Below are 71,060 nucleotides of genomic sequence, written 5' to 3'. Positions count from 1 at the left end.
TATAAAGCAACTGATTAGGGTTATATCGCTTTAAATGGCAGAGGCAGGATTTGAACCCAACACCAGCTCTACTGCCTCAAATATATGGGCCTCATGCAAAATTTAAATTTCCCTTCCTGCATCTATGACCTTGGGGCTGTGCCCTCAGCAGTAAGTCACTAACATTTACACACTGACAATGTTAAGTGACCCATCTAACTTTTTTCTGATGACTTGCACAAATTGTTAACAAAAAGGCAATTGCAGAGACCTCAGGACAGTCACATAAGGTCAATGAACGGTTCTTTCTCTTTGACATTCCAGACATCTACATTCTCCTGGAAGTTGAATGGCATTGCCACCATCTCTGCCGATATCTCATGGCCTCCAATCTCACAGAGCTGCACTCTCATGTGCTGTGCACTTTCCTCAGCCACCAGCAATATGCCCCGCCCCAACACAGAGTCAATCAGAATTGTTTCCTGTGTACCTTCTTTGTGCCAGGCCCTGTGGTACACACAGAAGACAGACCTGAATGTTGAGCGCTTTCAGCCCCCATAATCCTGACTCCCAATTTGAGAACATGATTAATTTGGGGAAATACCAACCTGGAAGTAATTAGAAGGGGTGTTTCAGACAGAGTCAAACTAACCCACCTTTTTGGTCCCTTCTAGCCTCACCACCATCCTCTTGATTTTTCTCTAAGGCGAGCATTTATTAGTCTGATTTCACCACACGCTTGTACAATAATCCTATATAATAAAAGCCCAGCAACTGAAATGGTGGAACAACCAGAATGACCAGAGACTAGAACACAACAGCCCATCTCCCAGGCTGGCCCCGCCTCCCAGGGAGCGGTTAGGGGCGCCCCTAGGCAACTCGATAGGTTGCAAGTTTGATGGAAGAAAGTGGAAGAAATGGGGGGGAAGGTCTTAAGGGTCTGCAGGGTTGGGGTGGTCGGCCCAGAGTGGGTTTGGAGTGTGCTGGGGAAGGAAGAAGAAGATCCGGTTGGAAAACGGCTCAGCACTGTACCTTCCTCATTGCGAACAGGGACGGCGCCAGCCGTGGTCTGGATGGGCGGTTGTTTCATGAGTCGCTTGGGGCGGACATGTTCATGGCAGCGGCAGTATTCCCGAAACTTCACTGATTCCAAATAGTAAACAGCTATCAACGTCAAAGAACAGAAAAATCCTCTCTAACTAGAGGCCCTGGAGGTTGCAACATGACTAAAGGAAACACCACTTCAGGAGAAGCTAGAAAAACCGGAAGTATGCGACCAGAGGACTGTGGGATTGTGGGGGACGCCTGGGACCCTACCTCTAGAACGTGAGCCTGTTACTGCGCATGTGCATAGTCAGCCCCATAGCCCTCAGCCTGGCATTATTTGGACGAGACTTCTGATGGGAAATTACTTCGAGTGAGGTTTGCTGTTCCCTGTGGCGAGGAAGATCAGAAATAAAGGTTTCATTTGTTACTTGGTTTGAAGTGGAGGAAAATGGGATAGTGATGAATAAGAAACTTTGGAGCTAGTGAAGGGCAATTTGTCCAGACCAGTGGTCGGCAAACTGCGGCTCGTGAGCCACATGCGGCTCTTTGGCCCCTTGAGTGTGGCTCTTCCACAAAATACCATGTGCGGGCGCGCACGCACAGTGCGATGGAAACTTCGTGGCCCATGCGCAGAAGTTGGATTTCGACTCTCAAAAGAAATTTCAATCATTGTACTGTTGATATTTGGCTCTGTTGACTAATGAGTTTGCTGACCACTGGTCTAGACTGTTGAGAGTTCAGAATTAGAGTTTAATTGGGATAGAAATCCTGCTAATAGCACCTGATGCCTGAAATCTGAGCACCCTACTTTTAGGTTTTCCAGTTCAAGTTTTTGGAGACTGCCTATTTAAACATGCCTGGTTGGAAAGTGTTTGTATAGAAGCCCATAAGTATTAAGTATTTGCTGTGTTTACCATGCTTTGCTCTCTGTAAGGAATATGGGGTACTGTTAAATGCCTCGTGTTCTCAAGAAGCTTGAATTTTAAAATAGAAAATAAAGAAGAAATATAAATATTAAACATAAAAAAAGAAGAAGCTTGAGTTTTAGAGGCCATTAGGCAGGCAGGCGAGCAGTTAGGAGCCAGCGGTCCTGGATTGCGAGAGGGATGTCTGAAAGGTCCTGGATTGAAAGAGGGTGCAGGCCGGGCTGAGGGACCCCAACCCCCACCCCATGCACAAATTTTGTGCACTGGGCCTCTAGTTACCATATAATGTCTGTTTGCTTTTTTAAATAAAAATGAATTTAAATTAATCTTGTTTTGTAAATTTCAAGGTATTCCCTGAGATAAATGAAGATACTCCAGGGTGTCATCAAACCAGTGCTGGGAATCCGTATTCTGAGGAGTAGAGAAGCAAACCTCCAAGGAGCCAGAGGGGAGAAATGTATCTAGACACACAGATAGAGAGATCACAGTAAAGAGAAATTTTATATGTATATTATTCATTTACATACACATACACAAATACACATAAAAGGTGGTGCACCAAAATGTGCTTATCTTTAAGTGAATCGTCTCTTATAAACTTAGCATCAATGTCCCTCATTATTAAGGCCACTGAGCCACAAAAAAAGATGCTGAGAGCAACATTTCCAAAAGCGAGAAAAGGCCATTACTTTCCAGAGGTGGGCAAATACACAGTCAGAGGAGAAGTTCCAAACCGAGTCCAGATGAGTCTCTTGAGACTCCCCACATTAGTGCTAAGGACTGAGATAATTGGTGGGAATTTCCCAGAAGTTCTTTTTTTTTCTTGATTTCAGAGAGGAAGAGAGAGATAGAAATATCAATGATGAGAGAGAATCACTGATCCGCTGCCCCCCGCACACCCCACACTGGGAATCAAGCCTGCAACCTGGGTGTATGCTCTAACCAGGAATCAAACCATGACCTCCTGGTTTATAGGTTGATGCTCAACCACTGAGCCATGCCGGCCGGACTCCCAGAAGTTCTTGAGCTTTATCTTGGAGTGGCTTCCTTCCGGGCAAGGTCTCTGAGAGCCTCTCGCTTAAATGTCACAGGCTAAAATCATCTGGGACTGTGGCTACCACTGCTCATCCAGCAGGTATGTAAACCTCTAGCTTCTTGTATTGTTTTCCTTCATACCTGGAAAACAGAGTGGTGTCTCTTTAAATACCAATTAATAGAAATAGGCAATAGGTAATCATTTCTTTCTTTACATATATATATATATATACATATATATATATACATATATATGTATATATATACATATATATGTATATATATGTATATATATATATATACATATATATATCCTAATAGATATATAATCCTAATGCTTTAACAATAAAAATTTATTTGCATAAAAAGCAATAAATATTTTAAATGTTTTAAATATATAATGTAATAAATATTTTGCTAGAGATACTAAAAAAGCTCAGAAGGGAGATACAATACATGAATTATAAGGGTGCAGGGAAGGCTTCCTATATAGAGTGGAGTGTTCCAAACTGAGTCTTGAGGGAGGTGAGGAAGGCAGAAGCAGGACTGTAAAGAGAGCAGCATATGCAAAGGCACGTGAAAGAGCTCTGCTCGCTGAGGACCCGTACGTTGTCTGATGTGACAGGGACTGAGAAGCACTGGTCTAAAGGTCAGAGCGACAGCCAGGAGCTGGGGCGGTGCCTGGAGGGAATCGGATATTGACCGTGTATGAGCTACATTTGCAGAGTAATGAGACGAGGCTGCAGAGAGAAGCAGGAGGCTTCCTCCTTTAGGGGATTTCTCTGCCAGTCTATAAATGTCGGGACTTTTTTCTTTTTCTTTTTTTAATATATTTTTATTGATTTCAGAGAGGAAGGGAGAGGGAGAGAGTTAGAAACATCAATGATGAGCGAGAATCATTGATTGGCTGCCTCCTAAACACACCCCACTGGGGATCAAGCCCACAACCTGGGCCTGGGCCCCGACCGGGAGTCGATCTGTGATCTCCTGGTTCATAGGTCAACACTCCACCACTGAGCCACGATGGTTGGGCAGGTGTTTTTATCTTGAAGGCCATAGGAGCTACTAAAAAACTGGAAAAGTAAGATCGTATTCTATGAAAGTCACTGTAGCCACACAGAGGGGAATGCGTAGAGGCTGGAAGAGTAGAGGCCAATCCAGAGAGCCCTGGCGGTGAAGGGCTCCAAGGAGATTCCAGAAAGGTGGGATCTGGGTAGGAAGAAAGTCTGCTAGGCAGCATGATTTACAATAGGTAAGGTCCGGAAACAGCCCAAGGGCCATCAGCAGATGAGTGGATAAAAAAGCTGTGGTACATTTATACCAGGGAATACTGTGCAGCAGTAAAAAAGAAGGGTCTCTTACCCTTGGAAACAGCATGGAGGGACCTGGAGAGCATCATGCTAAGTGAAATAAGCCAGTCAGAGAAAGACAAGTATCACATGATCGCACTCATATGTGAAATCTAAGTAACAAAATAAACTGATGAATGAAGTAGATCCAGAGACATAGACGCATGGAACAGAGTGCGGAATCTCAGAGGGAAGGTAGGGAAGGGTGGATGTGTGGGAGGTAATCAACCAAGGACCTTGTATGCATATATGCATAACCCATGGACACAGATAATAGGGTGCTAAAGGCCTGAGGCGGGGGGTGGGGGGCTGAAGGGAGGTCAATGGGGGGAAAGGAGGAACTATGTAATACTTTCAACAATAAAGAATTATATTTTTTTAAAGTAAGAAAGTCTGCTGGGACTCTAGCCAGGTGGCTCAGTTGGTTAGAGTGTCTTCCCAATACACCAAGGTTGAGGTTCAATCTCCGGTCAGGGCACATACAAGAATCAACCAATGAATGCATAAATGAGTGGAACAACAAATAGATGTTTCTCTCCCCCGCCCCCCCCCCCCCCACTCCTTTCTCTCCCTCCCTCAAATTATTAAAAATAAAAAGAAAGAAAATCTGCTGGGAGGTTGGAGTGGTGGGATAGGAAGTGGTCCGTGGCTCCTTTACCCTTCCCTCAAAATTTCAGGGAAGGAGGCCGGGGTCACATAAATTGAAGGATGATAAGTCAGACAATTTCTGCTATGCCTAGAATGTACTTTAAAGGTGGGGAAAGTGAAAAGTGATGTTTCAAGGTTTCCTCCAGAAAGGAAATCTGGGAACCAAGCCCTTCCTTTGAACAAAACAGGAAAAGTCACAACATACATCTAAGTGTATTTTTCTTGGACATGTTCCTAACCTGTAGATAAAACAATAGATGGTTCCAATCGGGGACGGTTGGCTGCTTCTAATTGACCTCGGCTTTCTCCCACACCCATTAGGCCTCTGTAGACCTCACTCCGTGCTGACTGGATGCTCTGCCCATGGACAGCTCAGCCGGTTTCTCAGCGCCAGAGAAGAGATGCCTACAGATGTCCAAGGCATCTTGTGGCCAGGCCATATTTTAGGTGCTACCAATGCTTGTCTAGCAAAAAAACAGAGCTGCAGTGCAAGCTGATTTTAAAACAGGGCTTCTCAGGCATAGGTCCGGGGCAGAGCCTGAGAGTCTGCATTTCTCACAAGCTCCCAGGGGATGGCATCGCTGCTCAACTGTGGCTCACACACTGAGAAGCACTGGTCTAAAGATGGCTGGAGGAACAGCCAGGAGCCGGAAAGGTGCGTGGATGGAATCAGATATTGACAATCCCTGAGCCCCAATGATTCATTACATTTGTTGCATCTGCACTGGAAGATGGACCTATGTGATCTATAGTTTTGTAGATTGGAAGGCTTACAGCAAAGGGAAAGAGACAAGAAATAAGATAATTTAATAACCTCAAAGGTCTAGTATTGAAGCCAGCATATTAAAGATAAGAAAATAAATAGGGCATCTGTATCCGTTTTCTTTATTTTTTTTCAATTACAGTTGATATTTAATATTATATTAATTTCAAGTATCTAGCATAGTAAATAGACATTTATATAACTTATGAATTGCCAAAAACTTACCCATGGCTAAAAAAAAAAAAAAAACTAAAAACAAAAACCACACCCATTTATTATCTCACAGTTGTGTAGTCCAGTTACTAGTTAACTGGATCCTCTGCCCAGGGTCTCCTCAGGCTGAAATTAAGATGCTGGCCAGGCTTCAACTCTCCTCTGAGACTCAGGTTCTCTTCCAAGTGCTATCAAACGGGGTCTGGGCCCAGGGCAGGTCTGCCTAGGGCCCACCCATTGTGTGTGGGTTCTTGACTTCGTGTAGGAAAGATTTCACAACATGAGTCCAAGGTGTTTTTCCGAGTATGTTTACTAAAGCTGGGGACAGTGAAACAAGGAAGGGCTTAAGGTAAAAGAAGCAACAGGAGAGAGAAAGTCAGAGAAAAGGGGGCCTCGGAGACAGGTTCAGGGGGTGAGCCTGGGTCGAGCTGCCACTGCCCTGGGCTCCTCCAGTTGCAAGTCTCACGGGATCCCTTAGAGTTTAGGAGGAAAACAGCAAAGACGCAAGGCGTGGGCATGCTCTTGTGAGAGCAGGTGGTGGCTCCTTTGTCTTGAGGCTTTTTATCTCTCTTTGGCCAGCTGGGATCCTAGGGGAGGTCTCAGGGAGGGTCTTAACAAACCATTCATTAGTTTTTCAGGTGTGTCCTTTAATATGTTGGTTTACCAAAATGTGCATATAGAGGGGTCAGGGCTTGTTTTCTGGTTAGTTTCATTTTTAAAGAACATCATCAAGAATGTCATTGAAGAGGGACTGGGACCGAGGCTGTTCTGTCCCAGGATGGCCTGGAACCTGTAACTCATTATCTGACTGTAAATTTCTCAAATGGTTTGGCCTTGTTTGTCTCAGTTTCCCTTATTCCACTTGTCAAGGAATTTCCCTGTCTCCTTACTATCCTTCCTCGAAAGCTCATTCAGACTAGCAGAATTCACTTCCTTCAGCTGTAGGACTGGAGTCCTGCTTCCTTAGTAGCTGTCAGCTGGGAACCACTCGGGGCATAGAGGCCATCTTGCTACCTGGCCCCCTTTTGTTAACATAACAATCATGGGAGTGATATCTTCTCCTCACAGGGATTTGGGGCCATTTTAGAATTCTGCCAAGCACAGCATCCTATGATTGCACACTGTGCATTAACGATGTTTCAACATCAGTGTAATTTCATTTATTCTCAGCAGCTCTAAATCATCTCATGAAGATGGTGGTAGTAGCAGTAGCTCCCATCTTTTGAGCACCAATTATGTGCCAGCACTTTGCTAGATATTTTACATATCCCTAGCTTATTTAGCTCTATCAATAATCCTTAATAATCTATGTCATTATAGACATCTATAGTTTGTAGATGAGGAAACTAAAGCTTAGAAAGTTTAAGTAACTTGGCCTAGGTCACACAGTTTTGTGACCCAGTGATGTTTGATAGAATGGATTGAGTCCTGGTCTGGGCCAACTGAGTGACCATTAGTTTCCTCACCTGGAAATGGAGGACTAAAACCAGATCTCTTGAGGTTTCTTCCAATTTTGACATTTATACTGTGAAAACTGCAATGCAAAGATTTCCAGTAATCTCTTTCTTTCAGATCCAAGGCAAATCAAAGTTTGTAGCATCATGAACAATAGAAGTAAGGGAGTGCTTCAAATGGTTTGCATCACAACGGTGACTCTTATCTAACTGAGAGCTCCCTCTCCTCTGTTTCTCTTCTCTCACCTGTCTTTGTCGGGTAGCTTTGCAAAAACTAAAGCCCAGCCCCCAGCTTCTGCTCTATCTCCAAATCCCTTCATCATAGCTTCTGATATAAGGCACCAACCCCCAACATCCCAGCATAAAGTCTCAATGTGCTTCTTGAATGGTCTAAAGGAAAAACATAATTTTAAGTGCCACAAAGGCGATAGAATTGTCAGAAGTACAAGAAATCAACTAGTGAGTTATGAGATTTCAGTCACAGTATGGTCTGTAACAGTACACAAATTACAAATTTTTCAAAAAGACAGAAAAATATAAACAAGGAAAAGCTATCAGTGCCATCTTGTGGAAGGACTTTAATCAAAATCTCCAAGGTAATCTAGCCACACCCAAGATCATGTCAAAGCCTCTACAGTCCACACTGGTGTGCATCCAGTAGACAGCAGAGTAGCTTCACTAATTGTTTATAAGTAATGGTGCTGATTGGAGGAGGGTCCATTGTTTGCTTCCTGTGCCAGAGCCAGTTATTAAATAATTTCTATATCATCCCTAATTATATGAATACCACATAAAACCTCCATACTTCCAACACCATGCACACACAAAACCACGCCCAAACTATCCTGCTTGATTCTCCTACCACAGCAAGTTTCTCTAAATGTGGACAATTTGCACTGACCTTTCACAACGCCCCATCCCCAGCAAACACATGCACCCTTACAACACAATTGCTTACAGTATAATTTTTCTTTCAAAATTAAACTTAATTTTCTTTTACTTCTTGAATTTATTAGAAATTATTTCTCTTCTTTCATTTATATTCCCATCTGTATTAGTTACTTGTGGCTGCATTTAAAATTACCCCAAAACTTGATGGTTCAAAATAATAAATATTTATTATCTCAGTTTCTGTGGGTAAGAAATTCAGGAGAGGCCTAGCTGGTGGATCTGGCTCAGAGAATCCATGAGGTTTTTGTCAAGATATTGGGGAGGTCATCTAAAGTCTTGATGGGCTGAAGGATCTACCTCCAAAATAGCTAGCTCCCTTACATGATATTGGTATGAAGCCCTGTTCCTTACCACATAGGTCTCTCCATAAGGCTCCTTGAGTGTCCTCACAACATGGCCGCTGGTTTCTTCCAAGACAGAGCAAGGCAAAAACCAAGGTGTCTTTTATGACTAACCTAGGAAGTCACACATCATCATTTCCACAATATCCTCCTGGTTACAACAACCTGTCCTACCAATGTGGAAAAGACCATACAGGGCATGAGATGAACCACTGCGGGCCATCTTAGAGGTTGACTATCATCACAGCCCTTCTTCAATCCAATTTCCAGAATGTCGGGTCCCAAGTATGCAATGTGTTTAGACAAATGATCGGAATATTTAAGACACTGAGGATTCTGACTACAGTCCAAAGGTCACAGGAACCCAACCCCAAGCCACTGGTTGCCTTAGTGGGACACAGTTGACCTGCTTGGAGGAAGGAATCCTCTGACTCTGGCTTCACCTCTAACTGCCACTGGCATCAAGCCCTCAGGGAGCTGGGCCTCACCTCAAATATGAAAGAGAAATAGGTCAAAAGATTCTTATTAGCTGGGGAAAGGGCAGCTAGAATGCCCTAGAACTGTGTTGTTGAGCTTTTCAATGAAAGTTATTTCCAATATTTTACAATGGACAGAGAACAAAATGGAAGGAAGACCCTACTGTTTTTATAAGATTTTTCTGGTGGTTCTAACCCCAGCTCATCTTTCCCCCACTGACTTCTTTTGCACTTATTAATTTCACTGCACAATTAACTTTTTTCCTTTTAAAATATATATATTTTTTTTATTGATATCAGAGAAGAAGGGAAAGGGAGAGAGAGATAGAAACATCAATGATGAGAAAGAACCATTAATCAGCTTCCTCCTAAGGATTGAGCCAGCAACCCAGGCATGTGCCCTGACTAGGAATTAAAATCATGGCCTCCTGGTTCATAACTTGATGCTCAACCACTGAGCAACACTAGCCAGGCACAATGAACTTTTTAATGAATATTACCCAATTGTCTTTTATGGGTAACTTAGTACTTTATTCTATGTTATGAGAACAATTACATTTGAATCTAACCCCTCCCCCAATATTATAAATTCCTTGAAGTTAGAAAGATTAAGTTTATCACTCAGCCCACCATTGGTGACAACAGATTGTTTTCCAGGAATATGTCCCCCTCAACACACTAACATTCACACGCTCACATACACATGCACTATACACCATACATGCACACAACAGGAACAGAGCTCTATGAAGAGCAAGGCTTATTAATCCCTTTTTACAAAAATAGTAATTAGACTTAGCCAGAATTATACTGACACCATTATGCTTTCTGTAAAAGCACAGGTACATGAAAATACACCTCAAGAAGGTGCTCCACAGTACTCAACATAGTCCTCAAACTCATGCAATTAAAAATAGAAAACAAGCTGATGATTCCCAAAGGGGAGGGGGAGGGGAAATTCTATCTAATAATAGACAAATATGCAAATTGACCGTACCTGCGCTATGCCCGCGATTGGCCAGGAGGCACGGGGGAGCGGGACTCGGGGTGGCTGGTGTGGCTGATTGGGCCGGCGGGACGCTGAGCTTGCGTCGCCGTCTGCGCCATGGCTGTGCTGCGGCACAGAAGGGGCCTCTGGGGCAGCGAGCTCACGTCCCACCACAGACCATCTAAAGCGGGGGAGCTGGGTGCCTGTCCGCCTCCGCCGCGCTGGAAGCTTCTGAAAGGCCTGGTGCACCAGCGATCGAAAGCGAAAGCATGGGAGCTAGGTGCCTGTTCACTCAGGCACCAGGCCTTTCAGAAGCCTCCGCCACGCCGGAGGCTTCTGAAAGGCCTGGTGCACCAGCGGACAGGCACCCAGCTCCCCCGTGATCGAAAGCAAAAGTGTGTAGGGGAACCTACACGTGCATGATTCAATCATGCACAGGGTCTCTAGTAAATAAATTGACACAAACACACATTACCACATAGTCCTGGAAACCCATATACACTCCCAGAAATGTACATTTGCAGTCTTGCCAATGCATTCCACTTATTTTTTATTTTTTTAGTCGTGGTTCATTTAACACCTTTGAGCACTGTGTATCAGGCTCCATATCAGATGTATGGAACTCAAAGATGGAATGATGACACTCTGCCTCCTGCACAATAACATAACTGGCAACCCCAGTCCAATAACATAACTGCCATACTAGGATCACCTATTTATATGAGGTGAGGTACAAGTGCAGAAAGAGCCTAAATCTCCCTGAGGGTCAGGTAACACTGCACAGAGGAGAAAGGAAAAGAAGATCAGTATTGCAAAGGCGGGGAGGGGGTCAGGTGCAGAGTGCTGAAATTGTTGAGTTGGTGGGTCCTAGCCAGGAAACCATCAGAGAGGACTTTTCTTTTTATTTAGAGGTATCCTTGACAATGGGACACAGCCCAAGGCAGAGACCCTGGGTCTGTTGATAAGGGGGGGGCGGAGCAGTAGAAAAGGGAGATGAATGCCTACAAAGGGAACCACTGGCCTTTCCAGAAGGAGGCCCAGGTTCATGGAAGGAGGCACTTGTACACCTGCAGAGATCCGCCCGTGGGGGACAGTCCCTGTTGGGGGCTCAGAAGAGAATAGAATATGTCTCTCCCAGAAATGTCTTCACTCTGGAGAAGCTGGGCTTTGAGCTGGTTCCCAAGGAGACAAGGAAGGGGCATAGGGTCCTGTGGATTCTTGTCTGCAGAGGCAGTGCAACCAGAAACCCTGGACGTGTGGGAAGGGCTGGTGGCTGAGAGTGACCGCAGAGAAGGAGGGGAAGGAGTGGATTGGGATAGGCGGAAAGATCGATAGGGAGTTGTGTGGGAAATGAGAGTGCAAAGGAGAAGGGCTTACTCAGGGCTGTGAATGCACAGAAGGGGAGGAAAAGGTAGATTTGGTAGCTCCTAGAACCTGGGGAGAACGGGTGGAGGCAATGCTTCAGCGTTGTCTGGGTAAATGGAAGGGCATTTCCGTAGGGTCAGAGTAGGCTTTGAACTTGGAGGAAAGAGCAATTCCTTCTCATTTTGCTAGAACCAGAGCTTCCCATGGTCAAATGTGTGAGACAGGAGTAGGTGGGGCCAGAGGGAGGGAAGTAGATCTTCATGGCTGGGCCCCAGGTTTGGAATGAAAGAGACCTTGGTTCAACCAGCCCAGCTACTTACTAGTTGTGTGTCATTGGCCAAGTTAACCAGCTTCCCTAAGCCTCAGATTACTCAGATACAAAAGGGATACAAAAATATTTCCCACTTGTGGTTCTTCCAGGAAACACTTGGCATGGGGCCTGGTACATAAGCAAATTCAATAAGGTGTTTTCATAAGTATAGTTAGTCTGCATCACTAGAAGCATTGTTCAAATGAGGATATGGACTGAGATGCTGTGTTCATAGGCCCACCTTCTAGGAACACATGATAAACTCTAGCCTCCCCCAGGGGAGGGTGGCTCATAGAGCCTGAAAATCCTGAAATAAGAAGAGAAATTAAGAAATTCTGAAACGTTTAATCCAGATGACATTTGGGGACATGGGGATGGTTGCATGAAGAGGCAGGCAGTAGCCTTCCATTTAACCTGAGGAAACAATACTGTGTTGTTAAAGACTGTGGAGCCAGGATGCTTGGTTTCAAATCCCCAGGCCATCAGTCATCCTCAGTCAAGTTCCTGAACCTCTCCGAAGCCTCAATTTTCTCATCTATAACAGTGTTCATTAGATTACCTCATAATCAGATTATTATGGCAATTAAATGAGTTAACACATGTAACTGCTTAGAATAGCATCTGGCATATAGTAAATGCTCGATTTGTTCATTTTTAAATTTCAGGGCACCCGATGGCAACCCAGGATTTTTCATAATTCCAGCAATGGAGAAAGGAGAATAGTCTCCGTACAGTAATGATTCCTTCTTATTGGACGTGTTCAGAAATTCACTGAGAGTGGCGGTCACAGCCATTTGCAGAGGAAATTCGTCCTCCAAAGCGGAAGTAGATTTGCCATCTCTCAACCCCTTGGGCATAAGAGGCCAAGCCTGCAGGGTCGGTTGGCCTGTGGTGCCATAAGCCCCACCGACCGCCAGGGGGCAGCAGAGTCCGACCCCGGGTGCCTTCATCCACCGAAAATAATTCTTAATTCGTTCCAGGGTTTTCTTCTTGGCTGTACTTGGCTCCAATCTCCGCGTTGCCGTAATCCCGCCCATTATTGACTATTCCACCAATCAACAAGGGGTCGGGGTCGGATCCCGCTGGGGCCGGGGCCGGATAGGTGCTCCTCCAGGTCATTCAGGCCTAGGCACCGCCCCCGTGCGACTGGGCCAGTCCGGGCTGCCGAGCGGGATGTCGTCGGGGCGTGTCCCCGAGACTGCGGGGTCCTCCGAGGCGCCGGAGCAGGGTAGGTGGGGGTTACCCGGGCCTGGGCGGGCGGGCGGGCCGGTGGGCGGAGCGGCACAGGCCGCCCCTCCCGCTCACCCGCGGTCCTGGGCCCTCCCGCAGTCATGGGCGTCCAGCCCCCCAACTTCTCGTGGGTGATTCCGGGCCGGCTGGCGGGGCTGGCGCTGCCCCGGCTCCCCGCCCACTACCAGTTCCTGCTGGCCCAGGGCGTGCGGCACCTGGTGTCCCTGACGGAGCGCGGGCCCCCGCACGGGGACAGCTGCCCCGGCCTCACGCTGCACCGGCTGCGCATCCCGGACTTCTGTCCGCCCGACCCGGAGCAGATCGACCGCTTCGTGCAGATCGTGGACGAGGCGAACGCCCAGGGAGAGGTCAGCGGGCGGTCAAACCGGAGGAAGGGCCCTGGGAGGGGTCAGCGGGGACACTCGGAGCTGGGGGAGCTGGAGGAGCAGAGTTGGGGACACGGGGCCGGGAGGGAGACGGGGAAGACCGGGGCCTGGAGGCTCCGGGTGAAACTGAAACGGGAAACCCAGGGGAGGGCGGGGCGGTGGGCGGGAGGAGGAGGGCCCAGCCTGGTTAACCCGCTAGAGGAGAGGGAAAACCGGTTGCAGTTGAGAGCTGGGGAGGAGAAAGGGTGGACGGACGTGGGACCGGGGGAGGCCGAAGTCAGAGGCTATTGAACAGTCCCCACAGCAGGGCTCCATCCAAATATAATGGAGCCATATGTACTCTTTTTTTTTTTTTAATATATTTTATTGATTTTTTTACAGGGAGGAAGAGAGAGGGATAGAGAGTTAGAAACCTCGATCAGCTGCCTCCTGCACACCTCCTACTGGGGATGTGCCCGCCACCAAGGTCCATGCCCTTGACCGGGATCGAACCTGGGACCTTTCAGTCCGCAGGCCGTGGCTCTTTCCACTGAGCCAAACCGGTTAGGGCCATACGTACTCTTAAAGTTTCTAGCAGCCGCATTTTAAAAGGTGAAAAGGGAACAGGAGAAATTCATTTTGATAATATAATGTAGCCCGGCAAGTCAAAAATACTGTTGCTGCCGAAACCGGTTTGGCTCAGTGGATAGAGCGTCGGCCTGCGGACTCAAAGGTCCCGGGTTCGATTCCGGTCAAGGGCATGTACCTTGGTTGCGGGCATGTACCTTGGTTGCGGGCACGTCCCCAGTAGGGGGTGTGCAGGAGGCAGCTGGTCGATGTTTCTCTCTCATCGATGTTTCTAACTCTCTCTCCCTCTCCCTTCCTCTCTGTAAAAAATCAATAAAATATAAAAAAAAAATATTAACACAAAAATACTGTTGCAACATATAATCAATGCAAAATACATTCTTAGTGAGGTATTGACGTTGTTTTGGGCACTACATCTTCACAACCTGGTTGCATTTTGCACCGCATCTCCATCTGGACCAGCAGCATGTCAGGTCCTGGGGAGCCACACGCGGCCAGTGCCTTCTGCCCTGGAGAGCGCAGGGAGATGGTGGTGGGGAGGCAGACCAGGAGCCCAGGCCTTCAACCAGCCACTTTGCTGGTGATGGGTGCCCTCCTCCCAGCCACAGGTACCAGGCCGCCCTCCGGACTTCCGTGCCACCTCCTGCCCCTGTGAGGTGTGCCGGATCCTGGGCCTGACCCAGAAGAAACAGCTGTAGGTCGAGAGAGACAGGCCTAAGCGAGGGCCAGGAGAGAGTGGGAAGGGCAGCAGGCTCTTCCCCCTCCCCATCACGCTCCCCCTCCACAGGCTGTGGGAGTGCACTGTGCCCTGGGCTTTGGCCGCACGGGCACCATGCTGGCCTGTTACCTGGTGAAGGAGCAGGGCCTGGCTGCTGGGGACGCCATCGCTGAAATCCGGCGGCTTCGACCCGGCTCAATCGAGACATATGAGCAGGAGAAAGCGGTCTTCCAGTTCTACCAGCGAACTAAATAGGGGCCCCAGCACCCTTCTTCCAGGCCCACTGCCGGACCAGGGCGTCCGAGGGGCCAGAGACGTGGAAGTGGACTGAAGCCTCCAGCTCCCCGCCGGCTCACGAGACGGAAGTCGCCCTTCCTGCTGGCAGGTTCTGATTGGAGGGATGTCTGGAGCTGCACTGATGTGGGGTCCCTCTTCTGCTTCCTTGAATAAATAACTTATAAGAACCAGCTCCTGTTGCCCAGCCCTTTACAGTGTACGAAGCACTTCCACGTGTCAGCTTACCTTGAGCCCCACAGTAGCCCTGTGATGTCGGAAAGGCCCGGTGAAGGAGGTGGCTAAAGCTCAGAGAGTCTCAAGGTTACACTTCTAGAAAGTGGGAGGATGGGCCAGGACTGCAACACACATCTTCAGCCTCTTCAAGATGCTGAAACTCTGTATCTGTTATCTGATACGTCTTCTGGCGAGCTGGTCAGTGAAAAGGGCACAAATCCCCCGAAGCCCAGGGTCCCCGATGCTCACAGGCCGGGGGGCCTACATGGATGCAGCCCCTCTGTCTAGGCCCACATCCCCCACGTGTCATGCCCTTGACCCTCTCAGGACAGAGAAGGCCTGGATGTTGTGCTCATCTCCCAAGGGCTGTGGGCCTCTCACCAGCCTCAGGGTACCCAGCTCACATGCTTCTCATCAAAATGTCCTCCACCCTGCCCACCCTACCTGCCCTGCCCAATAGCGTGGCTCATTCTGTTTCTTTTTCTTTTCTTTTTTTAATATATTTTATTGATATTTTTATAGAGAGGAAGGAAGATAGAGTTAGAAACATCGATGAGAGAGAAGCATCGACCAGCTGTCTCCTGCACACCCCCTACTGGGGATGTGCCCGCAACCAAGGTACATGCCCTTGACCAGAATCGAACCTGGGACCCTTCAGTCCCCAGGCTGACACTCTATCCAGTGAGCCAAACAGGCTAGGGCTCATTCTGTTTCTTAACGCAACCCAGAGTATCTTCCAAAGGGCTGTGTGTGTGTGTGTGTGTGTGTGTGTGTGTGTGTGATCACATGAAGGCAGAAAGGGTGTGAACAGCCCATTTCCGGTATGCCTTCCCTCCATTTACCAGGATGTGAAGACAGGTGGGAGGCTTGAAGCTTCACCCTACCTTCCTGTGTCTGCTCTGACCCTGACCCACTGAGGTGGCACAACAGGTCCTTACACTCTGTCCTCTGTCCCAACCTGGCCCCACCCTCCCCATGTCTTCTGCTCGCAGGAGAGGGATCTGCCCTGCCTTCCTCCCAAGGCTCCTTCAAAGGGGACAGAAGAATTTCTAGCCCCATAAAACCCTCTGTGCAGCCTCCATCCCCATAATTTAAGCAGGTCTCCTCTGCCTCAAGAGTTCCTCGGGGAAATAAGCATAATTATGTGCTTAAGGAAATAGGTTTTAAATAAGAGTTGACTTGAAATGAAAAACTGTCCTTATCCTTCCATCAACTTTGGGAGGGTAGTCTGAGATTACCTTTGGGCTCATTCCCACTCTCACATTTTCTACCTTTTGCTCACCCCCTCTTCCGTATAAGGCCACCAATGAGGGATTGCAGGCCAGCCATGACCCTTCCCCATTCTGCCCTCTCTGAGAGGATAGGTGTGAGGAACAAGCCCCTCCATAGACAAGGAGCCTTCACATTGCATCAGACCAGGACTTCGCAAGGCCAGCGCTGCTGCTGTTTGCAGCTGGACACTTGTGGCGGGGTCTCCTGTGCACTATAGGGTGTTCCAGCATCCCTGACCTCTACCCACCGTAGACGCCAGTGGAATGCCACCTCCAAAAAAGTGGCAGCAAATATGTCTCCAGACATTGCCAAATGTCCCTGGCTGACAAAATCAGCCCCATTCGAGAACCACTGCATCAGGTCAGCAAGACCACATGCAGCCATAGGCTTTTGTTTGCTGTGTGAGTAGAGCTGGGAACACACTCAGGAATTTCTCCTGTGGATACACACATCTTGATAGGGAAGAAGGGTCCAAATTAAACACCCTCAAACACCATTACCCTTTTGAGGAGTGTCTGGCACTCATCCCCAGTCCACCCCCTTTTTCAGGCTGGGTTCCCAAGATGGTGATGGACACTATTAACTTCCTACATGTAGCAGTGCTGTATTCGCAATGAGTTGCTGGTGGGCATGGCTTGCAGTAACACTGACTCCCACCCCCCTGTTTTTACAGTTTTATTCATGCTTATTCTCTGGCATGTGGTCCAAGTTCCCTGCTGAAGGGAGTCTTTTGTATGCAAAAAACATCTCTGCCCTAGCCAGTTTGGCTCAGTGGACAGAGCGTCTCTGCCTGCGGACTGAAGGGTTCCAGGTTCAATTCTGGTCAAAGGCATATGTCCGGGTTGTGGTTCGATCCCCAGTAGGGGGTGTGCAGGAGGCAGCTGATCAATGGTTCTCTCTCATCGTTGATGTTTCTCTCTCTCTCCCACTCCATTCCTCTCTGAAATCAATAAAAATACATTTAAAAAAATAAACAATAAAACCTGTCTATATCTTGCCACTCTTTATAAGAAGGAAACCAACTTAGTCTCATGGGATTGTTTTGTGACAAATCAATATCAGTTACCACTAATGCACTTCACACTTGTTGTGACTGCACTCTGCTTACTGATCTACACTAATAAAAGAGTAAGATGCAAATTGACCGTACCTTTGCGCCACTCACCAGCCAATCAGGAGTGAGTATGCAAATTAGCCCAACAAAGACAGCAGGTTAATTTGCATATTCGGGGAGGGGGGCGGGTGCCTCCAGGCCTCTGGACAGCGTGGGAAGGCGGAAAGGAGGCTCTGGCTGGAGCAAAGGCAGTGCTGGCAGCCAGGGGAAGGAAGGCCCATTCTTGCACAAATCTTTGTGCATCGGGCCTCTAGTATGATTATAATTGTCATATTTATGAAGCACCTACCATAGAGCAGGTGTTATATCATTTTATCCTCACAACCATTTTGAAAATCAGGCATTTTTTCTTTTTTGTAGATGAGGGAACTGAGGCTTAGAGAGATGGCTGACTTGCCCAGTGCCTCACACTTGTGCGAAGGAGCTGGCAGCAAACCCAAGTGGTAGCTCCACACGCTGCTCCTTCGATCAGACACCCCGCCTGCCAAGACCTGCCCCTGGTTCCAGTTACACGGGGAAGTCCATCTTCATGCTCAAAGCTTAGCTTCCTCAAGCTGATTCTGAGGCCATTTCTGTTACGGCCACTATTGTCTAACTCAGAGCATGTGGCTATCCTTACCTGGCAGGACAGTCTTAAGGTACGTGTGCTGGCCTTGAGCCCTCAAAATATCATTTTATGTCTCATGATTTATTAAAAACTCTAAATCCTTCTGGTTTTGTTGTTATTTGAGCCCTTAATGCATGGCAGGCACTATCCCCAGTACTTTATAGACATTATCTCTTTTAGTCTTCAAAAGAAGCCTAAGAATAAGATCTTATAATGACCAGATGAGTGAGCTGGGGCCCAGAGAGTTTAAGAAACACGCCCAGAGCCACATAGCTAGAACAGGATTCAAACTTGAGTTTGTCTGACTATAAACTGCCTTCCCTCTTAAGAGCAGGGAGAAAAGACTTTGTTGTAATTGGAAAATATATAACAGCATCTTGTGTTCCCTGGAATCACAGCTGTGGGCTTGCAAGCTGTCAGGAGAGCCCTGTGATTGCCTGGCTTCCCCCCTCCGGCAGGGACGCTCCGTTTCACCGTGTTGGGCTGCGGCGGCCATCAACCCGAACAGGCCTGTGCCTCCAGCCTCCTGCACCATCCCAAACATAGTCCCCTGTTGATTTCAAAATGAGTTGCATAAGCACTCCTTCCATTACTTTAAAATTTTCTCTGGCTATTACGGATCCAAGGCATTCTCCTGAGAAGGCCGCGTGTTTGTCCAAGCAAGCGGAAATCTGAGAAACACTTTGGTGCACGTCCGTGCCTGCAGTTGATGACTTATTTTCAACGTTGATAACTCGGTCCTTTGTGGCAGTAAATTGCTTCGGCCGCTCTCTCGCCCTGCTTTTTCCTTCACTCATTCTGTTGCCATGGACATTTGATAATGAAAGAAATTGGTGAGGACACCTCTGAGTTTTCGATATGTCTATGGCAAGCAGTTCTGGGGTTGTTTTCTCCTGGCTTTTATAATAAACAGCACTGTTTCTTTACCAGCATGTATTGAGTAGCAACTCTGTTCCATACCCAAGCTGGGCCATATGGAAGTACTTAGTATAGACATCACCCCAGGTGGCACTGCTCACCTCCTTCCATGGGTTTTATGTGTCCTTGGGCTCCTCCGACCCCACCCCAAGAAAATTTACTGATCTGCATGTTTTCTAGAGGTGCCTTTTGTGAGTTCTAGTTGGGACTGGGTGCAACCTAGGGCCATGGAGTAGAACAGTGGTCGGCAAACTCATTAGTCAACAGAGCCAAATATCAACAGTACAACGATTGAAATTTCTTTTGAGAGCCAAATTTTTTAAACTTAAACTTCTTCTAATGCCACTCCTTCAAAATAGACTCGCCCAGGCCATGGTATTTTGTGAAAGAGCCACACTCAAGGGGCCAAAGAGCCACATGTGGCTCTCGAGCCACAGTTTGCCGACCACGGGAATAGAATTAATGAAGTAACCACACTGGAACCAAGCCCACAGGCAGAACTAAGCCATTCTTGACCACGGCCTATAAGGGGCTGAGGAATCCCTTCCCTTCCTCCAGCTCCTCCCTCGCCTCATACTCTCCCCTCCCCCATCGCCTTCGTTCTCTTTTCTCTACCTGTGTTGAGGTCTCCAAGTCCACCCTCGGGTTTGATGATTTGCTAGAAAAACTCACAGAAAAGCTGTTCTACTCTCACCGGTGGTTTATTGCAGTGAAAGGATTCACATTAAAATCAGCAAAGGAAAGCTGGATCCCGGGTCCGGGTGAGGCCGTGCGCCCCTGGATCTGGGTGAGGCTGGGTCCCGGGTCCAGGTGAGGCCGCACGCCCCTGGGTCCGGGTGAAGCCACGCGCCCCTGGGTCCAGATGAAGCTGGATCCCGGGTTCGGGTGAGGCCGTGCGCCCCTGGATCCGGGTGAGGCTGGGTCCCGGGTCCAGGTGAGGCCGCACGCCCCTGGGTCCGGGTGAAGCCACGCGCCCCTGGGTCCAGGTGAAGCTGGATCCCGGGTTCGGGTGAGGCCGTGTGCCCCTGGATCCAGGTGAGGCTGGGTCCCGGGTCCGGGTGAGGCCACGCGCCCCTGGGTCCGGATGAGGCCATGTGCCCCTGGGTCCAGGTGAGGCCACGTGCCCTGAGTCCGTGCGAGACCAAACCAGAGGGAGTCGGACCTGCATTACCACCATTTGTCCACCATCCAGAGCTGAAAAGTCAGTGCCGACATGTACACATAAGGAACTGGTGGACATTGAAACTGGGTCTCAAAAGAACTGTTGGTCCAGAAAGAAACTCACTACAGACTGATTCATTTGCCTGTCAGCATAACTATTATTGCTCATCTCACATTCGGTTCTTATAAGTATATTTCTAGTAACACATGATCTCACTCATCTAGGGGAAATTATGAACAACATAGACTGATGAACAAGAACAGACCCAGAAGCAAGGAGGCATCGATCAGACTGTCGGGCCTCAGAGGGAGGGTAGGGGAAGGTGGGGGTAGGGGGGAAAGATCAACCAAAGGACTTGTGTGCATGCATACGAGCCTAACCAATGGTTAAGGACAACAGGGGGGTGGGGGCATCCGTGGGGAGGGGTGTGGGATGGGAATGGGGGGATGAGGACAAATATGTGACACCTTAATCAATAAATAAATTAAAAATTAATTAATTAATTAATTAAAAAAATAAAAAAATCAGCAAAGGAGAAAGGCACACAGGGCAGAGAGAGTCCAAAAAGAGCCGGGCAGAGCTTCCAAGGGAGCTGATGGACAGCGCTTCATTCTCCCGCCAGCAAGGTGTGACCGTGCTTAAAACGCATTGCCTCCCGGCCAACGTGGCTCAGTGGTTGAGCATCCACCTATGAATCAGGGCTCGATTCCCGGTCAGGGCACATGCCTGGGTTGCGGGCTTGATCCCCAGTGTGGGGTGTGCAGGAGGCAGCCAATCTGAGATTCTCTTTCATCACTGATGTTTCTCTCTCTCTCCCTTCCTCTCTGAAATCAATAAAAAGCTTACCTAATAATAGGAAAACATGTAAATTGACCATACCTCTGCTACGCCACCAGCCAATCAGGAGTGATATGCAAATTAACCCAACAAAGATGGCGGTTAATTTGCATACACAGGCACTGAGTGACAGGTGTGGGACACAGGCATTCTGCCCCACCCCTGGTTTCTCAGGGCCTCTGGGCACGTGGGAAGGTGGGGCCGGAGCTGATCATTGATCAGCTGCCTCCCCATATTTGTTTGCTTCGTTTTGTTTTGTTTACCCATTTTTCTTAACTTACCCTGCACGGCTGACCTTAGCTACTCAGTCTCCATGGAGGTCAGACTGAGAGCAGGGTGCCAGCAACCTGTGCACACCAAGTGGGCATTCACCACACCATACCGTTAGCACAGATGACTGGCCTGGCCCACGCTCTCAGTACACAGACCCTCCCATCAGGCAGGGTATCCTGGGAGCTCAGGAGGTGGTCAGGAGACAGTCCCAAAGGCCTTCGGCACGTGGCAGGTCTGGGCAGCCTTTCCAGCACACGACCAAATGCTTGTGCTGTCCCCACTTAGGGCCTAAGGGATACACAAATGTTGGATGCTGTTAAAATCACTAATATTATGTATTAGAGGCCTGATGCACAAAAATTCATGCAAGAGTGGGCCTTCCTTCCCCTGGCTACTGGCACCCGCTTCCCTCTGGCACCCGGGACCCAGGCTGGCTTCCCTCTGGCCCTGGCTTTGTCAGGAAGGACATCTGGAATGACGTCTGGTCTAATTAGCATATTACCCTTTTATTATTATAGAGTAGGTGCGAAGTTCACAAAGAGGAGCTTGGAGAGGGGTGGGCAAGATGAAGGGGGGCTGTGAGGGGAAGGGGAAGATATAGAGCGTGCATGCAGGATGATGGGGCAAAAATGTCATCCAGGGGGAACAGAAAACACAGTGAGATAAGCTGGTGAAAGGGCAGCAGAAACTCAGACTGTAGGTTAGGATCATATCCGATCAACAGGATGGCGTTCCCACAGGCTCTGCGCAGAGGGCTTGCCATGAGGCCCCATATTTGTTTGCTTCGTTTTGTTTTATTTACCCATTTTTCTTAACTTACCCTCTGGCAGAATGGCCCCGTGACTTAGCAGCGGTCTGGCACTTTATGGTATAATGCTGCCAAAAGGACAAGGCCTCATCTCTGCTGATTGGTGAGACTTTTCAGAAGACAAGAGTTAAGTGAGACCTGCTCTCCTGCTTGCTGGAAGTCAATGGCTTTGATGCTTTGCAAAGGACAGCAAAGGGCTTAAGTCAGACTGCTCGCCCTCTGGACTTGCAGGTTATGACTTTTTGACACTTTTGGAATGGGAAAGGGTCTCAGGTGAGTGCCATCACATGCGCTGGAACTGTGTCCTCCAACGGCAGCCGGCACTCCTCCTGCATCCCCGCTGCTCCAGATGAATCACTCGCATCACATTTGGAATCGTGGGCTGTTGCCATATCCCAATTGACCCGGTTCATAGGTCTGCAGGGGCCGTGACCCCTGGTGCTGGGTTCAGTCCAGCACCTTGGTATTTCTCCCGATTTTCCCAAAACCAAGGGGTGCCCTGTGGTTTCAAACATTCTACTTCAGTTGCACTCCCGTTCCCCATCCCTCTCTCCCATTATGTCTGTCTTCTTACCTTTAAACTTGTCTTCTTCTCTCCAAGTAGTCATCGATGTGTCAAGCACAGAGGAGCCAAACAGACCAGATGGTATGTTCTGTGAGTGAAGGGCATGCGGTGTGTGCCAAGGGGGGGCAGTGCCAGGGACGCCAAAGACAGCTCCCACCATGAGAGCACGCACGATCCTCAGAGGAGTTGAGGTAGCTGCAAATGCCAGAGCACCCCAAACCTCAAGGCTCTCCTGACTGGCACTTTCCAACTGGAGACCTCCAACATGCCCACATGGGCACCAGGGAGCGCTCTCCTGCTCCTCACAGGAGCCTTCAGAGCTCAAGGTGAGGCTGGGCAGGGAGGGTGACCCTGTGTCTCCACACTTTGCTCCTCAGTCCTGGGGGCACTGGATCTGGCCTGGCACGTGTGCCCAAGACCCTTTAGGGGGGGAAGAAGGCCAGGAATGCGTGGAGAACTCCAGGTCCACACAGGAGTCAGTCTGCACCCGGGACAGCTTGAGAGTGACCCTCCACCCACCCCAACCCACTTCTGCTCATCTGATAACCGGAACCCACAAACCACAAAGGAAGTCAATGGGGTGGGGACAAAAAGGAATTAGGGAAATGCGAAGTAAAGCAACAACAAGAATAAGATATGACTGTATATTCATCGGGTTGGACACACACACAAGGAAGCTGGTGAAAAAACAGAACTTCCAGGGTAACTAGAATGTTTATTTCTTTTTTTTTTTTTCTAGAATAAACACCTTTATTACATGAGCTAAGATAGGAGGGAAGCAGATTTATTTGCCTTTCCAGGCCTTGATGTCCTCGGCTAGGGCTCCAGCTCCTTGCCCTCCGGCACACAGCTGTCCGTCTGCTTGGCCGCACTGGCCTGGTGCTGGGTGATGCGTGCCATCGCAGGAGCTGCTCCTCTGGGACACTGCTGATCGTAGCGTTGTTCCCTTTCATCATATTTCTTCTGAATTTTATTTTATTGTTTTGTTTTATTGATTTCAGAGAGGAAGGAAGAGGGAGAGAGACATAGAAATATCAATGATGAGAGAGGATCATTGATCAGCTGCCTCCTGCAGGCTCCACACTGGGGATATGGCCTTGACTGGAATAGAACCGTGACCTCCTGGTTCATAGGTCAACACTCCACCTCTGAACCACACCAGCCAGGCTCTTTGATCATTTTTTCTTTAAAATCTCTTCCTCCTCAGCAGACAGCTTGGCCCCGTTCTTGCGGCCCAGGTGCAGTGCCTAGTGGAGTCCAGTGCTGTTGGTACCATGTGCTGTCCATGACCATGAGGCAGTTCTTTGCAAGGGTCTCTGCATGGACCAGTTTGTTGTTGGATGCATTGTAGACAACATCAATAATCTTTGTTTTGCACGTACAGCACTCCGAGCCCAGAGATGTTGCCCAGGTCCAAGCCTCAAGGCTGGGCCCTTGCCGCCCCCCACACAGACGTGTATGCGGTGCGAGCCCATCTTAGGGTTGGCAGCAGGCGACCCGGCTCATAGTTCTGCTCCTTGTGGTAAAGCTGTCACCCCTGGTTTCATGACTTGATGTTGGCTGGAAGGAGAGTGTGTTTTATTTCTTAAAAAGAAAACATCTGAAGCAGATATGTATGTTTAAATGTTACCATATATATTCTGATGCTAAGCATACAGATGTTTGTTTTACCAAGCTGGGTCCTTTTTAGTCTTAGTTCAGGATGGGGAAGTTTTTTGTCTTGTATTGCTTTCAAATTTTAAAAAGAGTTGGGTGAGAGGTAGGTTAAGACCACATGTCCCAGTGACCCAGGGGAAGGACCCTGCCCTAAACACATCTCTGGGATCCATTCTCAGCAATGACTACCTGCCCGGCCAGTGGACCTCAAAGGAGATATGTGCCCAAGTAGGTGTATACAAAGGGTGTTTGCAGCGGCGCTTATAATGGCCAAAAATCGAAAATGGGACCATTATCTATCGCTATGAAGACAGATAAAGTTAATCATATGCATCTAATGAAATACTACGCCACCGTGGAAATGAGTCATAGCCACATGTGTTAGTATGGATTCAACTCACAAACTGTGCTGAGGAGCAGGATGAATTGCAGAATCCTCCCACAATAAAATACCATTTACATAAAATTTAAATATGTCAAAAATCTATATATATATATAAAAGGCTAATATACTAAGTGTCCCTCCAAACATCCGACTGGTCACTATGATGCTCACTGACCACCAGGGGGCAGATGCTCAATGCACGAGCTGCCGTGACACGCACTGGCCATTTACAAAGAAACAAAAATGTGGACCTGGTGCCAACAAAGCAATACTCAGCTTCCCCCAAGTGGGACACAGGCCCTGTTACCACCCCAGAGTGACAGCCCACCAAATCATAGCCAATGCTGCTGAGACCCCATGGCGCAAAATGCAACCCACAGCCCAAACCAGCCTGGAAACAGTGGCTGTGGGCACCAGGTAATGACATCACATAGCAACGCCTGGCTTTCTCTCCCTAGCAACTAGTCTCCTTGGAGTTTCTTCAACCCAGGCACATAACTTGCTTTATAGACAGGTACAAACATTTTACACTTTAACCAAATGTCTGTGAAGTGTTTTCATGTGCCTCATCTCATTTGATTCTCACTGAAGTCCTGGAGTAGGTAGATAGGAGACTTGGTAGAATCTTATTTTCTTTTCATTAGCCAGAAAACAGAAATTCAGAAAGTTTAGAAACTTGACCCAACTGAAAAGAAGTAAGAAATGGTGGACCTTGAAAATGACTTCAGGTTTTCTCACTGCACAGAATATAGTCAAACATTGCTATAGTTAAATATTTTACCCTTTGTTCTCCCTGCGTGATCTACAATAATAATCTGCTTCATGTTGATAATTACTGCTGTGTTGTTGACAATTACCTGAAAGAGAAGTTGAGGTGCTTCACTGGGCTGGAAAAAGTTTAGCTACATCAGAAAGCAGGTCTAATTAAGCAAGTTTATCTATATATATAAAGCTCTTGCTGGTGCCAATCGCACGCATGTGTTTCCACCTGTCATTGTCAATCATGAATTTGGTTGACACTTCTATCATAGAGAAAGGGCAAATAGTGATATTAAAATATTTCTTCTAATTAATTTCCTTTCATTGCATATATGTGTAACCATCAACATTATATGCAATGAAAGTATAAAAACAACATGGGGCTGATAAATCCCAAATTCAAGGCTTACTTCTAGGAAGAGAGGGAGGAAAATAGAATTAGGGAAGAGTGGGAGTGAGGGAGGGAATGCTTCAGCTGATTCTGAGTTACTTTATTTCTTTAAGAGAAAAATTTGAATCATATATGACATTTTATAATTAAATAGAGCTGAGCGTTAGCTATCCAGATGTTTCTTGTGTTATCTTATGTTTTGCTTTTCTGGATGTTTAATGTCATTTTATACATACACACAGGGTGGAGGGTGAGGAGGTGGGTAGGGGCAGAGCCCTGGAGGCAAAAGCAAGAGCACATGAGGGCCCTGCAAGGGAGGAGTTGTGGTTGTCAGCATAACCGAAGGATCCCCCAGATCACAGTAAGAAAAGGGGTGGCCTCAAACGAGGCCTGAGAGGAAGACAGAGCCCAGCCTGCTGGGCATTGAAAAAGGAGTATGTTTTGTTTCCAGTGCAATAGAAACATTGGAAGATTTAAGCAGAAGAGTGTTTACACTGGGTCTCTTTAGATTTGGGTAGGTCAGTTCTTTCTTCTGTGTGTGAAATGCATTGCAGTGGTGGTGGTGGGAGTGAGGTGGCGAGAGCAGAGCCTGAGAAATGAATAAAGAGACTTGTGCAGTGATGTTGATGAACAATATTAAGGAGCTCCACTCTAATGGTGGTAGTAAAGATCGGGAAATTAGGGTGGGCTTGAGATCTGTTCTGGGTGGAATCAATAGATTAGCTGTAACTGGTGGTGGTGCTCACTGACCTGTGAGAACTGATGGGGAGGCGGGCAGGGACCGTGAAAAGAGCGGGAAGAGGGATGAGGGTTTTATTTTGGATATGTTACGTTTGAGATATTTGTGCACGACCCAAATGAAGGAGAGTCTGTAGTTATTTATCTGTAACCAGACAAGCAATGGGTCTGGGCTGCCTGTCACTACTTGAGCCAATTTAGCAGAGACAGGGTCAACTCATATGAGTGTTTTGTGAACGAAAGGAGCCACCTGCTAACCTGACAAGCTCAGGGGAGGCCTGCGTGGCAGTCTTGCAAACTCAGAGACCTGAAATAACCACAAAGGATGGTTTGAAAATTAAATATTTAACTACAAACAGGTTATAGTGGGTAGTCATGTCCTAGTCCGATATCTTCCCTGACAAAGATCAACTTAGATCTTCCTTACTGAGCCCATTTGCCTTTTTGCCTCTAAGATAACATATCTGTGAGATGTCTGGGTAACTTGTAACTTCCTTCTTTTGCTGGAGCCCCTGGGGCACAACCAAATGTGGTGGGCGCCAGGACAGATACTTCAAATTCCTTCATTATCATGTTAATTGTTCCTGTACCCACCTAAGTATGTGTCCATCATTTTACTTTTTATCCAATCCAGGGGTTTCCCACCGTTTGACTTTATCCCACCTCCTTAATCCATCACCAATGAATTTCATGTAGCCGACCTATGTCCCTCCTTTGATGGCAATGTATAAATACAGATGTAACCCACCATTCCTTGGAGCATTATCTCAATTCATTGAGGTTCTGCTTCCCGGCATATGTCGACAGTTTGGCTCAAATAAACTCACTAAAATTCTTTACAGGTTTCAATGGTTTTTTTCGTTAACAGTTTATTTCAATACTGCGGGCAGTATGGGAGAGCAGCAGGTCATCCACAAAAATCTGCTCTGCAGACCCCTATAAACCAGCTGCTTATATTGGGTAGAAGGACAAAGATTACATGGGGAAGTAGGCATAAGGGGTAAGAATGGGTATGAAAATGGGTAGTTTACAGGTAATGCGGGCTGGAGATTTGCAAGGCCTGTGGGTATGCAGAGGGCTGGGGGTTTTCAAAGGGCTGGCACCTCTGGTTTCTGCAGCAAGGTGGCTAATCTTCCCATGACAATAGGCAGCTCCCAGACGGGGAGGATGGGCCGCATTTCCGGGGGAGCTCCCAGCCAGGTTAGAATGTGCCTTCTTTAATCAGAACAAAACAACCACGGTTAACAGAGCATGATTCATATTTCTTACAATTCTAGCTGGTCCCCAATATTCTATTTCTGCCCCTAACATATTCAGGTCGGAATCCCACCCAAAAGATTCGGTCAGGTCAGAAGCTATCAATTTGAGGTCACTCCTTGGGACTAAGGAGACAGTAAAGAGAAGAGGTAGAAAAGGAGGGGAGGGGAGGAGAGATAGCCCAGAACTGAACTCTAAGGGCCCCAATATTCAATACCAGGAAGAGGAGAAGGAACCAGCAAACCAACTAAGGAGGCGTGGGAAAGAGGTCGGAGGAGTTGGGAGAGGGGACGTGATGGATGCCAAGGAAGAAGAGTGTTTCGAGCGGGAAGCAGCATTCAACTGTTGAAAATGCTGCTGAGCAGCCAAAGGATCAGAGGGCAGAGAAGGGTCTGTTGGAGCCAGCAACACACAGGAGTCAGGATGACTTTGACAGAGAAGCTCCGTGATCTGGGGGCTGAAGACAGGCCATCTAAGGTTGAGGAGTGGGTAGGGATTGCAGAAGAGGAAACGGTAAATGTGGGCGACTCTCTTGAGAAGCTTGGCAACGAAAGGAGGAGAAACATGGGGTGGAAGCTGAAAGGGACGAGTAAGGCAGAGGCCGAGGTTTGTTTGGGATGGTATTTGTGCAGATGAAAATAGTCCAGTAAAAGAGGAAAGTTGGTGGTGGGGAGAGTGGAGGGAATGAATGCAGGAAGGAGTACTTTGAGAAGAGGAACAAGAATGAAACCCAAGCCACACAATGGATGTGGCTGAGCCAGGGTTCTAACTCAGGTCTGTCTGATTCCAAATGCCATGCTCTTTCTCAAATATCTCATTGCTCCTTTAGTTTTTATTTGCTCCTGGGCATCCAATTCCCCGGTCCACTGTGCTAAGTCCTTTACATCACCTCCTCTAAGTACACAAGTTTTCTGGTCTCTCCATTTTCACCTGGGTTCCTCTACCCAGGGAACTGGAAGAGAAAATAAGCAAACCAAAGAAAATTAAATCTGATCTATTTTATGCATTCGATATAAATGCATGAAATAGGTTATGTTGGACAGCAATAAACAGAGAACCCCCCCAAAATCCAATTTATCACTTTAATAATTCATGCTTTTCTTTCTCTATCTCCAGGGAAGAATGTACCTCACTCATTTCCAGCCTCTTCTATGGAGCCATTCCCTAATTTCTAAGGCTGCTTTGGTGACCACCAGCCTCTAGGCAAGGATGTCCCATCGGAACCACAATGGAAAAAAATTTGAACATGCTACATAGGATAACACATGCAAGAAAGAAAGTAATGGGTATGTATAAAATCAAAAGTAAGGAAACAGAGATGGGCGTGGAGTTGTGATTCAAAGGAATGCCATGAATTAAATTGCAGGTCCTCCAAGGTATTGTCCAAAGACAATCTCCCAGTGCCACTGAGGAAGGAATAAAGGTACTGAATTATTTGGATCCTAGACTAACTCAGAGTTTTAGGATATCCACCTAAAATCCATTAATTTCTAAATAAGAACATGGGAGGGTGAGAGGGCCTCGAGAAAGGCAGATGAGATTACAATTCAGCAGCCACCCCAGTACCAGGGGCCTCAGCTTCCTCTCAGGCTCCTCCCACACACACATGTTGAGCACGTACTCTGTGCCAGGCACTGAAGGTTCGGCAAAGAACAAGACAAGCAGGGCCATACCCTCGGGAAGCTTGAAATTCTGTGTGGGAATTAATGCCAGGTGGATGTGCAAGGTGTTAAGACAGGATGTGTGTCCCCTAACCAAGCCCGGTGGAAGAGAGTGGTCACCTACAACTGAATGTAAAGCACATGGACACAGGTGCACACACATACACGATGCCTGCTATGAAAAAGGGTCTTATTAATGGGAACATTTTGTTGGGGTAATTTGCACTTTGGGGCGAATCAGAATCATGAAAGCAAGATTCCTGACCGGAGAGGGGTGCTGCCGACAAACACAGGAAACACCATAGAGGACCAGGTCGGGAGGCAGGCAGAGGCTGGGCTCAGCCTTGACACATTAGGTTGAGGGCGCCTCTGAGACATCCACACGAGCTCTCAGGTGAGCAGTTTCCTATCTGAAACACCCGGTGTGGTCTGTGCTGGAAAGGCAACTTTGGGGCTAAACCCTGGGCACAGATGAGATTCTTTAGGGAGAGACTGTAGAGTGAGTGAAAAGAGGAAAGGGCCTGGGATCAGGGTCTAACGAACTTCAAAGCCACTAGAGGAAGGCAGCTGAATGGCAGAGAGCGGGAAGGAAAACCAGGAGAGGTGTCCTAGGGCTGGGGGAGTCAGCAGTAACAAAGTAGGCAGCAATCAAACAGAATGAGGACCAAACCTGTCCATTGGGTAAATATGCTGGAGACGGGCGTGAAGGAGGCTAAAGCCAAACTGGACTGGGTTGAGGAATGGGTGAGGGGGCAGATGGAGACAGGGAGTCAGAGAATGAACACTGGTGCTTCCAAACCCTTTCACTTGGTGGCTCATGTAGAAAATTATGCTGAAATGGAGCCTTGGGTATTGGAGCAAGGCTGCTTCCGGCCTCAAGTGTGGCCCCAACCAGCTGCCCTGAGGGCTGAGATCAATATCCTAGAACACTTGTAACCATTTGAGGCACAACAGTCAGTCTCAGAACACCAACTGGTGAGGGCCACCAGAGACCGCTCTCAAGTAGCTCGTCTGTGAATGGGGCTCACAAGGGGTGTGGAGCCCAGAGCAGGGTTGCTGGCAGGGTTTGGTTTGGTTTTCAGATGGAGACTAGAGCATCTTTCAGAAGCATCTATGAGAAAGATTCAGTTGAAATGGTGTGACCAAATTCAAAGGAGAGGAAGGTTAGGATAGCACTGGTAGTACTATAAGGCTCCTAAGAAGACATAAGGGTAGAATCCAATTTCACAAGATACTGTGTGTGCAAAAGAAAAAGAAGTGTAATCCTTCCCATGACACTAGAAATCAGATGTCGTTATTATGTCACAAATTTAAAACCTGAGGCTAGTGAGATTAAGCCACTGCCCCCAGTCCTCCAACTAGGAATCATCGAACTGGGATTTGAATCCAGATCTTTCTGACTCCAGAACTCCTAACATTATACTTGGGTGTATCTTGGAGCTCAGATGGTGCTAGGCCTGGAGACACAGAGATTAACTAGACTTGGCCCTTGCCTTTGAAGAGATCACAGGCTAGAAGTAGAAAAAAACAATAAAACATACAATAGAGTGAGATAAAATATAATAATGGAGGCATGAAAAAAATATTTTAAGAAGTGCAAAGACTATATTGAGTGTACGCCCATTCTTCCTGAACTCCTAGAGGCAGGGAGGGGTGGACATCCAGAAAAAAAAAAAGCTGGCTGGATTGATGGGTTGATAAGGAAATGGAAAATGACATTTCGGTACATATTAAGAATACCTCCTTAGGGCAATTGTTGTCCATTAGCCACAAGGGGTCGCACCAGCTCTTTCAACCTCCCTCCAGTTGTTTTCTAGAAAGAAAGGCAAGGGAAAGAGGAAGTGAATAGATACCCCATCATTTCCTGTCCCTGGCAGGCAAGGCCCACAACTTCATTCCCAGTCTGGCTCCAAGTCTTCTGACTCCTGGTCTTTTCAGCTTCTGTCCTAAGTTCTAAGTTTTTGATCGGTTTCCCAGTTTGTTCTTTCCTTTGGACTTAACCCAGAGAAATGGTCTCAGGTCTTTCCTGGAGCCCCCAGTTCCATCTAGGGAAGTGACTCCAATCCCAGCAGGCCTTATGGTTGAGAACCTTTGCACAGATCACGTCACCTCTCTGGGAATTACTGGTAAAAGCTGAGGTTGGGAGGAAGGCTCTGGTGGCTCAAGGTTTCCGACTCTTCCTCATAACCACCGCTATGGTTCATCAAGCACTTTCTACTTGCCCAGCATTGTCAAAGCCTGCAATATCCCATAAGGCAGCCACTTGTCACGCTCAGCTATTTAAAGTAAGTACAATTAACAATTAAAATTTTAGTTCCTCAATCTCACTAGCTGATTCAAGTGCTTGATAGCTCCATGTGGACAGCCCAGAGAGCACTTCATCACCACAGAAAGTTCTATTAGATAGCATGTTTTTATCTCATTTACTTTTATAACAACCTTCTGATGCAGGTGTCATCATTTATCCACATTAGAGGTAAGGACCTCAGGTGCAGAGAGGTTGGGAACTTAGCCAAACTCTCAGCAGATTAGTGTCCAGAGTGAGGGCTTACGCTCAGGTGGATGGCTCTGGAGCCCGCCATTCTGTCTCTACGCCAGGTGTTGCCCCATAAGCCCAGCTACTCAGCTCTCTCTTCTGACCTCTCAGTAGTGGGACTGATTCTTCCCATCCCAACAGCCATTGTCCCTCACAGCTCATCCCCTGCAGCTGACCTGAATGATGAGGGCACCCGGGCTTCCAGTCCCTTCTGGAAGAACATCTCCTCTATTGTCCTCCCCACTTCCTGTCAGACCTGGTTTTTATAGAGCATTGGTATTAAGGGGTTTTGATCCCTCTCCTAACACATTCCTGGTAGGTTCACCGAAGGAGGTACGCACGAGGCCCAAAGGAGTAAAGAATTATAAATTTATTAGGTCATCTGGGAACCAGATGGGCTGAGCCCCAAAATGGCACCAGCACCCAGGGACAAGGAGTCAGAGATTTTAAAGGATTCTAGATGGGCTTTGTTGGCGGGGAAATTCTCTGGGCAGGTCCGGATCCTGGGCAAGTCTGGAAGGGAAAGTTACTGGTTTTAGGAGTGTCGTCTAAGCGAAAGGGAATGCCGTTTGTGAAATTATCTAAAAGTCAGTTTCCCAGGGGAGTGGGGTATCGATTAGATGATTTGATTACTTGATCAGACCTAACATTCCAGCCTTTTTGTTTTATGGTATAGGGGAGGTCATTTCTTCAATAGTTATTTCCTGCTGAGAAGGGACATCGAGATCATAAGGGGATGGACTTTGATTGTAGTCGGCTGGAACACTGTATAGATTTCTCATGGTTGGAGTGAGGGATTGCAGCAGCATGGTTTCCTGAGAGACTGGTTGGTGAAGGCTTGAAAGCAGTCCTGTTGAGTGATTTGCGGGGGGGTAAAAGCCGGTCCTGAGGCCATCACAGCATCACTTGTCTGGGCCTGGAGCTAAAATATAACAGAGGCCTCGATGTTATCTTTAGGGAGGAAAAAACAGGGGTCTAAGCTGCCTGACTACTGATATGAAAGGGGAGAATAGGTTACTCTGGGGGTGAGGTTCCCAGTTTTGCCCCTTGCTAGTATTATTGTGGCAAAAGCTAGAATGACAAGAATTTTGACAAATGGTCTCGTGGAAGGAAAGAGACATTAGTTTGGAGGGTTATAGCCAAACATAAAGTTTATATTTTTAGAGGTCCATTGTAGAGTTTTAAATATATATATATATATATATATATATATATATATATATATGTATATATACACACACACACACACACACACACACACACACTAGAGGCCTGGTGCACAAAATTCGTGTGGGGGTGGGGGAGGTATCCCTCAGCCCTGACTGTGCCCTCTCACAATCCAGGACCCCTCGGGTAGGGTCCCTAGGCCTGGCCGGTAATCAGGGCCTATTGGGGCTTTCCTACCCCCCACTGCCGGCAGCTGGCCCTGCCCCCACTGCTGCCACTGCTTGCCATCTGTGCGGCACTGTCCCCTCCACTCCCCTGCCACCAGTTGCCTCCCTCTGCAGGCAACAGGCATGGGATGCTATCGCTTGGCTGGCCTGGGCCTCTCTCTGCAGGGTGATCGATTGCGGGGCTCCACAATAGATTGCCACGCAGAGGCCCTGCCCACCCAGCTGCAGCTCCATGATTGATCACCGTGCAGAGGGTGGCCTGGGCCTCCCTCTGTGGGGCGATCATGGAGAGATGGTGAGGCCCGCTGAACAATCACATCGCACCCACCTTGGCTGGCCTGGCACCAGCACGTGTCAGTGTGGTCGTCCAGAAGGTCATCCGGATGGTCGTTCTGCTGTTTGGTCATTCAGTCAATTTGCATATTACGCTTTTATTGTTATAGATGTGTGTGTATACATACATATACAGTAGGTCCTCGGGTTACATTGGAGATCCGTTCCTATGGTGCGACATAACGCGATTTTCGCCATAAGTCGGAACTCATCTACAAAAGCACCTATGTCACTCACATGGAGCACATACACAGCAGTAATGAAGTGAAACAATAAAAAAAAAAATTTAAAAGATAACAATTCCTGACCTTTACTTGTGGTAAATAAATAATAAAAAAAAAAATAAAGCACATATGTACATACATCGAAATGATGGAACTTGTTTTTTTATAAATAAATGGGAGATGGCGACGTAACCATGAAATGACATACGTTGAGTCTGACGTAACCGAAGAACTGCTTGCACATATATATGTATATTTATCCTATATAATAAAAGGCTAATATGCAAATCAACCGAATGGCAGAATGACCGGTCGTTATGATGCGCACTGATCACCAGGGGGCAGATGCTCAATGCAGGAGCTGCCCCCTGGTGGTCAGTGCATGCCCACAGGGAGAGTGCCACTCATCCAGAAGCCAAACTCACTGCTGGTAAGCACGCAGGTGGTGGAGGCAGCCTCTCCCGCCTTCTCAGCAGCACTAAGGATGTCCAATTGACAGCTGGCAGTCAGACATCCCCCGAGGGCTCCCAGACTGCAAGAGGGCACAGGCCCGGCTGAGGGATGCCCCCCCCCAAGTGCACAAATTTCATGCACCGGGCCTCTAGTATATATATATATATAACCCCTGTCCCACATGACTGAGTACAAGAACTAACATTCACGTGTGTTCAACAGCTGCCTATTGAGCACAGACTGTGTTCTCAGCACAGATCCTAGACATAGGTAATATCTGGCTGTGAACAAGACAGGCAGAGTCCCTGCTCTCATGGAGCTTACATTCTAGCCTAAAGAGACAGGTGATAATAAGTAGGAAATTTAACAAATAATGTAATTTCAAATAGTGAAAAGTGTTCTGATGATAATGTAATCAGAGCCTGGTGATAGCGATTGGGGAGAATTCTTTTGATTGGGGGTCACAGGAGGACATGTCTATGGAGGTGACGTTTGAACGGATATACAGCAGAGGATCAACCATGAATGTTGAGTGACTAAGTGGCTGGGTGGCTGGGTATCTGGGTGACTTGGTATCTGGGTGGTTAGGTGACTGGGTGGCTGGATGGCTAAGTGGCTGAGTAACCGAGCAGTTAGGTATCTAGGTGCTTAGATGGCTGGGTGGCTAAGTGGCTGGGTAGTTGGGTATCTGGGTGGTTGGGTGGCTGGTGGTTAGATGGTTGAATGATTAGGTGTCTAGCAGGCTGGCAAATTGGATGATTAAATGGACATCAGCACCCACTCTAGAGCCTCTTTGTCAGAAAGTTCTTTCTACTATTTAACACAACTTTCTCATTTTGTTCTCTCATTTCCCCTATGTTGGGAAAACTGGTTAGTCTTATCTATGCCTCTTCTATCTCCAAGTATGTTTCTGAGCCAAAAAAATGAATGGATGGGGACAAAACAGGATTCCATGCAGTGAGTCAACCATAAAAGTTGAGTGACTAAGTGACTAGGTCTCCCAGAAACAGGTTTAGAGCAATATCAGACTAGGCCCCTCCCTCGGGAGTCTTAACTAATGCCTAGGAAGAGGAAAAACCCAGGACTCCACTGGTCTCAGGTTAAGGGTAATTCTAGGATAACTCAAGTCCCAATAGAGTGGCTCTGGGATTCCATCCTGTTTCCTTAGCAGTAGCCCTGGCCTCTGTCTCCTCCCTGCAGTGGTCTGGCCTGTGTCTCCTTGCAGTAGTCTGGCCTGTGTCTCCTTGCAGTGGCCTGGCCTGTGTCTCCTTGCAGTGGCCTGGCCTCTGTCTCCTCCCTGCAGTGGTCTGGCCTGTCTCCTTGCAGTGGCCTGGCCTGTGTCTCCTTGCAGTGGTCTGGCCTGTGTCTCCTTGCAGTGGCCTGGCCTCTGTCTCCTCCCTGCAGTGGTCTGGCCTGTCTCCTTGCAGTGGCCTGGCCTCTCTCTCCTCCCTACAGTGGTCTGGCCTCTGTCTCCTTGCAGTGGCCTGGAGCTCCTGTGTTCTGCACTCATCAAAGCCGAGGTCTCCCTTCTCTCTTTTTATGGTCAGAGAAACAGGTGTGATGTCTGCAGATCAATCTACTTTCTCCCTCAGCTCCCTGCCCTCCCGTCCATCCTGTTCCACTGGCCTCCACAGAGTTTTCTGTCAAGTAAGAAAAGATTCTGACCTATGATCATTTTGACCTTCAAGGACATGTTCTGTAACCCCAGGGTGGGAGAATGCAAACCAACAATTGGTGCTGCTAGAAAGAGCAGTCATGGACGCAAGGCACATCAGTCAGTTACCCTGGAGCATCACTACTTCCAGGGTGAGGGGAGTGGGTCCTAAAGATCCAAGGAGATCCAGGCAAAGGCAGGTTGAGCTGGGGCTCTCCGAGGAGCTGATATGGTAAGTTTCCCTATCTGAGTAGTCATCAGTATGCTTGGACCATCATCCTGGCACCGGAGGCCATCTGGGACCCATAGTGTCTGGCTTGTCAAAGAAGAATGGCCAGCCTGGGGCCGCCCTGCAGATGATGCAGGGTCCCCAGGAGCTCTTCTCTCATCCCCCTCAGGGTACAAAATGCATTTTAGGAATGAGGACAGAAATTATAGAGCCCTTCCCATGACTGTAATGGAAATAAAACTTCCTGCAGCGAGTGGAAATAGCAGCGGGGCCTGGGGAAGCCTGACAAGGGAAGCAGGTGGCAGGGGGCCCAGGCTGTGGCACTTCCAACACACACCTCCACCACCTCCCTGGAGGCTGCACGAGGAGCTGCCCTGAGGTAGTCAGGGCCTAAGAACCCAACCTGGGGGAGCAAGCATCGGGTCAGGAGGAGTGAGGCAGAGCAATGGGTGGAAAGAACCCAACTTGACCCAAGCTTGGCCTAGTGATAGAGGGAAGTAGAATATACAGGGAGACAGTGAGACAGGGAGATGGAGGGAAGAAGGCCAGACAAAAGCTGCAGAGAATAGGGAAGGGAAGGGGAGGGGAGGGGAGGGGAAGGAATAAAGAGAAGAGGAACTTTATTTAACTCACCCCGTTCTAACCTGGCACGAAGGACTGAGGGACAGGGACAGCTGCGGAGTGCTGTCTGGGCCTCCATCCTCAGTGGGAGGCCCTTGGCTGGGAGACAGTGAGAGAATGGATTGAAGGGACCTGCAGCTCCAGGGTGACATGGTTCCAGTGTCACAGTCCAGCTGTTCCTCCATGTTTGGCCAATCCCCGTGTTTGAAGGAGACATCCTGACTGCGATACCAGGGAAGGAAGAGCTCAGCCCTGGCCCAGGTGAAGGTCTACAAAGATGAAAATCCCTCCATTTCTTTAGGGTAGCCAGCCTCTGACCATGGGACTGCCACAGGGAGGAACAGGGGCCAGTACAGCTGCACTAGGGAGGCGACGCACTTCCTACATGTCAGCAGACACACCTCAGGGACAGCCATGGTTCAAGTTCAAGGGGAATCACCAGCTGGGGGATTGGAGGAGAGGAAGGTGCTGCTCTGGGATCTGGTCTCAGAGGTCAGCAGCTCTCTGGGCAGCACCCCTCCCGCTGGCTGCCCCTGATGCAGGGCCAATCCACAGGGCCCTAGCATGTCCGTGATGCTGTTAACATGCCCTGACACCACCCCCACCTCCCCACCCCACACCTAGGACCCATCAGGAGCCAGGGGAAGGAGAGGGGTGGGAAGATGCCCTGAACCAGCTCTGCTACTCACCGCTCCCACCCCTCTTGAGACCTGGGCCAGACCAGAGGGGACTAGATGACCTCTAAGGCCCTCTGGCTCGGGGACCCAGGGGCTGGGGCTGTGTGGGAGCTGCCTCAGAGCCCATGGGGAAGATGAGAGGCCAGATCCTGGGGACAATGACAGTGTCTCCCTCAGCCTCCTGGGGCCTCACTGTGCAGGACTTTCCTCCTGAGCCATGGGCTAACTTCTCCCCAGAACTCTTCCTGCCTCCTGTGCTGAGCATCATCCTCCCCAACTGCCCTCCCCTGCAGCCTGGTCCCCCCAACTGCTCTGAGGGAAGTCCCCTGACCCCAAGATGCCAGACAAAACTCCACCCTCAGAGGTCAGCCTCGTGGCTCCTCTTCTCCTTCTACAAGGAGAGCTGTACCTTGCAGAACAGGGGCCCCACTCAGAGCTCTGCATCCCAGCAGCCGGGGGGGGAGGCGGGGGGGGGGCAGATTCTGGGTTTACTGGTGTGAGGTAGCCCATGAGGGCGTCACGGTCCGAAACAGAGCCCCCAGATGGAGAGCAGGATGTGGGGTAAGTGGGAGAGAGATGGAGATATTCCTCAGGGGACTGGGTATTGGGTAGTGGGGCCCCCTGGGAGTGGGTGAGAGTTGTCTAAGGGAGGAGGAGCCAGGAACCCTGGTGTTCCAGCTGACCTCTCACCTGGGGTGCTGCCGCAGCTCCTGTGTTCTGTTCTCTGCTCACCATGAGTTCCGGGTCCCCTGGCCTTACTGTGGGGGACATGGTGAAGCTCCTCTGTGAGGCTCAGAGGGGGTCCCCTCCTATCCTATACTCATTCTACCATGAGGGAGATTTTGGGGAACTGCTCAGCCCCCCAAGGTGAAGCTGTCTCCCTTCTCTTCCCAGGGATGTCAGAGCAGAATGCTGGGAACCACACCTGTAAGGCTGAGAACAGGGTCTCCATGGAGACAAGTCAGCCTGAGACACTCTCCCTGGATGGTACATCTTATCCCTCACCCAGCTCTGAGCCCCATAGCTGCGACGATCAGATCCCACTACTCCATGTACCTCCCACCAGGTGGGCACAATGCTGAGCCCATAGCAGGTACTGCATGATTCAGCATGAACCCTGCTTGGAGTTCATTGAACCTGAGGGGAGGGGGGTTTAATGAGGTCCATGGAGAATGGGCAGCACAATGGGGAGGGCCACATAGTCCTCCATAATAATTGCCCTTCCCTGCTGGCATCCTCTGAGTCATCCCTAATTCCCATCTACAGGGAGTGTGCAGGCCAGGCCATGTGGTTACCCCTAATGCCAGCCATCTGCCTCTTTTGTGCCTGTTTGGAGCGCATTTCTGAGTCTCATCCTCAACATTCATGCCTTGTCCTCTCCGATCAGCAGTAACTGTCTGGTTCCTCATTTGTTTGCACGTTTGCTTGTTGTGATGGTCATTGCTGCTGCACGTCTGGGTTATTTCAGACCCTTGAGAAAAAGTGGTCAGTAACTCTTTGGGAATTTCTCAGTTGATGAGTCCCTATGCCAGACATTGGCCAGCCTTCGGAATGCCAGAGCGTGACAGAACCAGTGCTTTCTTCTCCTGGGTATTGGGTGGGGAGAGGAACTTCTTGTCACATGACATACATAGAGGGACTCTTACCAGCTCTGAAACACATACACAGTCACCCAGAGACGCACACAGACAGACTACTGCACACTAGGGCATGGACAGAGGCCCACAAAGGACAATACTTTGGACAAGGTGACTAAAAAAACTCCAAGGCCTCCAACTCTCTCATTAAACTCAGCAGAGCTCTGGTCTTAGTAGAAGAGAAAGAAAAACTGAGAACTCCAGTGTTCTCAGTTCTTGGGCAGTACTGTGCCCTAGGTCAGTGTTCAGTGGGTGTTAAATCATCACAAGGAAACACAAACAGAAGAGAACTGGCCAATGATCTGGTCCCAACACTGCTATTTCCTGATTTTTTAAAAATATACTTTATTGATTTTTTTACAGAGAGGAAGGGAGAGGGAGAGAGAGCCAGAAACATCAATGAGAGAGAAACATCAATCAGCCGCCTCCTAAACAGTCCCCACTGGGGATGTGCCCACAACTGAGGTACATGCCCTTGACCAGAATCGAACCCGGGACCCTTGAGTCCGCAGGCTGATGTTCTATCCACTGAGCCAAACCGGTTAGGGCTTCCTGATTTTTTACCTCACCAGTCCAGGCTAAGCAGATGACAGGGCAGGTTCCCCAAGAGGCCCTTTCTCCTTTTATTCATTCTCTAATTCCTCCAATCAGAGTCATTGTAAAAAACAAAGTTTGTTTAAAATTCGAATTTAGAGGATTCTTTAGAGAAAAGAGGGAAAATGATTAGACAAATGGCACTTTAGATAATCTATTGATTTTGATACTCTAGACTCTCTTCTTCTTCCTGTCTTGGGCATGATAGTTAATCATCAAATTTGGCTTTCAAAGCAATCACCTTGGGTGGCTACATGATTATTCCAACTCTAACCCTTACTTGCTTCAGGCCATATTTAGTCTGCCAATGCCAAAGCTATTTGGTGCCAGTTTATTTCTAGGCCTTCAAATCCACCTACAGAGTTTCACGTTTACCCACTTACTCCAGAGGCAACATACTTATTTTCCACTTGTCAAAGGCAAAAGTAATTGCTCTCATAGACCTCAGACCCAGACTTATTTATTCAAGCTTGCAGCTCTCTCTGTTAAGAAATCGTGGTAAGTTCTCCAGGAGCTGGGCCAAACTACTCTTGAGAAAGGCCACCAGTCATGCAACCCAAGTATTCCTTCCTGGATCCCAGAAAGGGTCTCTCCCCAGCTCTAGACCAGTCCCCCACCTTGCCAGGCACTTCTGTTAGGGCTTGGGCTAGCCTCCAACTTCCTCTCCCCTTGTTCATTTAGCCCTATTTGTCTGACCAACCTCCCATCCTCACTTCCCTTCCTTCTGGTCTTGAGTCTAGATTCCACGCAGGTGAGACTTGCTTTAAGGTGTACCTGTGTGGTCAGAGAAAGGTGAGGCAGGTCCAGAGTTAGATGGGAAGACAGCTGGAGATAGAGCCATGAACTGAAGATCTGTGAGTCCTACCATCCCTGCATCTATGATAAAGCCTCCTTCCAATGGCCAACCTGGCCTAGTATCTCTGTGCACTCACCCCTGGGTCAGAGCATTAAAGGCAAAGCAACACGGCACAGCCGGCTCCTTACCAGCCCAGACAAGGTGGTGGAGAAGCAGTCTCTGGTGAAAGATCCTCAAGAGGAAGATGCCTTTCATCGGGAGTAAAGAGCACCCCTCTTCATGTGAGCATTCTGCCTCCCCACCCAGCCCCACCCACACAGGGAGCACCTGTCTGTCATGAAAATAAGACTCCTGGTGACGTCCTCTGACCTCAGAGTCTCAGGGACACGAAGCCTTCTTTAGAATGCTGCTCTTGTGTACCCTCAGGCCCAATCCCATAGTACACAAGAAAAATGGTCAGATCAACAGCTTTATTCTCCACACCTGGATCTGGAAGACCCTTAACCATTTCCACGTGGCGTATTTATTCCTCAACAAACAAAAATATTTACCTCTAAAGATATTCAACAGACTGCACCTCTAAAGGCGATTTTCAAAACATTTTGACCTAGAGCTAGAGTCTAGCTGCTAGGCTGATGGTATCACTAGAACTAGAATGTGGTCATGCAAGGGGCCCATTTCCAGTAGCACTTACCTAGGCATAGATGTCCTGCTTTCTTTGTTTAAAAGGGTTTCTTTTACTACCTGTTGTTACACTTCCCATAAAACAGGCTTCCGTCAAATTCACAGAGCCCTTTATTGAGTGAAGACTCAGAAACAGCCCTGACAGATGAGCATTAGGGATCTTTAATAATCAGGGCCTCTCTGAGTCTCCATAAATGTCCTCTTGATTTTTCAGGAGGCGCCATTTCCACAGACCATACCCCAGTTAGAGCTAATGAATATTTCTTGGATACTGGACATGAGCCAAGCGTTCTGAAATCCACAGTGACCCAGTTTCTATCCTGAGAGCCAGTGTTTAAAGCTCTGGAAGCATCTGCTACCACAGGGGCAGCATGTTAGTGGAGGAAAGCATACAAACCTGGATTACAATTCTGTCCCCACCACTTACTGTTTGATCTTGGAGAATTTACCTCAGTTACCTCATCTACAAAATGGAGAAAATAGTACCAACCTTTGCAAGGTGGTTATGAAGAAAAACAGACACTGAATAATTAGGAAACGAAGCTTTTTAGACATCCAGCCAGGTGCTGGTCACTGGATTAGGAGCTTTGCATGAATTTGAACTCCCTAACCCAGTGTCTGGTATATAATGTGCAGTCAAAGTTATTAGCTTTTCCTCCTTCTAAAAAGCAGCTCGACTGGTGGGTCTGGGCCCTTTCCTTGCAAGGTATACCCCATCATTTCTGACCCTGCCTCTTACCAGTTTGTGATTCCCATGGTGCCACCCTACCCTCTAGGGTATTTTTCAAAGGAAACATCTCATAAAAATTAACCATGTCCAGACCTGTGAATTAGCCCTTATAAACAAACCAGCCTTAGCCCTCCAGCAGCCTCCACGGACATTTTTTTCTCTTAGCCTCTCTGTCTCCGCTGTCCAGCCTACTCTCTGAAGGTATCTGGTGAATTGCTGTTTTTGTATTTCGCAGGGCCCCTTTCAACCCTGAATCTGCCCCAGGCCCCAGGTAGAGAGCAGTGCCCATTGTAGGCCAGCAGTAAGGATCCGGGCAGGACCATGGTCTGCCATGAAGGCAGGGAAGGGTCTCTTAAGGGGAGGAAGATGAAAGGAGCCCTGTGAGCCGGAGTTTCAGGATTCAGTCATCCGGGGAAGGAAGCAGGTGGCTCGTGAGAAGCGAGTGCTGTGGACTTGGGATGGGAGAGGGAAGCAAGGAGGGAGCCTTGGGCCAAGCCCTGCCAACATGCATTTTTGTAAAGAAAGTTGTTTATGGTTTGTGTCTGGCTGGTTTCACACTACAGAGCCAAGTGGTTGCATCACAGACTATGGCCCACAAAGCCTAAGATATTTACTATCTCTTTTATAGAAAACATTTTCCAACCTCTAGTTTGAACAGTGTTGGGCTGGAGTAGCTGCTAGAATCTGCTACAAGGGCCAGGCACTTCCTGCCAAGATGGATATTCCACATTAATGACCACGTCCCGCTGCCATGACAGAGCCCCTGACTGGCTTCCCTCCATCATTAGCTCTACGACACTTAGTTATATCTTGACATGGGACAGTCAGGCAGGCCCTATTTCAGCCTCATTCCTTCTTTCAGTTCATTACCAGAATGAAAGAGATGAAGGCATTATCTACTCTGTGATTCATACAACCCCAAAGAAGAGTGAAGGTGAGTGATCTTGGGCCAAACTTGACATGTTTCCTAATGTAAAGGGAAAGTTTGGGTTCTAGGGTGAGGTGTCCCTACCACTATCATCACCATTACCATTTGTGACCAAAATTACCATCACCACCACCACTACCTTCACCACCATCATCTCCTCCGTCACTACCGTCATCTCCTTCTTCACCACCATAAACACCACTGTGACCACCATAATCACCACTTCAACATCATCTCCACCACCACTGTTACCATCCTAACTAGGGAACCTTTGTCCTTTTCTGAGCACTGTGGAAGAATAAAAAAAAAAAAGAATGAGGCAATCTGTCTTTGCCCCAGAGTCTAAGTTGAAACAGGACATTCTCCGCTATCAGAGGAAGTCATGAAGACCACCAGCTCCAGCCATGCTGCTAGAGCTGGGAAGGCAGGGACAGGGAGCGGCTGGTCCTCTCTCCAGCAGAGGGAGGGAAGATGCGGGTTTCTGAGTCAGGCAGACTGACTTCACAACCTGACTCTATGTACTCACTGTGTGACTAGGCAAGTTATTTAACCGCCCTAAGCCTAATCCATAAAATGGAGATAATGCCTGCTTTGCAAGACTATTATAAAGTAATAGGAACAGAACCTGGGTTCCAGAAACCTTTAAAGATCATCTGGTATGCAATAGGTGTTCAGAAAAGGGAGCTTTTTCATATCTCACCTGCTCTGAGATTTCCATTCTTGGTCTGTAAAATGGGTTTGAATCAGCCTAGGGTTTCTGCTTCCTTCCATAAACGACAGTAGAGGAAGTGGACAGGCAAGGAATCTCTTGTCTCAGGGGCAGTAACCCCAAGACACAACTGGTTAGTGCCCAAAATATTGCCAGGGCAGATGGGAAAGGACAGATGGCCCAGGTCCTTCCTGAGAAGAGTAACAATGAAGACTTAAACATAAGAAAGAAGAAACCAACCTCAGAATATATGGTTCTCATTGGCAAGATAAGGAAATGTGACTGCTTTACTCCTATTAGGGCAGCAAAGGTGAACGCATGGTTTGGAGGGGGGGCGATCTGCTCCCAACTCACGCTCTCAGCGGCTCTCCCTGGCGTGTGGGTGAAGGGATCTGAAACCCAGAGTAGGGAAGTCATTGGGTCTTTTCTCATTGAGAGGATGTTCCATGTGTGCAAAGATGCAGTATTTGCATCCAGTTCCACTTCTTATGGAAGTGACTGTAGAGTGAATAACCTCGCCAAGCCTTGGATTTCTCATCTCAATATGAGAAGGAATCGATAATCCCTACTTTGCAGGACTGATGTGGGATTAATATAATAAGTATAATCCTCACTCCTAAAAGATTTCCTGGTACACACTAAGTATCTAATGTAGTTATTTTTAAAGGATCTCTGACAAGTTCGTCACTCTCAGTTCTCACTAAAATCCGTGTGAGATAGTCATTATTACCTCCACCACCCCTGTTGAGGAAGCTGTGACTCAGAGGCCAATTGACTAGCCTAAGGTCACACAGCTGCTGTGGTTTAACCGGGTGGCAACCCGGGTCTCCTGACTCCCAGACCTGCCTGTTCACAGATTGAGAGTTGGGGTCCTGAGGAGTAAAAGGGGGAACAGTGCTCCCGAGGCTGGTCCGTGCTCTCCCCAGGGAGATAGCTGCAAGGAGGTGGGAGGCAATGTGCTGGGGAGCATCAATGCCCTGGCCCAAGTGTGCTTCCCTGCTCCCCTCAGCCAGGCCTGTGGAGTCAACCTTGGGGGAAACGGTGAGTGGACCCCTGCCCTTTCCTTATCCTCTGGTTTACATCTGCTTACTCATCTCGACCCAACTCTCCCACAGGTCATTTCTAACATCTACTAAGATGAAATGTTTGCATCTTGGTGAAGTTCCAGCCAAAGGGCTGAATATAAGAAGCAGGATCCACAAAGATCCCCTTGGTTACTTCAAGGAGGTCTTCTACTAGTGATGACGGCCTCCCAGCACGCGCACACACACCCCCCTGAAGCCTCCTGTGCTCCCCAGAAGGCCAGTGGGGACCCAGACCATTCTTTGGGTCCTCTAGTTCCCAAGCCCAGGACTCAGGAAGCCTCTGAGCCCTTTGTCCTGGTCAGTGTTCTGAGGAAACTCAAGGAGCACCTGAATGAACTCTGAGTCCCCCTCTTAGCAGAAGACCAGGCAAAGGTGTGGGAAGGGCAATCCCCACACACACATCAGGTTCAAGCAGTGAACTGGCCACAGCAACCACAGATGTGTTATTGCCACATCAGTGCAAGGTCAGGGTCCTTCTCTCTATATATACGTAAGTGCTTTCTCTTACGGTCCTCAGTCCCTTTGGATGTGCTTGGAACCCTGTAAGGAGAGCTCATCAATCTGCAAATCCCAGAGGGCTGGCCATGGGCTGCTCCTGCAAAGCATTTCCAACTTTCAAGCTGCTAGTGACGTCAGGGCTGAGGGGACTCTGAGGTCCAGTGAGACCAAGGGTCAGCATCAAGAATGCTGCCTTCACGTGCAAACCCTTCCAGGTTTCCAAAGTCGATGGAACCGAGGCTAGTCCAAAGCCATCATGTGAGAAGTACATGAGAAAACTCACTTCGCCCTTACATATTTAAAAAGAGATACATGGTTGTAGGATCTATTTTTTTAATCCTATCTAATAAAGAGGAAATATGCTAATTGACCATCACACCCTCACAAAGATGGCGGTGTCCACAGCCAATAAGGAGGAGATATTCTAATTGACTGCCACGCCCTCAAAGATGGCGGCACCCACAGCTACAAGATGGTGGCACCCAGTCCCCTCAGCCCCGCTGGGGGCGGCAGGCGCATGGCATGGCCAGGCCCGCCCCCAGGTGAGTCCGGTCGCTCCGCCCACCTGCCTCCGGAGTCCCCCAGTCCCCTCAGCCCCCCAGCCACCCAGGGCCAGCCCGAGGCACAGGCAAGCCTCGGATGGTGGCTGCCCAGCCACCCAGGGCTGCCCGAGGCTCAGGTAACCAGGGCCAGCTGAGGTTTGTACTGCCGGCAGTGGCAGCAGCAGAGGTGTGATGGGGGCATTGCTTTCCCCTGATCACTGGGTCGCCTCCCGCCCCTGAGGAGCTCCTGAACTGTGAGAGGGGGCAGGCCCGACTGAGGGACGCCCCCCTCCAGTGCATGAATTTTCATGCACCAAGCCTGTAGTATTATATAATCTATTTTTTTCTTATTGTTCACCAATGTAAATCATTTGCAGGGCCTGTAGTTTAGTTTGGTTTGTTTAAGGCATCCACATTCCTTATGTCTGAGTGGTCAATGAAGGATTAGTTATACTTGCTCCTGTGGGCCCTGGCCCCAGCCTTTCTGGCCTCTGCTCAGGAATCACAGAGTGAGTCCTTGTCACAGATGCTGGCCTACACCAAACCCTCCTAAGAAGAAGTAGGCACTTTCAGAGAACTCCTGGAATGAAAGGCACTTCAAACATCTAGCATTTTCCCTTGAACTTATTAAAAAGGCAGACACAGACCCAGTACCAGACTGCTGAATCCGAACCTGGTCTCCAGGCAACTTGTATGAACATTAAAGTTTTAAAAGTCTGGTCTACCTCTGAAATACATACTTCATCAAGCATGAACTACATTCATCCAGTCACCTTTGGAAACTTAATTGCCTGAAGTTCTGCTCTGAGTAAAGACAGTAGATAAGACAGAGAGGCCCAGAGAACTAGTAAGATAACCCAGGCTGGCATTTTTTCTCACTTCTCTTTTATTCCATTTTCCTCCTTCCCTTCTCCCACTCTAACCCCTCTCCATCCTCTTCTTCCTCCTCCTCATCTTTCTCATCACCTGTCCAGTCCATGTCCAGAATACATCAGGTCCCTATTCCCCGTGCCTCTTTCATTGTGCCAGCGTGACAGCCACACACTCCACATCATCTAGAAGTGCAAGGTCCTCACTGGTCAATCAGGAAGTGCCAGCAGAACCCAAGCCCTTGCCACGCCTTCTATAAACAGGTGCCCCTTGTAAAGAGTCAAAACAGACAAGACAACTCATGAAGAAAACACTGATGATGGGGACCAGGAAGGAACCAGCCCTTCTGGTTATCCCCAAAGACTGCCTCCTGCCTTAATTTTCCTTCCTCCCCCCACCCCCTACTCTATTCCAGCGACACTCAACAGCTGGTCTGATGACTGCGGCCAAACTATGATTTGTGTTTACCAGTACAAGATGAGATAAGTAGTGCAACTGAAATAAAAAACTTAAGAAAATTTTATAGCAATCCGACAGAGCAGTGTTATGTTTGTTTAATCCATATATATATATATATATATATATATATATATATATATGCCTAAGTGACCGTTACGACCAGTAGACCGGTTACTATGGCGGGCACTGACCACCAAAGGGCAGACGCTCAATGCAGGAGCTGCCTCCTGGTGGTCAGTGTGCTCCCAATGCCAACCTCTCACAGCTGGCCAACCTCCCACGGTCCTCCCCCTGGCCAGCTGGCCAACCTCCCGGCCCCTATTGGCCTATTGCTGGCCAGGCCAAGGGACCCCACCCATGCACGAATTCATGCACTGGGCCTCTAGTATAATCATAAAAAATTAGAACTTGTATTTTGTAAACCCTTTTTAATTTCATTTTCTTAGTGGTTTGCTTTTAATGTATTCTACAAAAGTATCGCTCCTCAAAGGATTAGAAATTTAAAAAAGAAAGAAAGTTTCTTCAACACAAATAGGTGAGAAGTCTGAGGAATAGAGTGAAGAAATAAAATGGAGGCACTATAGTCAAGCTGCTCAATTACTAAAATCAGGTAGGCTGAGGCAGGAGGCAACCATTCTATTCTTATTTTAACAACCTGGGAACTTAAAAAATTTTGAACTTTCTAGGCCTGCGTCAATGCCTGGATACACATCAGACATCCAGATAACCCTCTGGTTACCTCCTGAAGGAGTCACATATCCAGACTACCTGGCATCCATCATCCAGACCAACTGATCTGGCTGATACCCGTCCTGGACCAGTCCTACAGCTAAGAATGCAGGACTGACTATTCTCAAGAATGCACATTTTATGGAACTCAACTTTTCTTCCTTCTTTGGAATACTTCTGGGGTTTTGCCTACTTGGCTTTACAGTTTGCAAACTCTAAGACTCTTAAATACATTTTTTATCATTTATTTCTAGCAAAGCCTCCAGACCCTTTTTGAGTTCATTCAACATTTATGGTGTCAGGTGTCATGGGATCCAAAGAAAACTTGCTTCAATTCCAGTGATGTTGTTGAATTGAAATGAGGCTTTGTCTTCTCCTCGACAGCTCTGGATTCCAGTGATAAGTTATCTTTATTCTAAATCTCCCTCCTTCGGTTAAGATTTAGAGTATTTATTCTTGGGTCTTCTGATACCAGTTTTTGTGATGGGATGCCCTCTTTTAAAGTCTGTTATAGAAGGACAACTCCATTCTAGAAGGTCAGCTGGAATTATGGTCTATCTTCTGCTAAATATTTGTCTCAATGGACTTCTGATAAGAACAATTTAGAATTACAGTGACCACTGTGGAGATCTTTTGAGATTTCAAAATTATTATATTTAAGTGCGCAATTAGAGTTTTTAGAAATGCTGAACAAGCTAAATTTGAGGCATTTGCAATTGATATTTAGAGGCCTCTAAGAAACTAAATGATTCAAATATACACTTAATGTCTCTCTTGTTGTTGTTTTTTTGCCTGACCACAGCTTTCGGGGGAATTTATCTTTAACATGAGACCCTGCAAAAGTTCCCAAAAAGTTCCCTTCTTGGGAACTCTAACTAGTTATATATATAAACATTTTGGCCCTTTCTTTTGTGTCCTTTTTTTTAATTTATTTTTTAAATGTGTTTTTCCTGTTTTTAGAGAGGAAGGTAGAGGGATAGAGAGATAGAAACATCAATGAGATGAGAGAGAAACATCATGGATTGGCTGCCTCCTGCACACCTCCTACTGGGGACCCAGTCCACACCCTGGATATGTGCCCTGACCAGGAATGGAACCAGTGACCTCTTGGTTCCTGGGTCAACGCTTTATTGCTGAGCCCCACCAGCTGGGCTGTACGCTTTATTTTTATTTTTTAAATATATTTTTTATTGATTTCAGAGAGGAAGGGAGAGGGGAGAGAGAGAGAAACATCAGTGATGAGAGAGAATTATTGATCGACTGCCTCTTGCACGCCCCCTACCCGGCCATGTGCCCTTGACCTGAACCAAACCCGGGGACCCTTCAGTCCACAGGCCCCCGCTCTATCCATTGATAGAGCTGGGCTGTGCCTTTTATTTTTAATAAAATGAGCCAACTTAGCCAAAATAATTTAAAACTCTAATGGTCATTGATAAAGACTAGATGAAACCTTAAGAAAACCCCATGTCCGAGAATGTATGGGAGGAGGTACACATTTAGTCAGGAGGTCTATGGGAGGAGCTCGGGCTTCTGAAAGCCTTATAAGCAACTGTGAGAGTGTGCAAGAACTCTGCAGGGAAAACTGTACGCTTATAATAAAGTTCTACGGTTCTCATGTCCCCTACCCTTGAGTAAATACCGCTCCATCTTGGCAGGCCAGGCAGAGCGTGCACGTGGCTTGCCATATCTGAGGGCACTGGATTGCAACTCTTCCTTTTTCCTGAATAAATCCTTTTTGGTGATGAAATACCTACTGGATATTAATTTTCAATCAACACCGTTCAGGAAGAACGTTAAGTCCATATAGAGGGCCCTCCCTTAAAGAGAGAATCCCAAACCTCTGGGACAATGCATGCATTCTTTGATTGATATGCAGAAGCCTCTAAAAGGTAAATTGACTTTTTAAAAAATCCTCTAAAAGGATTCTCAAAGAAACGTTGGCCATCTGATCAGGTGCTTTAAAATGTCTTACTGTTTCTCCTGCCTGGAACCTGACAAGATATTCCCAAACGATCGAGTAGGCAATGAGGTGGGCATGAGCAGAGCGGGAACAGTAGGCCAGGTACCCAGTGGCACCAGGGTGGAAAGTCCCAGGTGCCTAGAAACAGGCAAAACTAGTAAAAAACAAATACTATAGGCTAGGACAGTGGTCGGCAAACCGTGGCTCTCGAGCCACAGGCGGCTCTTTGGCCCCTTGAGTGTTCTAACGCCACTTCTTCAAAATAGACTCGCCCAGACCAAAAACCGACTTCTGCGCATGGGCCACGAAGTTTCAATCGCACTGTACGTGCGCGCCCGCACGTGGTATTTTGTGGAAGAGCCACACTCAAGGGGCCAAAGAGCCGCATGTGGCTCGCGAGCCGCGGTTTGCCAACCACTGGGCTAGGACCTTACCCAAGGTGACCTTTCCTCCCCTACATTGTTACTAGTGTGCGTCTTTCCATTTCACTAGTCATTTGGTTTAGACCCCTGTAGAGGAGGAACCAGGGGGACAGAGATAGCCTCATAGGACTCCCAAGCCCTGGCACAACCACTCCCTTGAGCATTAAGCCCTCAAGACAACAAGGTTTTAACACCCATTGAATAGTCCTGGGAACAGGCCTCGAGGCCTCGGGTCTGTTGACCATGGAGACAGTTTTGGTTAAACTGGAAATAACATCGAGGCCTCAGTTGTGTTTCAGCTTCAGGCCCAGAAAAGCAGCAAAACCAGATGAAGTGTTCCATGACTGACATCAGGACCAGATGCAATGACTAATGATCCCCTCCCTTAGCACTGGCCAATCAGTGGAGACCATGACCCTCAAAGGACACACCTGGAAAGCTAATAAGTATTCTATTGAGATCCTTCTCTGAGATCTCTCCTGCAATTTCTGCTTTTATAAAACAGATAAAAGCCCTTAAGGCAAGGGGCCCAGTATGTTTCTCTTCCTCTCTCTCTCTCTCTCTCTCTCTCTCTCTCTCTCTCTCTCTCTCCCCCTCTCTCCCTCTTTCTCTTTCTTCTTTCCTGAGCCCACACAGCCCAGTTGGCTCACTTCTTCTACCTCTGTGACTTTTTCAATATAGTTCTTGCATTAGAGTTCTTGGCTCTGAATTCTTTTTGAGCTGAACTACATAACCGAGGTCTAACACCACTGTCAACAAAAGGATTTAATAACTTTTTGAACAGAAGTTTGGCAAAATTGGAAGTTGCAGATTTCAAGCCTAATGGGAATTTTTTAAAGCCTCTTCCCCTAAGTTAATATAAAACTATGTATCCAGAGGATACAAATTAGGAACGGTGTATTTGGACAGGTAGATCAACCTATGATGTCACTTAAGTCACAACCCAATTCTTTGGGGAATTGAGAATAACTGTTCTAATTTTACAAATCTTTGCAAAACCAGAAATGCAATTCTAGAAGCAGTTCAAAGCTCTCTTTACTGTCCTCAATTCCTCAGACTGACAAAGAATAGAAAACAAGTGTCTTTTTTGTTATATTGTAAATCAGAAGACACCTTAATCAATAAGTCAAATTTATTTGGAGTTCTGTTCATTTCGATAGTGCTTGTGGGCCCAGAGGAAATCTTGCTTCTCAAATTCTGGGGCCCAATATGGTGGAAGTCTTTCCTATTTATATGTTTTTCAGCTCTTTGTCTTCCAAATTTGGAATGAGACTTCCGGTCCTTCTGAGAAAAAGTCCTCTGTGCTGGGACAGGGCCGTGAGACCATATCTCAAGGCCTGGCCTGGCGCCAGCACTGACAACTCTGTCTGGGGCATAGTTTATGGCCTCTCTGGAATGGGAGTAGTCTTATTTTTCCCTATTATTTAAGCAAGCAAACGTTTACAGAAGCCAGGATAGCAGGGTTAAATTTTAAACAGCAGTTTTTACCCAAGATGGAGGTTACTATGCTTCATTATAAAAAGCACAAATTGTTACTCTGGATCCAAGTCTCCTTCCAAAGGAGAAATAGAAATCTTAATTGTCTTCTCCACAAATATGAATTAAAAAATAGCCTTAGACATCTGAACAGGTGAACTTCACTTATTTGAACTGCCAAAAATTAGTGAGGGTTTGCCTTATTGTCCCTATCGTGGCTAAAATTTTACAAAAAAACTACCAGGTCTGTGGCTGTGACTGTCTATATATGTATATGCATGCCTACCTCTGGGAGTTATTACTAGAATTAGTTTGTAAAGAGTTCTGTTTAATTGGCTTAAGGAACTTCAGCACTTACATAAAAATTCTCAAAAATACAATAGAAACTAACCCCAATGCTTTTCAGGATCACATGATCTGGGGAAACACTTGATTGTAAAGCTATTAACGTTTGGTTTGGTTAGTTAGGCATGTCTTTAGAGTTACCAGAATTAAGTACTTATTCTACCTGGGTGTAATAGCCAAATAAATTCATGTTTCTCTGTTGCAAAATTTGTCTGCAAGAAAGATAATGGTATGATAAAATTGTCAGAGTAACCTAAACATAATTACTGAGAATAAGTAAAATAAATGGGATAAAAAATTTTAGGTGAACTTTTCAACAATATGCATGTTTTATGGTATGTCTACTTACACAGTTTTCAAAATATTTTGGTAACTTGAAAGCATAGAGTTTTGTCAAGTTTAGTTAAATGACGAGTCAAGTTAAATTTATTGAATATTTAGATCATTTCCAAATAAGATAGAACATTGAAACATTAATTGTTAAATAAGCCTATCTATTTCTGACTTATTACAGAAACACTAAAAAATAAATTTGACTCTGTTAATGAATATGTTATGTACTTTGTTGAGGATTTATATGTTTCTAAAAATTATTTATTTTTCAGTGAAAAAGCCTAGATTCTAGAGGTTATAAAGTATATTCATGAGTTTGCCAATGTATAAAGGTTGATATGATAACTCATAATTGCTTACTTTTAGTTTTCACTAGAAATTAAGGCTTCTAAGGGTTAAGAATTATAATTGATATGGAAGAAATTAATATATGTTTTTGGTAAAAGAAAGAAAAAAAAGGGATGCATTTTTGTTGAGGAAAAGGAAAATAGAGTGTGTTTTTGGATAAGAAAAGATATAAAAGGACAGGGGGTTGTTTTTGTTGAAAGAAAAAAAGAAGTAATTCTGTCCTAAAGTAAAGATAGGACAAAAACTTAATGGTATGTGATTATTGTAGAAGGCTTATTAAAGTTGTAAAAGGTTTGTGGAAGCTGCAAAAGGTTTATGGAAAAGCAATCTTGAAAAAAAATTTTACATAGGGTAAAGTTAAGATTGGAATATATTTATTTAAGTTAACTTTCTTTTAATAGCAAAAGTACACTGTTATAAAACTATATTTGGTTTTTCTCTCTGTTAAAAGGACAGTCTTATTGTACTATTAGTATGTTCTTAATAAGAGGTTATAAAGGGAAAGCAAAGATTTGTGTTTCATTAAGATCATTTTCTGTGCTCTGTATCCTCAGGTCTTTGATTGCTTAAGTAAACCAAGTCATCTTAATTTTTAAAGAGCTAAATTTTGCTTACATCTATTTAACTTTCTGTATTTGCCTGTGAAGTCTGTACTGTCACAATAATTAAATAGATAACTAAGTATTATGTCATGGTGACCTATGCTTCTATTTGACCAAATGTTTTAAAACTCTTGATATGCTTGACAAACTTTCCAAGATTCAAAAATTAGAGCCTTCCTCTTAACCTGAAAACAATTTTAATACTTTTTTCCAAAAGGATCCCTGAAACATTTTGAAAGAAATCTTTCTCTTTTTATATAAAAAAATAGAGGATATTACACTAATTAGGCCTATTTTATATGCTAAAATTATATGGGAAACATTGGCAAATAATTATTATGTTGTATTTGTATGCATGATAATACTATTATTAAAATAAATGTTCTAGAAAGTATGTAAAATTTCTAAGAATCTACAATGTCCTGATATGTTTTCATTTGCAATTCTAATTATCTTAAAATGTTGGGTTTTGTAGAGAAAAGCAAATTTCTTTGTCAGTTGCATTGTAATCAGATCTTTAACCTTGTCACTCTAAGTCTTTGCATTTGCAGAGAGTCATTGTCTTACTCTGATACCTTTTGCAAATATGTTTCACCTTTTGAGAGATTCATGAACAGAACTCTGACACTAACTCTAAAATACAGGTTTCTGATCTACTTTCAGATCATACCATTAAAATGGATGAAAATTTGCAGAACTGAGGAAAAATTGCACTTATGAAGTGGCATACAAAGGATCAAGATCAATAAGAATTAATAACATAGGACCAAATGAACTGATGAGGATAATTATAATTTTTATGACTTCTTATTTGAAATATTACTGGTTCTTTAATTTTTTCTTTTTCTAGATATAAAGAAACCTTTTCTCTTAGATAACCTATGACTTACAACAATTTGGTAAATTATACCTTTGTGAGCAGAATTAAAACATTTACCTTTTTCTCCCTACCTGTTCCAGAATTTTGAAACTCTCAATGAGTATTCTTCTTTACATGGTAATATTGTTATTTGCATAATTTCAATAAAAACCTGTTCTATTTGGAACAGGACACAATTGAAAACTGGTTATATTACCAAGGCTTTGACTGAAATGTCATATTGGGGAGAATATGTATAGACTCAGATATGACTAGACAGCTTTAAGGAATTAAGATTAATTTATGAAACCAATAATACCCTTGGAAATATTGATCTGATACCTGGCTTAGAGGGTTCCCAAGAGCCTTAGCAGGTGATAAGGAAGGTCACTTCCTTGCAGGTACAGGATACTTAGGGGACCTTAAGAAAAAAAAGGGACTCGCCCAAATACCTAGGTATTGAGGGCAAAGTCTGATGGCAAGCTCTTTTAAAGTTCAATCTGGAGATTCTTTAAGAAAAATTTCAGCAAAGCAGATTTAAAATAGCCTATATGGTTAATTACTATACTTGCTGCTCCTGTAAAATAACAGGCCAACTTTATTGAAAGTAAAGTTATTTTGCAAACAAATTTCTCTTAATTTGGCTATCTTTGGCAAAATTGAGGGTGATTTTAGAGAGGAAAATTATGTTTCAGTAATATGCCTTTGTGGAAATTAGATTCTAGTGTTGTTCATTATCTTTTGAGATTTTGTTCCTACTTACCAACTGGAATAAATCCTGAAATCTTCTAGTTCCCTCCAAAGTAACATTTGCAATATTTCTCCCATCTTTTTGACTTGGAATCATTGAGAACTAAAACTGAACTTTTCCCAAAATAGCTCATCTATGGACAACCTTTGTGCCTGTTGCAGAAAAATTACCAGAGACATTCAAATTGCGACCAGGAAAATCTATTAGATGGTCACTGCCTGCCTTTACTCCAAATGCAGATGCTTCGAGCCAGACATCTAGAAATCTTCCTGGCTGACTGCCTTCAGAACTCAGAAGCTGGGATTATAGTCTGCTTCAATCATTAGCAATGGTTTTTCTTTAGTTTCCATAGAGATGCCTCTTACAAAATATCTTATAGCTTGTACCACAACCTAACTTCGGGAGCTCCCTGCATCTTCACTTCCTGAAATGGGAGACCACTGTTTAACTGAACTGACCTAGTGACAAGGCTGAGACTAGATCCTGAAACTGATATATATTAATGTCTTAACTGGTCCTTCCCTAATGCTGCAACCTAAAAGTTGGCACAAATATTGACTTGACTGTAAACTCAGATATGGCAAGAATGTCTCTAGCCCACGTCCCCTGTCCAAGGAAGGCATTGCCATTATGGCCTGAGGGATTTTTAAATGTTTCCTTTGATCTATAATGTTTTCTGCTAGAAAAGTCTTGATCAAAGGGGGAAATGAGGAATAGAGTAAAGAAACAAAATGGAGTCACTATAGTCAAGCTGCTCAATTATTAGAATCAAGTAGGCTGAGGCAGGAGAAAATTATTTTATTATTGTTTTGACAACCTAGGAACTTTGAACTTTCCAGTCCAGCATCGATGCCTGGATAACACTCAGGCTACCTCCTGAAGGAGTCACATATCGAGACTACCTGGCATCCATCATCCAGACCAACTGATCTGGCTGATACCCATCCTGGACCAGTCCTACCGCTAAGAATGCGAGACTGGCTATTCTCACGAATGCACTTTCTACTATAAAAACTCTTAATGTTTTCATCTTCTTTGGAACACTTCTGGACTTTTGCCTTCCTGTGTTCCATTTGCATATCTAAGACTCTTGAATAGATCTTTATCATTTATTTCTAACAAAGCTCCCAGACTATTTTTTATTTTGTTTGACAAGTTCTACTAACACACACACACACACACACACACACACACACACACACACACACACACCACTGGCCTGGCCTCTCAGACACTTTGCTTTCTCCTAGAATTTTTCCCCAGCCCAGCGGTATTTGCACAACTGAGAACACTCTTTTCCCTTAGTTTAGAGAAGGATGAGCTTGAATTTCTCAAAACAAACGGTTATTAAGAAAACTGGGGGGGGGGGGGGGGGGGAATCCCCATAAAAAACAAAGGGAAAGTGGAGCTTTCAGAGAGACCCATGGTCTTCAGCCCAGAAGTCCTTAAAGCAGGACCTGAGGACACTCGTGGGCAGGGGCATAAGGGCGACTTTCCAAGTTCTCGAGGGACTGACTGTCAAGTTCTGCAGACACTGAGGAAGGATACCACGACACCTGCCTGCCCCAGTGCTCCTGTCACAGAACTGCACACAGCAGCCTCCACAGTCTCAAGACGCTGAGCTATGAAACGTTATTTTTCTCTCCCAGTCAGTCAGCAGGGGTGACCTGGCTTTGCCTCCTCTAGGGACCTGGGCTCTATGGGGTCCCCTCACCTACAGGCTAAGAAGAGAGGCAAGAACTCCATAGTGGGGTTGAGGTTGGAGAGGCCGCCTGGAGCTGCCCCTTAAGTGAGACAGCGGGCCGCTGAGAGCCTCGTGGCTGCCCTCTGGTGGCCATCGTGGGTAGTCAAGAACCTCCACACCAGCCTGCACTGTGGTCAGTTCCATGCATTGGGCAACTTCACTGTAAGAGATCCTTCACTCCTCAGTCCTTGCCTGCTATGCAGCTCTACAATTTAGATACAGACAATGAAAACGGAGCACAGCTCTTTCCCTGAACCAGGCAGATTTCACATGTTGGGATTTCTTTCCTTTCCAGATGGTTTAACTTCGATTTGGTGAGGAAATAGGGCCTTCTACATTTTTATTTCAATGAGCATCCGCTGACCAGCTCCGAGTACTTCACCTTTGGATCTACTGTGATAACAGTAACTATGGCCGGGATTGACCTGAGGGGAGGACCCAGGCGTTTTCTGCCAACACTGGGAAACGCTGTGCCTGCTTCTTCAGCACCATCGCTCGCTGTGACTCTGCTCAGGTGGCTCCTCTCTCGAGCTCTTTGAAAGAACAGCCTGCGTTGTACTTGTTTCCAGAATTCTTTCCCACGGGGGTTACAGATTAATAGTCACTTTTATTGTCAGTGGCATGCCTGCTGTCATCATCCGTGTGAGCTCCTACCCTCCCAGGGATTAACACATGCCGGATGCTCTATAAATGTTTGAAGCATGAGTGTGCACAGGATGGGAAGCCAGCAACATGTTTGGTGAATGAGTGAAGGGATGGATGGGTTTCCAGCTCTCCCCTCTCAGTAAAGCACAAGCCTGGCTTTGTTTCGTCTTATGCAGCCTTCCTTCAACTCTCTGGGAACGTGTGTCTTTGCCTGAAAAGCAGACCCTACCCAAGCCTCAGATTCCCCCCCCCCCGTCCCGCCCCCCCAGGCTCCTACAGGCTATTCCACTGAATTCTCTCTTCTCCCCTCAGTTTCTGCCCCTGCAGTTGTGTGCATCGGGTCACTGGCCCATCAAAGATCCCACTCCCTCTACCTCCACCCAACAGGGCCAGGGCGAGGATGAGGCAGGAGAGGCGCCTGGGGCACAGAGTTTAAGGAGGCATCGCCCTCAGGGCCGTGTACGTGTGAGAGTGCCGTCTTCTTGCAGATGGAGGTGGGGTTCTTTCACGGGATCGCAGGGACCCACGCGCGGGAGATTGTGGTGTGGTGAGCTTTATTTTGGGTGGAGATAGAAGGCTGCCCCCCAGTTTCCCAGGTCTCATCTCCATCCATCGCTCTGTGGAAGAAGGCCAGTGTTGTCTTCATCAAGCCCAATACCAAGGCCAAGGTGAGAAAGTCCTGTGCCAGGTCAAAGCATAGTTCGTATCTGTCCCCATCCGGCTAGCACAGTCTGTGCTCAGCTGGCCCTGTGGCCGTGTTGGGTCCGCTCAGCTGCCGGCACAGATGACTGCTAGATCTACATTATCACCACACAATTCGTGAACAAACAGGACTAGTGAGTGTTGAGAGAGAGAGAGAGAGAGAGAGAGAGAGAGAGAGAGAGAGAGAACGCCCTTTGTCAGGCTGATTATATTATCTCAAGCTTGGGAAAAACCAGGCACTTCTTCAAACTAACCATTCAACTCCCAAGCTTGCCAGGCTTATGATGCGTCCACCCCCTAACCAACCTATTTCCTCCATCTCCCAGGATTTGGGTCCCTCATCCAATCCGATCTTTTTCCCAGGCTAGACAGACAGGCCTCTACGGTTGCCATCTTAGCTTTTGCTGCACATGCGCCCAGCAGAGTAATTTCTTCTGTTGTTTTTATTCCTCTGAAGGGTGGAGGATGATGCCCGGGGAGAGGGGAGGGCAGGGGGGAGCTGTAACTTCTTCATGAAGCACTCCGCATATTGGATTCTGCCTCCCAGTTTATTATGCTTAATAATGTCTGGTTCCCTTTGCTCCCTGCCTTTATTAATATCTAGTTACCCACGCTAACACTCTCAGGGTATTTGAGGTGCATCCAGTCCACACATCCAGGCCCTGCCTCAAACCCGGCCTTCCTGCCACCTCCCAGCTCTGCTGCCTACACTGGCTGGCAGGGGGTGGGAGGGCTTGGGCCCCCGCCCCAGGCATCAGCCTCCTGGGCTGGCCAGGTCCTGGTGGCACGCTGTGGGCCGGCAGCTCCTGCAGCAGCTTCTCCATTCTATGGAAACGGGAAACCGCACAGTTGCAGGCAGACAGGAAGACGGGGCGTAGGTGGGGTTCCTCCTGCACTCTCAGCCCCCATCCTGGGCACAGCCTTGAAGTCTTGCTGGAGGCTCCCCCACTCTGCCCTCCTCCTCACCCCTGGCTCCTAAAAGCCGGCTGAGTGCTCCTCCTTTCTATCCGGGCTCTGCCTCTGCCTCCTTCCCTGCCCCACTCCCTCCTCCCCTCTAACATCCACCCCCCCCCCCCGCCGCTTTTTGTCCCTTCCTCCCTCTCCCCCTGGGAGGAAACACAGCCATCAGGCCAGTCCAAGGAGCTAGACAGGGCATCGCATGGGCATGGCGCATCTTGCACACCCACCCCAGTTCCCCCGGCCCCGAGTCTCTGCCCCAAGCAGCTCTCCAGGTTTATGTGAGCTCAGGCAGCTGTTTGGCCACAGTCAACACCTGCTCCCCGCCCCCCCCCAGCCCCAGCCCCCAGCCCCCAGCCCCCAGCAGAGATGGGCTGATGGCGCTACTGTGCCTGTACCGGCTTCCAGAAGGGTGGGGAAGGCTGGGGGCAGCCCACTGCCAGCTGCTCTCTAAGGAAGGCAGGAGCCCTGGAACTCACAGCCAGTTGACTCCAGTGCTCGCACCGGAGCGGTAAATACTGTGGTCTGACCAGTGAGCGGCCCTGGGGGAACCTGCCACCGCAGGCTTAACCCTTCCTGTGCCTTCCCCGGTCCATTGTCTCCAGCTGTCACAGGTCCTGAGGTTTTCCCTGTGGGGAGGTGGGGTATCTCCTAGTTCTCACTGACCCCCTCCTGCCTCCGGGTCAGTTTCCCTACATTCCTCTCAAGGAAAGGCCAGGAGAGATTGCACCTATTTCCTGCTCCGATGGACCACTCAGTACGGGTTTTGCAAGGAGGGGCGTGACTGCCCACTGTGTCCCCAGGCACTGCAGCCTCCGTATTTCCAGCATCCCACAGCCTCCCGCCTGCCGGACACTCAGACTCGCTCATCCCACTTCACACGAGCTTGGAGACACCGCCGCAGGGGAAGCCTGTCCTTGGCTACCTGGGGGCAGCAGCCAAGGGGCCTGGTCCCTGCCTCAGGAGCTCCCAGCCTGGTCCCTGCCTCAGGAGCTCCCAGCCTGGGAGGACAGACTGGGAGCAGGGCTGCTCCACCTCCACAGGCCTTATCTGCATCTTCCTGGCCCTCCTCTCTCCCCTCCCTTTCCTCCTCTCCCCCTCCCCTCCCTCCCCTCTCTCCTCTCTCTCCTCTCTCTCCCATCTCTCCCCTACCCCTATCTCCCCTCCCTCCCCTCCCCTCTCTCTGGTGTTTAGTAGCAACAGTTAATATTGTTTGAGCGCTGACTATGCAGAGCCCATTCTGAAGCCTTGCAGGGGCTGATCTTGCCACGCTGGTGGTGATGACTGGGTTGCATAGCCTGTCTTCTCATCAAAACGGCAGACTCCTGGAGGGCAGGAGCTGTGCCTTTCACCTGTGTGTCCCCAGCCCCTGGCTCAAAGTAGATGCTCAGCGAATACCTGCTGCGTGGGGACGGACTTGGCAATAGCCTCATCATGACTGCCTTCCTTTGGCCTCTGCCCAGAGCCAGGCAACTCTGTCAGGACCCCAGCTCTGCCCTCTCTCCGCTGAGGGGCCCCAGCCCTCCCTCCACCAGGAGCTGCTGAGAGCCTCCCCTTGACCACCAGCCCCAGAACCGCAGGAGTGGGGAGCCTGTTTGACCTCAGGTTCCTGGGCCCCTCACAGCCCTGCTACCCTAGACTCCCTCAGCGGCCTCGTGTGCCACAGGGTGAAAGCCGCTGGCCTCCAGAACAAAGGTCTGATACTGACCCCAGTATTCCAGGCCCCTGGAATCTGGCCCCAACCCCCTCCTCATTCTTACCCACTTCAGCTCTAAGGAATTCCTCCCGGGGTCCCTCACTTCCCCTGGTGCCCACTTGGGCCTCCCCAGGGAGGGCGGGAGGATAGGATGTGGGCTTGTGGCCTGCGATTGCTTATCCAGCCAAAGGCACATGAAAAACACTGACTTACAAGAAACGGCTCCTGGAAGAGCCCAGCCAGGCTCGCAGCCAACTTCCACTTTCCTCTGATGTTTTCACTTTCGGGGCATCTTGTTTTGAGTGGAGATTCCTCCTTCTGCACATGGGACTTTCCAGAAGGATCACAGCTCCTTCCATGCAGCCACATGGCCTGTCCCCATTCAAGCCTTCCCAGCCCCAGACAGAGGGTGTCCTGGATGCTGGCTCCCAGGGGCGCGTCCCTGGCTCTCCGGAGAGGGATGGCTGTGTGGTCCCTGTGGTTTCCCCTTCTCTGGGCAGGTAAGTGGGGCGGGTGAATGGCCTGTCCTCAAAGAGCTGACCCCTCGGGCCGCCCCTCGCCAGATGTCTGCGCGGGGTCCCCCAATCCCAAGTAAGAACCCAGGCACTGGGAGGGGGTGGGGAATACTGATGCAAGTTTTGGGGCAGCCTTTAAAACGAGGCCGAGGCTCAGAGGTGCAGGGTCCCGGGTGGAAGGAGGCAGCGGCCCTGGGAGAACCCATGTCCAGGAGACTCGAGCTGCGCTGTGGGCCAGGGCTGTTAAGACGGGGGCTGGTGGCACCAGTGGTTTGGAAAGAGCTGGCTGTGAGAATGGTGAGCGTCTGGCAGTGTCCACACGTGAGAATTCTAAATACAGTCTGAGGAGCACAGGGGAGGGCAGGGCAGGGCAGGGATCTTTCAATCTGAGGATGTAGTTCCTCAGCCTGTGGGGAGCCAGGGCCCGACCTGAGGTGTGGGTAATGGATACTAACTAGGGATGAGAGGCGAGAGCAAGTTTACTGCAGCACATGTGGGCCTGGAGGGCGGATAATCTGGAGCTGGGATGCCTGCCTGTTGGGTCTCTTCAGCCCCAGGCAATCCCTCTAGTCTGTCTGGTGTCCGACTTCCCTCCCTTGGGTGAGACGTGCTCAGGGTGATGCGGCTTAGCACCCCAAGGCCAGGGCATGGGAGTCCGGGGGTGTAGCAAAGACAAACACACCTTTGTCCACCTCAGACTCACAGTGACTTTGAGATGACTTTGTCCAGGGTCCCTCCAGAGTCTCCAACCTAGAGGGCTCCAATCTCGGCAGATTTCAACATTTCTAAACACGTGAAGGAAATTCCTCAAAAAAAAAGGAAATCTGTTTGGTTCAAAAATCTTTCAAATCCTTGGCCTTGGGTGGCAAAAATCACTTTGCCAAAAGCCTCTTGATGGTAAACGAGGTGAGTGCAACGGATGGGTACACCCCTTTCTTTATGGAGGGGACAGTGATTGCTGACGGTCACACGGCTCATTCTGGGCAGAGCAGGGCAGGTTAGAGCCCAGGAGTCCTGACTGCCACCCAGTGCCATTTCTTCTCTACGTCCTGTCTCCACTCTGCATTCCCTGAAGTCATCGCCAACCAAGCCGGAGGTGATTTGCGCCAGGGAGGGCAGTGAGGCGCATGAGGGGCTGGAGTTACCAGTGGTTGGTTGAGTGACCATTCAGAACATGCCTCCTTAACCGAACTCCCAGCATCTCGGTATGTCCCACCTCTCCTCCCATTCTGCCCTGCACCCACCCCTGGACCAGGCACTAGGTAAATCAGCAAATCCTGCCATTCGTTCTGTAAAACTTGCTGAGTTTCTACATCCTCCTCCGGAACAGTGTGGGCACGGGGAGTGCAGAGATGGAAAGAGGAACTCACAGGCCAGCGGGAGACACTGACTCAGAACCAGGCGATAACAACAGAAATAAGGCCAATTCATAGCAAGGATCCCAGGCTGCTGAGGGAACACGGAGAATGAGTGTGGAACCTGCAGGGATGGACGGGGAGATTAGGGAACCCTGATGCTTCAAGGATGAGCAGAAAGTAGCGAGTGAAGGAGGCAGGGCTCACTTCAAGCGGAGGCATCAGCCACATGCCTCAAACTCAACACGTCCCCAGCAGCACTCAGCACCCTGCCACCTCTCCCATTCTGTTTCTCCTCCTGCTCTGCACCACAGAGAATTGGCACCGTGTGGGTTCCCAGGGCCTGGGAGCCATCCTTGACTCCTTTCCCCTTCACTTCTCAGACCCAATCTACTACCAGATCCCACTGATGACACTTCTTTATCTCTCAGTTCCTCCCACCTCTCCCCGCCTCTGTTGCTCCCCCTCAATACAAACTTCCACCACTCACCTTTGGATTAAACCGGGGTGGGGAACCTTTTTCTGCCAAGGGCCATTCGGATATTTATAACATCATCCGAGGGCCATACGAAATAATCAACTTAAAATTTAGCCGGCTCTCTGGGTCAAACATTTAATGAACTCACCCCTAATGGCTTGGCAGGGCCAGACCCAATGACTTTGCGGGCCTTATACGGCCCGAGGACCGGATGCTCCCCACCCCTGGGTTAATAGAAGCAGCCTCAGGTTTGCTCCACCTACAGGCCTCCTCCGCCCCGCTCCTGGAGTAATCTTTCTAACAGGCCTCGAATCCTGTTACTCTCTTACTGCCTAGTAAAACCTATTCTAGGGCCCTCATTGCTCAAAGGACACAGCCCAGGTGCCAATGTCACTTTCAGGGCCCTGCACAATCTGGTTCTCTCTGTAAAATTTACTGGGTTTCTACATCGCAACTCTGCAGCACAATTCTTACTCCCCCTGCAGAGAGCTACTTTCAGTTCCCCGTGCACATGTTCACACCCTCCAGGCCTTCGGACACGCTGTCCCCTTGGCCTGTGACGCTTCCCATCCCCGCGCCAGGCAGCCCTCTGCTGGGCCTGGCAAATTCCGCTTCTCCTTTGGCCTCAGTTTACCTGAACCCCTCAAGACCAGGTGAGGTTACACTATCACGCTACCTGTGTTCTCCCCAAGTGCCCCCCTTTTCCCATGATGGTACTTGGCTTACTACACGTTAATTGCTATATTTTACTATATGTTAGTTGCTTGGCTTCCTCTCTGAGCTCCATGAGCACAGGTATGAATTCTTTTTCTTGATTTTATTCCCAGCCCCTGGGACAGTGCATTCTCAACTTGAGTGGAGGGAGTTTGTGGGGAGAGGAGCCCCAATTTGCTCCGTGCTGCGTGCAGGAGAGATTGAGGAGCCTCGGGCAGGCAGAGTGACGTGGCTCTGTTGTTCTTGCAGCACCACTTCCTGTCGCGGTTACTGGTGCCCAAGTGCAGGGCCAGGTGGGGGGCTCGGTGCTGCTGGCGGCAGAGTGCCACCCTGGCTTCCAAGTCCGAGAGGCCATCTGGCGGTCTCTCTGGCCCTCAGAGGAGCTCCTGGCCACGTCTTTCCGGGGCTCCCTGGAGACTCTGTACCACTCCCGCTTCCTGGGCCGCACCCAGCTGCACCGCAACCTGAGCCTGGAGCTCGGGCCGCTGGAGTCTGGAGACAGCGGCAACTTCTCTGTGTTGCTCGTGGAAAGTGGAGGCCGGGCCTGGACCCAGATCCTGCAGCTCAAGGTGTATGGTGAGTGTGCCTGGCACTGGCTCTCTGCCCACCTTCCCTCAAAGTCCTGGAAGGGCATCTTGAGTCCTGGGAGCTGGAGAACTGGGTTCCAGAAACCTTGGGCCTCTGACTTCATGGCTGATTCAGAGAGTCTCTTGCAACCGCATCTAAGAAAACTCCTCAGGGTCCCCCAGGTGAGCTCCGATCGGGAGCAGCCCCGCTCTATAGTCCTAGTCTGAGCCCCAACGTGGCACTTTCTGGACTCAGTGGTCTTGGACACAAGGCTTAGCTCCGACATTCGCTGTCTCATTAGTCAAGTGGGCATCGCGATGTTGCCACACAGATGCTCAGGACAGTGAGGTACAGTGGCGCTTGGAAAAGCATCTGGGACAGAAGGTGACCTATGCCTCACCAGTTCAAAGGTATCCGATTAAGACATGCCATTAGTTTACGTGCCACTGAAAAGGAAAAATATTGCCGATTAAACTATGGCACCATATTTTCATTAAAATTTATAATTCAACTGTAGTTAGAAGTACAGAATTTTTATTTTATGTTTTTAAAAGAGTTATTCCAGATACATTTAGAGATCTTGACTATATAGAATATTCATGGGTTCTTTCAGTCACTCATGCAAAACATACCATCCCCAAACTTATTGGCTAAAGACAGTTATTTTATTTCTCGCAATTCTGCAGGTTAGCCGGGCTCAGCCAGGCAGACCTCTGCTCCACGTGGGTTTGCAGGGTCATTTATGCAGCCCCGTTCAGCGCCTCAGCTCGGGTGTCTGAATTCACTGGGGACAGGCAGGGTCTTTCTTTCCAGCAACTTCACCTCCACCTCCATCACAACCACCTCTACCATAACCTCTACCACTATCATTACCTCCACATCCACCATCACCACCTTCCTCCTTCATCACCCTACCACTATCACTGCCTCTATCTCCACCATCACTTCTACCACTAACACTACCTTCACATGTACCTCCACCATCACTTCTACCATTAACACTACCTTCACATGTACCTCCACCATCACTTCTACCATTAACACTACCTTCACATGTACCTCCACCATCACTTCTACCACTATCACTATCTCTACCTCCACCTCCACCACTCCCACTACTACCTCCACCTCTATCTCCATTACCCCCACCATCACCTTCACCTCCACCTCCACCATAACTTCTACCACTATCACTACCTCCACCTCCACCATCACTTCTACCACTAACACTACCTCCACATGTACCTCAACCATCACTTCTACCACTAACACTACCTTTACATGTACCTCCACCATCACCACCTCCACCTTCACTACCTTCACATGTATCTCCACCATCACTTCTACCACTAACACTACCTTCGCATGTACCTCAACCATCACTTCTACCACTAACACTACCTTCACATGTACCTCAACCATCACTTATACCACTAACACTATCTTTACATGTACCTCCACCATCACCACCTTCCTCCTTCATCACCCTACCACTATCACCGCCTCTACCTCCACCATCACTTCTACCACTAACACTACCTTCACATGTACCTCCACCATCACCACCTCCACCTTCACTCCCTTCCTCCTTCATCACCCTATCACCACCTCCATCTCCACCCCCACTACCTCCACCACCACTACCATCTCCACCTCCACCATCACTTCTACCACTATCATTACCTCCTTTACCCACCATCACTACCTCCACCTTCACCACCTTCCTCCTTCATCACCCTACCACTATCACCACCTCCACTTCCACCTCCACCATCATTTCTATCACTATCACTATCTCTATCTCCACCTTCATCACTCCGCTATCACCTCCACCTCTATCTCCATTACCCCCATCACCTTCACTGCCACCTCTACCCCCACCATTACTTCTATCACTATTACTATTTCTACCTCTAACTCCACACCTCCACTCTCACCTCAACCTCTACCAACTTTACTATATTTCTGCTGGTCAAGAAAAAACAATGGCCTTCCAGCTCTCATTTAGATACCTAGCAGCTTGTGAATGACCCCAAAGCACAATTTTAGTAAAACCTTGGGAATTTGGTAGATAGAGGGGATGAATAGGTTCAAATTCAGGAATGGAGAGTAGGCGTGACAGCTAGGAAGAGAGAAACAATGAGGGAGAGAAAGGCAGTAGCAAATTGGGAGGAGAGAGACACCCCTTCCCCCTCCCTGAGACAGCTAACTGGCTGCCACTCAGGGTGCTATAAGCAGTTAGACGGGTGTCCTTCTGGATGCATGCAGCCCTGAATCAGGAGTACAGTTTGGCAGAGTGCTGGCTGGGTTTCAGCACCCCCACCTTCCCCTGTTACCCCCTGGCCAGTGCCCTTATGCAGTGAGTAACCTACACAGGCAGCCCTGGAGCGTCTCCCTTGTTGAGTCTCAGCTGCCGCACATGGGAAATGAGGACACGGGATGTGAGAACACATGCAGCACCCACACCACCAGGCTCCAGAATGCCTTGTTCTCAGCATCCGAATTACAAATTGTAAGGAAATTGCTGTTTTATTGCTTCCAAATGCATAGCTTGATTAGAACTAATTGCACCAAGCTGCCAAACAGCCGTCCTTAGGAGCTCTGCTCTGACAATAGATAAAGAAGGATTCGAATTAGCAGATCAGTTACCAGAAATGTCAATGTGCTCATCGTGTTTGGAAGCAGCTTGTCCCCCTAAGGAGTATAAATATCTCCCCTGCAATCTTTGTTCATACTATTAGTGTGCCCAGCACTTTTCTTTTTTCTTTTTTCATATTCCAAATCCCAACACATTGAGCTGGCATTCATGAGGTTTTACTCCGCTTGACTTCGGAATGCTGTCAGACACTGAGCCCTCTCGTTGTCACCAGAATGCTCTCCCGCTGGCCCCCATTGCCAGGGAGACCCGGGATTTTCTCCTCAACCTACGTAGGAAAGGGGAGTCAGGACACCAGTTTGTTCAATGGCCCAGGTAGCTGAGCACCAAGAGAGTGAGGGTTATGAAGATAACAAGACAGAGCCCCTTCATGGCCCTATTTGCGCCATTGTAATTATTTTCTTAATCATTTATAACCACTTGTCAGCATTTGTCTTCCTCACCAAACTCTAATCTCCAAAAGTCCAGGCATGTGTATGATGGTTTGTTGTTGCTGCTGCTGCTGTTGTTGTGTTGTTTTTTTGCCTGATGTAATAAATGCTCACTATATATGGTTGATCTATCATGGGGAAAGTGCTATGACAAGAGACAGACAGAGGGCTTGGAAAGCTCAGCACCACACCTGGAGTATTAGGGAAGGCTTCACGGTCAGGGCAGCAGGCAGGGTGTCCAAGCTGGGCCCACTGTTTTCTAGGGGGCCAAGAAGATAAAGGTATGTGTGCACTGCTGAGACATATGAAAGCATGGAAGAGGATGACATGTTTGAGAGAACTGGAAATTATGTAGGAGCAGTGGGGAGGACCAGCAGGAGGGATAGCTGGAGAGATGGACATCAACTATTTTATGTAGGATTTTGAATCCCACACTTAGGAATTCAGCTTTGGTCCTGTGGTCAATGGGAAGCCAGACAAGGTATTGGAGCAAGAGTGGACTCGTCAGAGGTGTTATCTATCCCGGCGTGGATCCCAGAGCCAGGGCGAGGGCCCTGCCCAGCATCCTGGTAACCCAGACCTGCTCTACTCTTTTTGCCCAGATGCAGTACCCAGGCCCATGGTACAAGTGTTCATTGCTGTATCTCAGCCCCCCAAGACCTGCCAGGCATTCCTGTCCTGCTGGGTCCCCAACATCAGTGACATAACCTATAGCTGGCGACTGGAGGGGTCCATTGACTTTGGTATCAAGCCATATGGCCTCTTCACGGATGGTCAGGTGTTGAGGGTTTCGCTGGGACCAGAAGACAAGGGCATGGCCTTTTCCTGCATTGTCTCCAACCCCGTCAGCTGGAATTCGACTATAGTCACCCCCTGGGAGAGCTGCCATCATGAGGCAGGTATGCCACGGGCCAAGGGTCAATGTGGGATAGTGAAGCGTCAAGTTCACTTCTGACCCTGCCCCCTCCATGTCCTGCCCCAGGGAAGGCCTCCTACAAGGATGTGCTGCTGGTGGTGGTGCCTGTCTTGCTGCTTCTGATCCTGACTGGTCTCTCTGCCTGGTACTGGGGCCCCTGCTCAGGTGGGAGTTCTGCACGAGCTGGAGGTGGTGGGGAGCTAAGTCTACTGGGAAGATGGGCAGATTTGGACCTCCTCCATTTGTCTTCAGATTGTCTGTCCTCTGTATCTCTCCCACCTCATCTCTTGGCCCTCTCCATCTTGCATTCTGGCCTCCAATCAGAATTGAAGTTCCTTTTGTAGTTCTTCAAGTGAACTGTTCTCTTACATACATCTGCAGGCCTTTGCACATTCCACTTTCCCTGTCTGGAACACACTTTCCATGATTTCCCACTCAACTCCTTCACTGGATTATCTCCTATAAGATCTATATTTTTTTTTTCTATTTCAAAGAGGTGGGGGAGAAAGAGATAGAAACATCAATGATGAGAGAGAATCACTGATTGGCTGCCCCTGCACGCCCCACAACAGGGATCAATCCCGCAACCTGGGCACATGCCCTGACCGGGAATTGAACTGTGACCTTCTGGTTCATAGATCAACGATCAACACTGAACCACACTGGCTGACTAATGTTCTGCCTTTAACACCCATCACTTACCCCACTCACAGCACTGATTGTACTTACTCTCCCACTAAATTCTTAGCCCTTTAAAGGCAAATGCTGGGTCACCACTGGGCATCTAGCAATAGTTTCTGTTACATAGCTGTATCTATAAAGGTTTGTTGAGTAAAAGTTAGTCAAATCCCAACCCCTTGTTGCCTAGGAAATATTCTCTGAGCAAAGTGCTTCTCTGGCCGGGAGCTGCTAGTGCCTCTTTGTCAAGGAGAAGAAAGGGGAACCTCAGAGGTCAGCCAGGTTCTGAACTCTACACCCATCAGCCTTGCCTTTGCCCCGAATGCCCCGGCCCTGAAAGAAGCACCTCTCATGGCCTGGGCTTCCTGGTTATGTGCATCCAGGCTGTGTGGGCTTGCTGGCCCAGGGTGGAGAGAGCGGTCAGCAAGGAGAAGGAGGCATGAGACCTGAGTCGCTCAGCATAGAGCTGGAGCAAAGGACTGGCTCTTGTATGTTCTTTCCCTGGGGATGGGAGGAAAGCAGCTGAGGTCAAACTCCATCCAGGGGCCCTGTCTGTCCCAGGCAGTCCCCGGGATTTATGTAGAAACCGGGAAAGAGCAGCATTTTGTTTGAACAGCTTTATTGAAATATAATTCACATAACCATACAATTCACCCATTTAAAGTGCATACAATTCAGTGGCTTTTATTGTATTCACAGAGTTGTGTATCCATCACCACAATCAATTTTAGGACATTTTCATTACCCCAAAAAGAACCCCAAAATACCTTGGCCATCCCTCTCTAATCAACCTTCTCTCACTCAGCTTAATGTTGTCAAGGCTCTGAAAAGAGTGGCTTTGGCCCCCCGATAAGGACAGAAAGAACCCAACAGAAAGGCGCCTCACAGGGAGCCCAGAGCTGGCTCTGGCTCTGCCATGTGGCTTCTGGCCATTTAATTATACTTTTTACAGTTAAATGCATGGCATAGTTGCAAAGGAAGGCTAGACAGTAGGAAGAACTACTTGTCTTTGAAGCATCTCCTTTTCCACGGTCTTGATAAAATGGGGGCGGTGGGGTGGGGGGGAGGGTTGTGGGTGTGGGGGTTTTTTTTGCCTGAGGTGATCTTGGGCCAGGCCAAGGTTACTAAGATTCTAAACATTGGAGGGGTAACCTTCTTTCTTATCTCCTTGCAGGGAGAAAGAAGAAGGATGTCTGTGCTGATGAAGTCGTTCTACAGACAGAGAACCCCCTTGTATAGGGTCTGCCATGAGGGAGGAGATAAACTGATGTGGGACCATGAGGAACCCCACTGCCCAGGCACATGATGGTCCAGGATACAGTTGGTGCCTGGAAGATACCATGGTCCTCGAAGCTCCTGTGAGACTCCGTTCCACTTTCCAGGGGCACCTGGGCAGCTGTCACATTGGAAGGACAGAAAACATTGGTACAACCTTCCACACTCTCCCTTCCATCTCCCTTTATTGCGTGCCCTGGCTTTGGTCTGGGCAAAATGGGCCAAAGAAGATATTCCCTAAAGGACACTGGACATTCCTCAGGACCCACAGGGGCAGTGACTGTCCAGGGCATTTACCTCGCACCGCTGTATTTGTTGAAATCCTAACCCCCATTTCTCAAAATATGACTATTTGGAGATAGGGCCTTTAAAGATATGGTTAAGGTTAAATGAAGTCAATGGAATAGGGCCCTCATTTAATATGCCTGGCGTCCTTATAAGAAGAAGGAACGACACCAGAAGTGCACACACACAGAGAAACAGCCATGGGAGGACACAGAGAGAATGAAGCCAAAGAATGAGGCCTCCGTAGACACCAAACCAACTGATACAGTGATCTTGGACTTCCGGTGTCCAGAACTGTGAGAAAATAAA

The 71,060-nt window shown here is 48.0% G+C and overlaps 3 protein-coding genes across 4 annotated transcripts in view; all 3 read left to right on the top strand.

Annotated features, from left to right (window-relative positions):
• Positions 1-12,947: 12,947 nt before the first annotated feature.
• On the top strand, positions 12,948-18,343 carry DUSP23 (dual specificity phosphatase 23). Of its 2 annotated transcripts, none has more exons than XM_028129383.2 (3): positions 12,948-13,073; positions 13,175-13,443; positions 18,003-18,343. In XM_028129383.2, exons 1-3 carry the CDS (start codon positions 13,019-13,021, stop codon positions 18,087-18,089), a joined length of 411 nt encoding a protein of 136 aa, XP_027985184.2. In that variant the 5' UTR covers positions 12,948-13,018; the 3' UTR covers positions 18,090-18,343. The 2 variants fall into 2 exon arrangements, with proteins under 2 accessions (XP_027985184.2, XP_008152485.2); XM_008154263.3 differs by lacking the exon at positions 18,003-18,343 and adding an exon at positions 14,816-15,213 and having other exon boundaries at positions 12,952-13,073.
• Positions 18,344-28,421: 10,078 nt separating this feature from the next.
• Positions 28,422-41,071, top strand: FCRL6 (Fc receptor like 6). Its single transcript, XM_054712265.1, is given in 11 exon segments — positions 28,422-28,587; positions 36,308-36,485; positions 37,264-37,326; positions 37,328-37,531; positions 38,016-38,194; positions 38,197-38,264; positions 38,267-38,303; positions 38,306-38,341; positions 38,488-38,614; positions 38,616-38,846; positions 40,927-41,071. Coding segments are annotated over 11 exon segments (1,434 nt in total).
• A 20,108-nt stretch (positions 41,072-61,179) lies between these two features.
• SLAMF8 (SLAM family member 8) overlaps positions 61,180-71,060 on the top strand; it is a 10,595-nt gene continuing 714 nt past the window's right edge. Inside the window, exons 1-5 of the mRNA XM_028129381.2 lie at positions 61,180-61,381; positions 64,193-64,519; positions 68,200-68,496; positions 68,580-68,678; positions 70,366-71,060. The exon at positions 70,366-71,060 is cut by the window's right edge and continues 714 nt beyond it. Coding sequence (XP_027985182.2) covers positions 61,249-61,381; positions 64,193-64,519; positions 68,200-68,496; positions 68,580-68,678; positions 70,366-70,430 — 921 coding nt within the window. The 5' untranslated portion in view covers positions 61,180-61,248 and the 3' untranslated portion in view covers positions 70,431-71,060. The remainder of the gene's footprint in view (positions 61,382-64,192; positions 64,520-68,199; positions 68,497-68,579; positions 68,679-70,365) is intronic.

Source organism: Eptesicus fuscus, chromosome 22 (assembly GCF_027574615.1).
Source record: "Eptesicus fuscus isolate TK198812 chromosome 22, DD_ASM_mEF_20220401, whole genome shotgun sequence".
NCBI classification, from domain to species: Eukaryota; Metazoa; Chordata; class Mammalia; order Chiroptera; family Vespertilionidae; genus Eptesicus; species Eptesicus fuscus.
Note: the sequence above shows the minus strand (reverse complement) of the source record. Positions and strands in the feature narration are given on the sequence as shown.

Bases quoted from the DNA above. Each gene is read 5' to 3' on its own strand.
- DUSP23 (XM_008154263.3), top strand. From the start codon at position 13,019: ATGTCGTCGGGGCGTGTCCCCGAGACTGCGGGGTCCTCCGAGGCGCCG. The intron at 13,074-13,174 runs GTAGGTGGGGGT...GCCCTCCCGCAG, and splicing joins CTCCGAGGCGCCGGAGCAGG to TCATGGGCGTCCAGCCCCCC. The intron at 13,444-14,815 runs GTCAGCGGGCGG...CCCCCTCCACAG, and splicing joins AGGCGAACGCCCAGGGAGAG to GCTGTGGGAGTGCACTGTGC.